Source organism: Vicia villosa, linkage group LG1, assembly GCF_029867415.1.
Source record: "Vicia villosa cultivar HV-30 ecotype Madison, WI linkage group LG1, Vvil1.0, whole genome shotgun sequence".
In the NCBI taxonomy this organism is placed as follows: Eukaryota; Viridiplantae; Streptophyta; class Magnoliopsida; order Fabales; family Fabaceae; genus Vicia; species Vicia villosa.
The window spans coordinates 177,626,478-177,698,566 of record NC_081180.1 but is presented as its reverse complement, the minus strand read 5'-3'; the positions used below and the strand labels follow the sequence as shown (position 1 = coordinate 177,698,566).

General features: G+C 36.6%; 1 protein-coding gene across 1 annotated transcript; it reads left to right on the top strand.

Annotated features, from left to right (window-relative positions):
- The first annotated feature begins 54,112 nt into the window (after positions 1-54,112).
- On the top strand, positions 54,113-56,869 carry LOC131620698 (CEN-like protein 2). The gene is made up of 4 exons (XM_058891849.1): positions 54,113-54,351; positions 54,479-54,540; positions 56,122-56,162; positions 56,264-56,869. Exons 1-4 carry the CDS (start codon positions 54,157-54,159, stop codon positions 56,485-56,487), a joined length of 522 nt encoding a protein of 173 aa, XP_058747832.1. The 5' UTR covers positions 54,113-54,156; the 3' UTR covers positions 56,488-56,869.
- Positions 56,870-72,089: the final 15,220 nt, after the last annotated feature.

Here is a 72,089-nt window from a genome sequence, read left to right as displayed (position 1 = left end):
TTAAGGTATGGAGGAGTTCTAGGACTTTTTAGAAACCTTGAGGAGTCCTCTAACCAGTGTTTTTGGTCTCATGTCAAAATAATTTTCCATGCTCCTTTTGTGTTCTTTGGAAAAAAATGACTTTCGATTGACTTTTGAAAAGGACCTATAATGTTTTGATCCATATCTCTCAGATGAAGCACTTTTAGACTTGGCATGTGAGAGACAAAATTGTAGATAATTTAATTTCCTTCAAATTGAGCTTTGGATGGAAAATTTCTGATGTCCCATGTAAGAGTTATGGCTGGTCAAAGTTCAGTTGACTTTCTTTTAGAAAACCCTAATTTAGAAACCTTAGGTTTTGTTGATTTCTGAACTTTTCTTGATGAATCATGATCAATACTTGATCAAATGATGAATGATACTTCATAATGAGGATGTTTACCAAAAATCAGAAGTTTTGACTTTGGTTTGACCATATTTTCACTTTTCGGTCAACTAGTCGATTATCGATCGTTTGGGCCATTGAGTGAGCAATCTTTTGAATCAGGACTTGAAACTTGGCATGAGGCACTTTGAATCATATGAGAAGCCATGTAGTCCACTTGAGGTGTCAGAAGTTCAGATTCCTTGATTAAATCAGATACCCTAATTCAAAGGCTGCTGTTTAGGAGAGAGACTGCATGCTTCTTTCTGGTGTGTCTTTGAGCATTTGAAAGTCAGATGGATTGAAATATGAATAAATATGTTGGGCAAATTTTAGGGTATGACAGCTGGCCCTGTTCAATCTTTTTATACCTGAGGATGTAGAGTGGTTTGTGCGCCAGCCGGAGTCTGAAGGTAGAAGAGGATTGAACACTAGAATACCCAGAAATTTGCCCTTGCTGAAGTAAGGACCTTTGTCGGAGATGGGCTTGAAGATGCCATCCAGGTGTATGATGGGGGTGGGCTTAAAGATGTCATCTAGTAGATCGTGCATTAGATTATGTTTAAAGTGTTTGAGAAGTAGTTGTTTGAGTGTTGATCGTGTCAGTGTCGTTCGTAGTAACCGAATTAGATCTTGGAGAGATGATCGTGTCTACACCGTTCATGATGATAGAATTAGATCTCTTGTCGTGTCAGTACCGTTCGTAGTAACTGAATTAGATTTTAGGAAATAGTTGATTGTTTAAGGAACCGTCTGAGGTATCGACTTAAATTTGAAGGTAGATTGTTTAAGGAACCGTCCGAGGTATCGACTTAAATCTGAGGGTAGATTGTTTAAGGAAACGTCTGAGGTATCGACTTTAAATCTGAAGGTAGATCATTAAGGAACCGTCCAAGGTATCGACTTAGATCCAAAGGTAGGTCATTAAGGAACCGTCCAAGGTATCGACTTAGATCCAAAGGTAGATCATTAAGGAACCGTCCAAGGTATCGACTTAGATCCGAAGGTAGATCATTAAGGAACCGTCCAAGGTATCGACTTAGATCCGAAGGTAGATCATTAAGGAACCGTCCAAGGTATCGACTTAGATCCAAAGGTAGATCATTAAGGAACCGTCCAAGGTATCGACTTAGATCCGAAGGTAGATCATTAAGGAACCGTCCAAGGTATCGACTTAAATTTGAAGGTAGATCATTAAGGAACCGTCCAAGGTATCGACTTAGATCCGAAGGTAGATCATTAAGGAACCATCCAAGGTATCGACTTAGATCCGAAGGTAGATCATTAAGGAACCGTCCAAGGTATCGACTTAGATCATAAGGTAGATCATTAAGGAACCGTCCAAGGTATCGACTTAGATCCGAAGGTAGATCATTAAGGAACCGTCCAAGGTATCGACTTAGATCCGAAGGTAGATCATTAAGGAACCGTCCAAGGTATCGACTTAGATCTAAAGGTAGATCATTAAGGAACCGTCCAAGGTATCGACTTAGATCTGAAGGTAGATCATTAAGGAACCGTCCAAGGTATCGACTTAGATCTGAAAGGTTTTGAAGTTGTTTATTTGACTGCAGCAGTAATCTGAAAAAAGAAAAGTTAGTTTGTTATGCCATGTCATGATGCATGTAATGCGTTTATGTGACAAGATTCTCAAAATAAATGAGAACCTTGCATGTTATGTACGCATTTGTCGCGATGCATTATGTATTATGTATGAACATGTATGCAATTGTATGAATATGTTTATGATTTATGACGTTTGACTATGATTTATGCTATTTGACACATCTTGATTGAGAAGGTGGATCTCCATGTCATTGTAATTTTGATGTTTGATCTTATCTTGAAGATGCTCAGCTGGGGATTTATGATTTCTGCTTGGGGATGACCAGTAACATGATGTACCCTGACTGGGGATTTAGAGATATTAATAAACCATGTTTGGAGAAGAGAAGAAGATCGGGGAACCGATGGTGTTGAAGATGTAAACCCTGTTGGGGAGTCATGTCTTTGTCGGAACGAGTATGTTTGAAGATATCTTCTTGAGAATTGCTCTGTGGGGATATGATCTTGTGAAATTGGAGCTGTGGGAAGGCATGGATGCCTTGAACATTGCCCCCAGTATTATAGTAATTACCATTCCTGGATTTGATTAGGACACAGCGCTGAGTATTGATCAAGATGTCAAACTAGACTTGCATAGATTTGCCCCTGCTAGTAGAGACTTTGAAAAGATTCGCCTTGCGAGGACTTTATGAGACGTGCACTATGGCCGACATGCCCCTAGTAATCATAGGCCAAAGACAATATCCCATGTTGGTTGGGAAGTAGCTTCAGATCTACTTGGATGCATGCCCCTGATTGTCTCGGCATCCTTGAGAGATCCTCGGAATCTTGACTCGATTGCCCCAAATTGATCAGAGGAATAGTTGGAAATCCACATGGGATATATGCCTTTGACTGTTTGTCATTTGAGAGATTCTTGGAATATTGATTTGATTGCCCCAAATTGATTGGGCAGAATGTGTCGTCCCCCTTGTATACGTAGGAGACATGGCTTCTTGGAGTAATATTGTCTGTCGGGATAACTTTCAGTTATTAGTTGTACTCTGTTGTAAGTTCTTTCTGATGCTAACATTTGAAATTATGTAGCAGAATATGTTTAATAATGAATTCATGAGATGCAATGCATACGTCTGTCTTGAGTTTTTGGAAAACATTAAAACAAAATATGTAAAAGCGTGATATTTGTAAAAACATGCTATTTGTAACAATGTGATGTTTGTAAAAACAGGATATCAACTTAACATTTATAGTAAACCTTAAGGAGTCGGGATACCTTTTTGGTGACAGTATGCTTTCGAACTAACCATGCTTCAATTAGGACTTTCAAGGGTTGTAACGGGGCTTGGTTCACGGTTTAAGAAACACAGGATAAAGGCTCAAAATTTGATTGTACCCACCCCTCTTCGTGATGATCTTCAGTCCTAAGCTCAGTTAATTCAACTTGTGCATTCAGGTTCCAAGAGACTTTTGGATTTGCACCTTTGATAATGTTGATGGTTCACAAGCAAAGAGAACTTTTTGAGACGACAATCACTTCTTCCTTTTGGTAGTCACAACATTGTGTTGTTCAGGAACTTATTGACTTCTCTTTTTTCATCTTTTGATATCCCTAACTTTTGCCTGAACTGTCTATTTTGAGCTTACAGTCAGCGGGATGCTTTGATTTTTGCCTAAGTCTTCTTTTTGATTTTTGACTTAGCAGGCTTTTCTTTGTATATATGTTTTTCATTTTTTTTTGGAAGATATTGACTGCCTTGCTTAATGATTGATGAACCATCACTGGCTTTTGATTGACATCTCCAACACTTCTTTGATGTGTGTGGATGAACGCTTGTGATTGAAACCTTTGTTGAAAGGTGTACTGAATAGAATGCACAACCAGATTAACTGAGAACTACCCTGCCCCAGGTTATAATCAAGGGTTTTAATTTGTACAAGAAAGAAACATCTACTTCTTAGGCTCAAAGGGGTTGACGAGGGATTATCATCCTTATATCTCCACTGTTTAGGAATTGAAACAATGCATGTGCATCGTTAGCATAGTCCGCTTAAAAGCATACTGCATGAGGTTGTGGTATCGTTTTCGTCATCCTCCCTTAAAAGGCCTACAGCTTAGCAGGAGTTGAATATCATAAAACACATGCAAAGTAAAGACATAATTTTAAGATGAGTGATAGCGAAATAATTTATTTAAGACAAGCATATGCAATGCACTGATGATGATTATTAAAACAGATAATGTCTATCATAAGTCGAATGTTTAAACGAACAGAAAAAGAAATTGCAAATGAAAGTAAATCTAATGATCTAAAAAGTTCATCCTTCTAGACATTAATCCATCTTATTGTGATTAGGCATGGGAACCGTGATCACTACGGGAGTCTTGGGATGGTTGAATTCAACTTCACCAGCATCGATCAGGTCTTGAATCCTGTTCTTCAGCGTCCAGCAACTATTTGTATCGTGACCAGGGCTACCGGAGTGGTATGCACATCTCGCATTGGGATTATAGCTGCGAGCGGAAGTACTGGGATTCTTAGGGGGATCCTTTAAAGTAATCAACTCTGACTTTAGCAAGTATTGTAATGCCTGAGCCAGTGACATATTAATCTTTGTGAACTGGCGTTTAGGTGCCTCTGACTTGCGTCCTTGTTGTGGAACCGGTGTAGAGATCAGAATTGTCCCCACAAATTGGTTATGTTCATTACGACTTTTCCGATTATACACAGTATCAGCCATATGATATTCCTCAGGTAAGTTGAAGTCAATGATCTGGTCGTCGATTAAATCTTGGATCTTATTCTTCAATAGCCAACAATCGTTAGTGTCATGTCCAATGCTGTCGGAGTGATAAGCACATCTTGCATTAGGGTTATACTGATGAGATAAAGTGTTAGGATTCTGAGGCGGATCCCTCAATGTAATTAGCCCTTTCTTCAACATCTGTTGTAATGCTTCAGCCAAAGTCATGTTGATCTTTGTGAATTGTCGTTTAGGCGCGTTATGTTTACGTTGTGGTTGTGATGCTGATGTAGAGATCAGAACCTCCCCAACCTGTTGGTTGCATTTGTCTCAACCTTTCAAGTTGTGCACATCATTAGCCCTGTAAGGCTCTTCAGTTGGATTGAAGTTAGTGATTCTGTCGTCAATTAAGTCTTGGATCTTATGCTTCAATGATCCACACTCCCCCGTGTCATGACCAGGACTATTCGAATGATAAGCACATCTCACATGGTACTTATACCCAGGAGTGGGGTTGGCAGGAAATGAATATGGAGGCAATAGAGTTATCAAGTTCTGATCGAGCAGTTGTTGTAGAACTTGAGACAACGGCCTGTGCAACGGAGTGAATGACCGCTTAGGTTTAGATTTCCATTTATCTTGCACACCTTGCTCCCTTTGTTGATCCTTCTCCTTCTCGGTCAGAAGTGCCTTTAATTCTTCTTGCCCCTTGGCCAAGTTAAGGATCAAAGCTTGGAATTCAGCATTCTGAGCTTGGAGATTTTTGACAGATTGTTCTAGATCCATTATGCTGAAATAAACAGCGAGGGAGGATGAGAAACCTATTGTAAGACACCTGTTATGCGATGTTATGGATGCAAATGCAGTGTTTTCAAGGATCTTTAGGAATTTAGTTAGCAACATTAGAAAATGATTTGGTCGCATCTTTGTCTAAAGAATTCTGAATTTTGTCTTTGAACGTCCTTCTTCGAGAATCAAGCTCACCATATCGAGTGGGTCATCGCCTCTGATTCGGGATACTTCTGAATTTGAAGGTACATGGCTAGAGAAAAATAAACCCTCTTACCCCTTGATAAGTACCGAGTCTCTGAATTGGAAGGTATGTGGCCAGAAGAAAATAAATCCTCTTGCCCCTTGATTGGGAAATCAACCCTTGATAGAGGTGCCTGAAATTGTGCGTCCTAAATCCCTAAGATCCTTGAAAGGGGTTAGTTAAATCATGTTATGCTTATGATGTCATGATGTCATGATGTTATGCGAATGCAGTTTATTAGACTTAGTGTGAGATAATAAGGACAAACAGGTCCTTTCAACAAAACCTGCGAGGAAATGAAGGTTAGTAGCAAACACAAACAGGTCACACAAGTCACACAATTTTGCCTTATGGTTAGGCTTGCACGTGGTCCAAAGGTATGTACCCTCCCCCTGAAGTTTAGTTGGTTCAAACCTGTCCTATATAAAGATCGGGTTCTAGGGAGCTCATATCATTGACCTTTCTCGAAGGCGCTTATCTCAGTTCGGCAATCGAATCGCCAACCGAAAAGGTCCTTAAAGTCCAGTCCATATGAGTGTAGCTTCGAGTATCAACCAACTTCAGTCGGAACCAAAGCCAGCCATCTCGCTACTTTCTAGTAGGCCAAAGTCAAGTTCGACTAAGGTTCTAAGGGCAAATTAGTGCTTAATGACACCACGCGGGAGCCAAGCATTTCCTCAGGTCGGATCCCAAGGAATACCAGGACAAACCAATGTGTCACACTAACGATGGCCATCAGATCAACCACATCAGTATACGCAGTGCAGTCTCCTTGATCTCATGCCATTTACCTAGGGTACTCAGATCTGGGTTAGGATCTTTCACACAGCAAAATAACCAAAACAGCCCTGAAAAATAAACCAAACAAAGCAAACAATAGAAAACATTTTAAAGTGAATTCTAAACTTTTAAGGTAACCCCTCTTTTATTCGAAAGTGTCCCCAGCAGAGTCGCCAGTTCTGTAATACGGTGAACTGACTTTATTTGAAATGTTGCGGATAGCAAGAGTCGCCACCGGCTTTTATTTTATCCAATAGAAAGGCTAAAAGAACAGGAAAAGACCTTTTAGAAAGATTTTGAGTTCGGGGGGTAAGTTATACAAAGGGAATGTGTAAGGCACCCTTTGCATCCATGGTTATCCATGGGCTCTTAATTGCTTAGCTCACTTTGTTTGAATTGTTTGTTTGAAAAAGATTTTGAATAAGAAAAGATTTCGAAGAAGAACTTTAGCTTGTAAATAAGTGTAGTCTTTTTGAATTTGATTTGGAAAAGAGGTGTAAAAAGTAATTTGAATTACAGCAAGCAATTAGTAGCAACTACCCTAAGTTTGAAAATTCATTCTTTTAGCTTTTCAAGCGAAAGGATCTATCCATGCCATAAGAGGGCAGGAAGCCTTTCAATTGGATGTGAAGGGTCATCGAGAAATCGTTCGCCATAAGACTGTCCCATGCCATAAAGAGGGCAAGTAGTCTAAGGGAAGGATATAATAGTCATTTAAGGCATCATGCGAGGATACCTTAGCAATGGGGACAAATCATCATTTTACCGAGGCAACATCGAGGGACAAAATTGATGATGATAATGAACTGAGGGCAACATTTGTTTTAGGTATCCTCGGAATCGAGGGACTTTGACTATTTAGCATACTTAGAAGCAACAAGACAGCAATTAATAGGCAACAGGCAGCGTAAGAAGGATTACCCTAAAGGTGTGTGTGTGGCACAATCATGTGGTTAATTCTGGTATTTTATCTTATAATTAGTGATCTAATTTAGTTCAAGGCTTGCACTCCCTAAGATTACTAACCACGCAATTAAGATAAAATAAAGGCAGAAATAAAATTTCCTACGCTATTACAATAAACACCTGCGGGGATGGGGGAAATTAAAACAAAAAATAAGAAATATAAACAATTAATTTAATTATTTTGATCTTGAGCCTTGATCTTCCTCGAACCTTGATTGACTCCGATCATCTGAGAATTAAACAAAAAATAAACAAAAGGGAATGAGTGCATGAGGAGTTAAATGGCATTTGAAGAGAAACCCTAATTTTAATTTAAAAATTAAAAGTAAAATAGTATTTGAATTACAAAAGGGATTAAAACTTAGCTTTTCGATTGCCATGGCATGGCGCGTAGGCGGAGGATTTCTGATTAAACCCTGAAAAGTTAAACACAAAGAAGAGAAGTGTTAGTGCATTTAAGATTCGTTAACTATTATAACGTGGCAGATTAAAAATCATTTAAACAGAAATCGAGGCAAAAAAGGGTAAGGCAAAAACAAACCCTAAAAAGGGTCAAGAGTTAACTAGGGTTAAGGGACAACACCTACCAACAAACCTAAGGCTATTAGGATTTATAAATGCCTCGAGGTTAACAAATATTGATTAACAAGTATATACAAAATAATTTGATGGTTAGAAACAAATATCTTTCATGTTATGAGAAAAATTGAGTTTCGATTAAATTTTCTAATCTTGACAAGTATTTTTCAATCAATTAATAAAATATTTATAATTAAATAAATAACAAAACAAATATTTAAAAGAAGGTTATCAAATTATTTCATTAATAAATATTAAAGATAAATTATTATGATTTTATAAAAAAGAATAAAATAAAATAAAAAAACATTAAGAGAAAATTTATATAAAACATAAATAAGAAAGAAACAATTAAATAGAAAAATAGAAAATAAAAAGAAAGTTGAAAACTTAGCTCTGATCAAATGTTGTGAGCCTGGAGGTTCATGATATGATCCTTCAATCTGGTGCGCTGGATTCATAACGCTAATGATCTGATGGCCATAGATAGGGGGGCGTACGCTACACCTGCGTGCGTAGGGGACACCGGATCCATGATAAACATATTGAGAAAAATAATCGTCTTAGAGAGGAATCGACCCCTGGTCTTTGCGCTTACCATCTCTCACCCTGCCAACTAATCTGCAGGTTTAATTTGTTATATAAACAATTGAATTTAATCAAATATATAAAAAAAACGTGGAAAACTGGGACAAGTCAAAAGACTCATCTGCCTGGGTCCCACACGAGCTGTGCACGCCAATCAACAAGAGGGAGAAGTGGTCAGCCTCATTGACTGCCCAATGAGAATGGAGAGAGAATTATCATGGTTGACCGGCCTTTAAGATGACGCCGCGTGTGCCGTCTTCTTCCTCAACCTGTAAACAAAAAAAACACATGTTTTGCTACGAATTGCACACGGATTAGCTGCGGTTTCTGCAACCCGTGTTCGTAGCAAATTTCCAGAACGAACAAATCTGCAAAAACGCACGAATTTGGACGACACAACTGCCCAGATTCATCAAATAGTCCGTTGCGAATTCAGTGGTATACTTACTTTTCCCTAAATAATCCTACAACCATGGACACGAAGAACACAAGCTCTTGTGCCCTAGCCATGGCACATGTATTTCCCTGCGTAAAAATTCTTGACCAATGGTTCAAAACAACTCTAATCATCACAAGGGACTCGTGGATATGGTTAGAATTCAATTAAACATGTTAATTCGTGAGAAACAAAAATCAAGAATGCATGTAAATATGGAGAACATGATATACGAGTTTCTGAATACATTCAAGCATAGATAATGATTCAAACCTTCCTCCTCATACCTCAGGAGATGAATGGAACGGCTAGAAAGTCTTGAAAGTTGCTGGAATTTGTATTGCAAACTTGTCACAAACTTTGGATTTCTTTGAAAACTTCCCTAGGTTTTTTCCGTGGCTGCAACCCTTGTGAATCCTCCTTTATGCATTGCACATGTTCTATATATATAATATAATGGATTAGGGTAGAAAATTTGGTTCAAATCTCTTTTAATCAAGGATTGGAAATTTGATGAAATATGGTTTATAATCTTTCCAATTTTGCTCAATTTTTAATCCAATTTCCCTAATATTATGGTGCACGAAATTTTATAGAATATGTGATGTTTATTTGATTGAATTTGACTGGAAATCAAAGCAAATCAAATCTCCTTGTATTTTTCATCATTTATTTGATTTAAATGATAAAAGAATTCAAATAAAGTCAAATAATCTTCAATAATTCGTGGGAATTAAACTTGATGCCTTGGATGACTTATGGATCGAGATTGGGCCATAAAAAGTTGGGCTCCTTTGCAAAAAAACTCAATTTAAGGCCTTTTATTTCACATTTTCCTTCTCAAAATCGTCCAACTTTGACAAGGCGTATCTCCCTCAATTTTTAAGGTATGGAGGAGTTCTAGGACTTTTTAGAAACCTTGAGGAGTCCTCTAACCAGTGTTTTTGGTCTCATGTCAAAATAATTTTCCATGCTCCTTTTGTATTCTTTTGAAAAAAATGACTTTCGATTGACTTTTGAAAAGGACCTATAATGTTTTGATCCATATCTCTCAGATGAAGCACTTTTAGACTTGGCATGTGAGAGACAAAATTGTAGATAATTTAATTTCCTTCAAATTGAGCTTTGGATGGAAAATTTCTGATGTCCCATGTAAGAGTTATGGCTGGTCAAAGTTCAGTTGACTTTCTTTTAGAAAACCCTAATTTAGAAACCTTAGGTTTTGTTGATTTCTGAACTTTTCTTGATGAATCATGATCAATACTTGATCAAATGATGAATGATACTTCATAATGAGGATGTTTACCAAAAATCAGAAGTTTTGACTATGGTTTGACCATATTTTGACTTTTCGGTCAACAAGTCGATTATCGATCGTTTGGGCCATTGAGTGAGCAATCTTTTGAATCAGGACTTGAAACTTGGCATGAGGACACTTTGAATCATATGAGAAGCCATGTAGTTCACTTGAGGTGTCAGAAGTTCAGATTCCTTGATTAAATCAGAAACCCTAATTCAAAGGCTGTTGTTTAGGAGAGAGACTGCATGCTTCTTTCTGGTGTGTCTTTGAGCATTTGAAAGTCAGATGGATTGAAATATGAATAAATATGTTGGGAAAATTTTGGGGTATGACACCCATCTAAACGGTGAGACATACATATGTGGCAGAGATGGTTTTCTGATGAGAAACCCTGAAGTTGTTACATTTTCATTAAGCAAAAAATCCAATTTTAAATACTTCCATGAGAGATTAGAGGCGAAAATTGCAATGGGTCATATTGCACAAATTTTCTACCATTATCCTTTTATCCGTGACAACAACCTGGTTAAGTTTTACCATGTTAAGGTTCAAAATGACGAAAACCTCAAGAATATGTTTGCTAATCACGAATATTCTAGGTACGAATGCATCGAGCTGTATGTTACCATACAAGTCAATACACAACAATCACGTGTTGTTCAATCACAAGTTATTGACCCACCCGTCGATGAGCAAGCAGAGGTGGATGTTATAGACGAAGAAGAAGATGAACAGGAAACTGAACTTGACGACATGGTCAATGAAGAATCTGAAGACGAGCATGACATATCGGTGCCTCCAGGTCATGTGTACGAACCTCCTGCACATACGACTAACTTGAACTTATAAGGTGACGAACCTTCATCTGATATCTTCTTCAACCCGTACATACAAAGTCATGAAGCGTTAAAGATCGGAGATAAGTTTCCTTCTAAGGAGGTGTAATACGGTGGGAGAACTGACTTTTTGTTTTGTTATTTTGCAAAACATGTTGTGGTTAGCAAGAGTCGCCACCGACTTTTATTTTATCCAATTTTTGGAAAGGTAAAAAGAACAGGAAAAACCTTTTAAAAAGACTTGGGTTCGGGGGGTAGGTTATATAAAGGGAATGTGTAAGAACCCTTTGTATCCATGGTTATCCATGGGCTCTTAATTGCTTAGCTCACTTATTTGTTTGAAATGTTTAAAAGTGTAGGGTGTGTTTAGAAAAAAAAAGTTTGAAAAAGAACTTTAACTTTGTAATGATCTTCGTACTGATGTATACAAAGTGTAGTCTTTAAAAATTGTTTTGAAAAAGGAGGTGTGAAAAGTAATTTGAATTGTTTTTTGAATTGAGCAAGCAATTAGGAGTTACCTACCTTAAGTTCGTAAGGTCTATCTTGTTCTTAAAGACTTTCGTTTAAGGGAAAGAGACTATCCACACCATTAGTTGGTGGGAAGTCCTTTCATTGGATGTAAAGGGTCATCGAGGGTCATCATATAGTCATAGGAGCTATCCATACCATAAAGAGGGTAGGAAGTCCTATGCATTGGATGTGAATAGTCATAAAAGGAAACAATTAAGGATACCTTATCATTCGAAGGGACTATCATCATTTAATCGAGGGACGAGATCATTTATATCGTAGGCAACATCAAAGGGACCGTGATCTTTAAATCGGAGGAACTATGATGATTTAAATCGGAGGCAACATTTGCTAAGATATCCCTACGCTTGAGGGACTTGACTATTATTCGTCGAAAGGCAACATAAGAGAGGATTACCCTAAAGGTGGGTGTGTGAACAAAAGTGGTTGATTTATTTAATCCTGAAAATTAGGGTTATTCTAGTTTGATTTTATCTTGCCATACACACCCTAATTATCATGCATCTAACTGTTTATAATAACAGTTATATATGTGCGGAAAGTAAAAAGCGGAAAAATAAAGTCCTACGCTATTACAGGGCTTCGGGATGGGGGGTACATAACCAAAAAACGGGGAGTGCGAAAAGTAAATGTCCTAGTTAAAACTATTAAAAACAACCTTGCAACCTATACATAATTTCTAGAATTTTAAATAAAAAACAGTAAATAAACACGCATGCGACTGTCATACCCCAAAATTTTCCCATCATATTTCAATATATTTTGACTTATATGATCTTCAGTTAATCAAACATATGCAAGAATTGGGCACACTTACTTATCTCCTAAGCAATCAACCCACAACTAGGGTTTTGTTTCTCTCGAGATCAAATCAAGTTCTAAGACCTCAAATGGATCACATGGCCTCTCTTATGCTTCAAAGGATCCTCATGCCAAGTTTCAAGCTCTGATTCATAGGGTTGCTCAGTCAACTGCTCAAATGACCATTAGTCGACTGGTTGGACCTAAAGGTCAACTATGGTCAAATTACAGTCAAAACTCCTGATTTTTGGTCAACATCAACATTTTGAGGTAGCATTCATCATTTGATCAAATTTTGATCATGATTCATCAGGGAAAGATCAGAAATCCACAAAATTCCAAGTTACTAAATTAGGGTTTTTGACCTAAAAGTCAACTGAACTTTGACCAGCCATAACTTTCACATGGAACATCAGAAATTTCCCATCCAAAGCTCATTTTGAAGGAAATTGAATTCTCTACAACTTTGTCTCTCACAGGCCAGGTCTAAAAATACTTCATTTGAGAGATATGGACCAAAACATTATAGATCATTCTTAAAAGTCAACAAAAACACCTTTTGGGTCAAAGTTCATAACTTGAGCATGGAAGATCTAGTTGAGATGAAACCAAAAGGAGGTTTTAAAGTACATCTTGGGCTTTCCAAAAAGTCCTAGAACACTTCCATACTGTAAAAATTGAGGGAGTTATGCATTGATGAAGTTGGTCAATTTTTAAGAGATGCATGAAAGACAATATGGATAGATTGGCATTTTTTGACTTATGGGCCTATGTTTTGGACTTTGAACATGATTATAAGCTTGCACAAAGCCCATGTTTCCATTCCCTTATTTTTATTATGTTAATTACATTTATTTTGGATATTATTCATTAAAATTCAAAATTAAATCTAAAAAATAATGGAAAATATTGAAGGGATGGATGAGGTTATTTTTGCATCAAACATTGAGTCTCCAAATCATGATAAATCATGGGAAATTTGTGAAGGTTTGATTGAGCAAGAATAGGTCCAAAAATAGCAAGATTTACATGATTGAAAAATCAAATCTCACTTATTCCAATCACTTGGATTTGGTTCATATTTGTTGCCCTAATCTTCCCTCTATATATACACAAGCTGTTATGAGGCAGAGGACAAAAAAACCTGGCTCACAAACCCTATTCCACACTTTCCTAAAATAAGAAAAACTAGGGCAAGAAAGATTTTTGTCTACAGCAATCTTCAACGCCTCTCAGTCGTTTCATTCCACTCCTGAGGTGTTGAAAGGTAAGAATGGACCAAGGACCATGTCTCATAACTCTTAAAATGCATTGCTTCTGTTCATCATCTTCACTCATGTTTGATTTTTTTGTATGCGGCATGCTAATGTATTTTCTTGCAAACTAATGTTGTATTTGAGTTCCTGGGATTGTTTAAGGAAGGTTTGAACTGTTGGAGAGGAGTTTTAACGTGTGTGACAGGAACTGCCATGGATAAGGCATAAAGCTTCTTAATTCTCGTACTCACGATTGCAGGGCGTTTCAGACGAAAGTAACCGCGCCATTGAAATGCCCGTGGTCGATTTAGTGGATCTGGGCGGTTTCCTTTCTTGTTTGTACGTTTATCACAGGTGGTGGGGGTTTGCCTCGCCGGAGAAGAAGAGAGAATACACCGTGAACGGTGGCTTGAATGTTCCAGGGGCCGGTCAACATACGCGTGGCGCCTTCGTATGTTCTCATTGGCTAGTCAACAGGCCGATGCTCTCTCTCTCTCCCTTTTTCCATTGGTAGATGCGTAAGTAGTAAGTGGGCCCCATGTTTATTTCTTTTGACTTTTCATTTAACGTTTGCTTTTTGGTATTTGTTTGTTTCTTGTCAATCCCATAACAGCAAATCAAAAGTGGCGCAACTGACAATAGGTGTGTTAGCAAGTGAAGCAACCTGTGTTCGATTCCTCGCTGTCATACCCCAATTTTTGACCCTAAGATCACACATCATTGGCATACCAATCATCAATCAAGAAGTTTTAACCTAGAACTCTATTTGTAATGTTGTGCTCAATTCATCTGCAAGGGAATCATCGAGCACCCATGTTTTAGTCTTGTATATATTGTTCTACTAACCAAAATACCAAAAATATTGTCTTGTGCTTTTGTGTGTTTGTGTTTTGTAGGTACCAAGTCAAAACATCCATCAAAAGGAGCATTTTTCAACATTTTCACTATGCAAATCGATTTGTATAAGGTGTAAATCGATTTACACAACTGTTTCTGCACCGGATTTGTTCTGCCATCAGTGCAAATCGATTTGCATAAGACAGCAATCGATTTGCATAACTGTTTTTGCCCCAGATTTTGCCTTTTTCAGCTATGTAAATAGATTTGCATAAGGTGCAAATCGATTGCACCAGTGCGAATTTGGAAAAATGAAGGCAAATTTCAGCTTTTTGAAGTGTTGACATCATTTGCAAGCATGGGAAGCATGACTTAGTTCTTACATTTGATTCTCTACATCATCTAATCATAAACCCTCATGTGATTGCATCAAGACCATTGGATTTCATTTTTGGCTCCAAATCCTTTTCCCAAGCCTAATTCTATTTTCCAATCCTAACTCCAAGCCACAAAATTTCCCAAGCCTAAGTGCTATAAATTGAGGCATTCCCCTCCTCATTTTTCAAGCTTTGATAGCCAAGAAAACTCTTGCTCTTTCTCTCCTCACCTCTTCCAAACCCCTCACTCAAAGCTCTCATTTCTTCCACAAAAATTAGTGAGTTACATCTTGAACCTCACTAATTTAGAGCTAAACCTCAACATAAACACTACTTTCTTCATCAATTGTGAGAGATCAAGGCTTGTGGTTGTGTGTTCTTGAAGAAGATTCAAAGTTTGTGAAGATTTGGTAAAATTCTAGATCCATTCCATAATTCAAGATGTGATCCATTGTTGTTTATGCTTGATGCACCTTTGGTGCTACATTGATGAGTTTTGCTTGCTTACTTGATACATTTTCGTGCACAAATTGATCCAAGACCACAAGGTGTTTGGTTTTATGTTTAAACAAGTTGCCTTCTCTTTATTTGCTGTTTTTTTTTTGAAAACTGTGTTGTGCAAATCGATTTACATCTGGTGCAAATCGATTTACACAACTGAAAAACTGCACAGATTTGAAAACAAAGTTATGTAAATCGATTTACACTCTGTGCAAATCGATTTACATCTGGGCAGAATGCTTGTTTTTGTGGTTTTTGACTTGTTTTTGGTTCCAACTCATCTTCTACTCCATTCTTTTGATATTTTCTTTGAATCACAAGTTAGAGGCCTAATTTCTCTCTAATTTCAATGGACTTAGGGCGTCGATAGGATGAGAATCCAAATCCGCAATATTAAGTGATTGAAATTATGGATGAAAGGAGCTTTTAATGTGGTTCCATCTTTTACTTCTCTTTATTTTGATCGATGAAAGTCTTAATATCTTGAGAATTCTTATGGATTCTTAGTAAAGACTAGATCACTCACCATTTTTCTTTTCGTGCGGTATTGCTTTCGGAAAGCGATCTACATATCGTTCTTCTCGCATGCATTAGCACATAAAGTTTTGACCGGCCTCGTTGTAGGGTGATTTCTACATAAATCACTTGGCGATCTGCTTAACATAGCGCAATATTTCGTGTCCCGAATCAAAAAGATCAAATATGGAAGAGAATTGTATGCGGTTGATTTAAGACTTATGGAGGTTTATCGTGTAGTCGCTATGATTTTATCAAGCTTCTGATAAATTTCCATTGAATTTAAATCCGAGTACATCCTTCACTCACCATCGATCTTCATTACTAACTTTGATAACATACTTGACAAGTTTCAAGATGGTTATCTTTAACATCTAACAATTGACTTTAATTTCCGCACTTTATTATATTGCTCTTTATATTTCTCGCTTTATCGCTTTATTTTATCATTTCATCATATTTACATTCCGCTATTTTCTCTTTGTCCATTTGGACACTATGTTTATGTTTCCGCCATTTTCTCTTTGTCCACTTGGACCATACTTTACTTTTATGCTAAAACACTAATAAATAACAAAAATCTAAAAAAAACACCTAAGGCTCTCTTTTGGACTATTGGTTACTATCCCGAGCATTTTGGAGATTCGGACTTATGGACTTAGGACCTCTGGACCCCTATTCTGTTGTTACTCTGCTGTTATTATGTCTGTCTGGCATTGGATTGTTGTCTGTTTATGTATGCAGGTATTTCCTTGAAAGCCCTTGATGGTTAATTCCAAGGCATTGATATAAGGATTTTACCCGAAAACAGCCGTTACTCTGCCCGATTTTTCGTCAGAATTTTAATGTGCTTAATGCGAAGTGGTGCTAAGATAATATGTTCATCTGGATCCCCAAGTGTTAAATGTGTTAGTATTGATATTCCAAAGGATGGGCAATCTACCTTGACTCGTAATGTCAAGTGTTGGCTTCTTATTTCGGTTAGACCGTTTCTTTCCTTAGCTTTTATTTTACGCAATAGGATAGCCTCTTCATCTCCTCACACTTCTTAGATTTTCAAAATCTTCTCCCTTTTTCCAAAACCTTCTTATGTTTGCAATCTTTTCAAAACCTTTTCTTTAAAAGTATCTTTTGCCCTTAGTGGCTTTTTCTTCAAAGTTTAGACACTGTTAATTGTCGAAACGAGTGGTTATACCCCACGATTTTGAAATTGATTGATATAATGAGATCTTTTCCGCGTGAGAGAGCTAGTGGCATACTCGTTGATTTTATCCGAGTTGGAGCCCTTCTTTCATTAGCGATGCAAAGAACTCGTTTGTTCTCATGCTCAAGATCAATGGCTGAGTATTCCTCTCCGACGACAATAAAGTGTTTATTCGTTTTTTAAAAAAAGTTTTCCCTTTAAAGCGGAACTACATTAGCTCTGACTTCTCCATTGCACCGAGGAGGTATGTAGGCACAAAGCTTGACGCTTTGCCGAGCTTATTTTAAAAATAAAACAAACCCTTTTTCTAGCATACACGACACAGATTTTCAAAAAGGTTCCTGTGGAGTACCACAGATATGAGGGGTGCTTAAAACCTTCCCCTTGTATAATCAACACCCGTACCTGAGATCTCTTTCTGGTTTTAAAAACAAAACTTTGGGTTTTTCGTTCTTTTCCCTTTTCCTTTGGAAATAATAAAGCGCGGTGGCGATTTCAAACGAAATATTGAGTCGAGTCAACCTAATGGCTTCGATCTCAGAATTTCCCCGCTACAGAAAAATGGCGACTTCACTGGGGATCCAGTTTTAAGTGTGTTAAGCCTATTTTTGTTTATCTGTGTGCTTTATCTGTATATATTGTTGTGTGCTTTGTTTGTTTATCTTCTTTTTTTTTTCTTTTTGGTGCTCGATGGTTCCTCTGTGATGAGATAAAGTTCTAACCCGAACTTTGGTGAGTAACTTGAGATAGGAGGTGGTAAGACCAATAGTCGCATGTCAGGAGCAATCCTTAACTTGAGATAGGAGGTGGTAAATACAAAGGAACCATGTTGATGGTTGTTGCACAAGATGGAAACAACAATATATTTCAAGTAGCATTCGCAATAAGGGAAGGTGAAACTGCCGCGGGATGGAGTTTCTTTCTAAGGAATCTTCGAGAATATGTTGCTCCTCAACCTGATCTTTGTTTAATCTCTAATAGGCACGCTTCCATTGAAAGTGCTTACAACAATCCAGAAAACAGATGGCAACACCCACCATCAACACATGTATACTGTATTTGCCATATTGCCCAGAATTTCATGCGGGAGATTAAGGATAGACACCTCTGGAAAACACTGGTCAATGCAGGATATGCATTAACTCAACCTACATTCCAACATTATCGGAGTGAAATTGTATTGTCAAATCCGAATGCGGGAAGTTGGATTGATAACCTTTCTAAGGAGAAATGGACCAGGGGTTACAACCATGGCGTGCGATGGGGCCATATGACAACAAATCTAGTAGAATCCATGAATGGTGTTTTTAAGGGTATTCGAAACCTTCATCCCACTGCACTGGTGGAGGCAACCTACTTTAGGATGGCTTCACTATTCTCAACAAGAGGTAAGAGGTGGAGTGCTGTTAGAGAATCGGGTCAAATGTTCATTGAGAGTTGCATGAAATTTATGAAATAACAATCAGCGAAGGCCAATATTCATCATGTAACTACTTTCGATCGATTCAACCGCACCTTCAGTGTTCGAGAAACAATTGACCACAATGAAGGATTTCCGAGAAAACAATATCGGGTTCTACTAGATGATCATTGGTGCGACTGTGGAAAGTTTCAAGCTTCTCGTATGCCTTGCTCACATGTCATAGCAGCATGTGCATTTGCACACCGAGACATATTATCACTACTATCTCCAATTTACAAGGCTGAGACATTGCTCCAGGTATACAGTGTGGCATTTCCAGTGGTAGCGAAGGAGGATTACTGGCCTGAGTATGATGGGGAGGTAATTTGGCATAATGACATGATGCGACAAAAGAAAAAGGGTCGCCCGAATAGTACTTGTATTTGAACCGAAATGGACGTGCATGACAAAATGGCAAGAAAATGTAGCATTTGCCGACACCTAGGGCACAATAAAAAGAAATGTCCTAGTCGTGGAACAACCTCATCGCATGTTTAATCAACTTTGTAACATATTTTTACGATAACGTATCGACTTCGTGTATCGACTTTGTAACATATTTTTAATCAATGAACTCTACTTAATTAAGCGACGGAATCAACAACACAAATATTAAATAACATAAATAGGGTTAATGACAATTTTACAAAATCGATGGAACTTGGTTATACGGTAAATACAAAGGAACCATGTTGATGGTTGTTGCACAAGATGGAAACAACAATATATTTCTAGTAGCATTCGCAATAGTGGAAGGTGAAACTGTCGCGGGTTGGAGTTTCTTTCTAAGGAATCTCCGAGAATATGTTTGCTTCTCAACCTGATATTTGTTTAATCTTTGATAGGCATGTTTCTATTGAAAGTTCTTACAACAATCCAGCAAACGGATGGCAACACCCTCCATCAACCTACATTCCAACATTATCGGAGTGAAATTGTATTGTCAAATCTGGACGCGGGAAGTTGGATTGATAACCTTTCTAGGGAGAAATGGACCAGGGCTTACAACAACGGCGTGCGATGGGGCCACATGACAACAAATCTAGTAGAATCCATTAATGGTGTTTTTAAGGGCATTCGAAACCTTCCTATCACTGCACTGGTAGAGGCAACCTACTTTAGGATGGATTCGCTATTCTCAAAAAGACGTAACAGGTGGAGTGCTGTTAGAGAATCGGATCAGCTGTTCAGCGAGAGTTGCATGAAATTTATGAAAGAACAATCAGTGAAGGCCAACAGTCATCATGTAACTGCTTTCGATCGATTCAACCGCACCTTCAGTGTTCGAGAAACAATTGACCACAATGAAAGATTGCCGAGAAAACAATATCGGGTTCTACTAGATGATCATTGGAGCGACTGTTGAAAGTTTCAAGCTTTTTATATGCCTTGCTCACATGTCATAGTCGCATGTGCATTTGCGCACCGAGACGCATTATCACTACTATCTCCAATTTACAAGGCTGAGACATTGCTCCAGGTATAGAATGTGGCATTTCCAATGGTAGCGAAGGAGGATTACTGGCCTGATTATGATGGGGAGGTAATTTGGCATAATGACATGATGCGACGAAAGAAAAAGGGTCTCCCCAACAGTACTTGTATTTGAACCGAAATGGACGTGCATGACAAAATGGAAAGAAAATGTAGCATTTGTCGTCATCTAGCGCACAATAAAAAGAAATGTCCTCGTCGTGGAACATCCTCATCACATGTTTAATCAAATTTGTAACATATTTTAACGATAACGTATCAACTTCGTGTATCGACTTTGTAACATATTTTTAATCAATGAACTCCACTTTATTAAGCGACAGAATCGACAACACAGATATTAAATAACATAATTAAGGTTACTGACAATTTTACAAAATCGATGGAACTTGGTTATATGGTAAATACAAAGGAACCATGTTGATGGCTGTTGCACAAGATGGAAACAACAATATATTTCCAGTAGCATTCGCAATAGTGGAAGGTGAAACTGTCGCGGGTTGGAGTTTCTTTCTAAGGAATCTCCGAGAATATGTTGCTCCTCAACCTGATCTTTGTTTAATCTCTGATAGGCATACTTCTATTGAAAGTGCTAACAACAATCCAGCAAACGGATGGAAACACCCTCCATCAACACATGTATATTGTATTCACCATATTGCCAGAATTTCATGCGAGAGATTAAGGATAGGCACCTCTGGATAACACTGGTCAATGCAGGATATGCATTAACTCAACCTACATTCCAACATTATCCGAGTGAAATTGTATTGTCAAATCCGGATGCGGGAAGTTGGATTGATAACCTTTCTAGGGAGAAATGGACCAGGGCTTACGAAAACGGCGTGCGATGGGGCCACATGACAACAAATCTAGTAGAATCCATGAATGGTGTTTTTAAGGGCATTCGAAACCTTCCTGTCACTGCACTGGTGGAGGCAACCCAATTTAGGATGGCTTCACTATTCTCAACAAGAGGTAAGAGGTGAATTGCTGTTAGAGAATCGGGTCAACTGTTCATTGAGAGTTGCATGAAATTTATGAAAGAACAATCAGCGAAGGCCAATAGTCATCATGTAACTGCTTTCGATCGACTCAACCGCACCTTCAGTGTTTGAGAAACAATTGACCATAATGAAGGATTACCGAGAAAACAATATCGGGTTCTACTAGATGATCATTGGTGCGACTATGGAAAGTTTCAAGCTTTTCGTATGCCTTGCTCACATGTCATAGCAGCATATGCATTTGCGCACCGAGACGCATTATCACTACTATCTCCAATTTACAAGGCTGAGACATTGCTCCAGGTATACAGTGTGGCATTTCCAATGGTAGCGAAGGAGGATTACTGGCCTGAGTATGATGGGGAGGTAATTTGGCATAATGACATGATGCGACGAATGAAAAAGGGTCGCCCCAACAGTACTAGTATTTGAACTGAAATGGACGTGCATGACAAAATGGAAAGAAAATGTAGCATTTGTCATCAACTAGGGCACAATAAAAATAAATGTCCTAGTCGTGGAACAACCTCATCGCATGTTTAATCAACTTTGTAACATATTTTTACGATAACGTATCGACTTCGTGTATCGACTTTGTATCATATTTTTAATCAATGAACTCTACTTTATTAAGCGACAGAATCGACAACACAAATATTAAATAACATAATTAGGGTTAATGACAATTTTACAAAATCGATGGAACTTGGTTATATGGTAAATATAAAGGAACCATGTTGATGGCTGTTGCACAAGATGGAAAGAACAATATATTTCCAGTAGCATTCGCAATAGTGGAAGGTGAAACTACCGCGGGTTGGAGTTTCTTTCTAAGGAATCTCCGAGAATATGTTGCTCCTCAACCCGATCTTTGTTTAATCTTTGATAGGCATGCTTCCACTTTCGCCATTTTTCCCAGAATTTCATGCGGGAAATTAAGGATAGGCACCTCCGGAAAACACTGGCCAATGTAGGATATGCATTAACTCAACCTATATTCCAACATTATCAGAGTGAAATTGTATTGTCAAATCCGGATGAGGGAAGGTGGATTGATAGCCTTTCTATGGAGAAATGGACCAGGGCTTACGACAACGGCGTGCGATGGGGCCACATTACAACAAATCTAGTAGAATCCATGAATGGTGTTTTTAAGGGCATTCGAAACCTTCCTATCACTGCACTGGTTGTGGCAACCTACTTTAGGATGGCTTCACTATTCTCAACAAGAGGTAACAGATGGAGTGCTGTTAGAGAATCGGGTCAGCTGTTCAGTGGGAGTTGCATGAAATTCATGAAAGAATAATCAGCAAAGGCCAACAGTCATCATGTAACTGCTTTCGATCGATTCAACCGCACCTTCAGTGTTCGAGAAACAATTGACCACATTGATGGATTGCCGAGACAACAATATCGGGTTCTACTAGATGATCATTCGTGCCATTGTGGAAAGTTTCAAGCTTTTTGTATGCCTTGCTCACATGTCATAGCAGCATGTGCATTTGCGCACCGAGACGCATTAACACTACTATCTCCAATTTACAAGGCTGAGACATTGCTCCAGGTATACAGTGTGGCATTTCCAATGGTAGCGAAGGAGGATTACTGGCCTGAGTATGATGGGGAGGTAATTAGGCATAATGACATGATGCGACGAAAGAAAAACGGTTGCCTAGCAGTACTTGAATTTGAACCGAAATGGACGTGCATGACAAAATGGAAAGAAAATGTAGCATTTGTCATCAACTAGGGCACAATAAAAAGAAATTTCCTAGTTGTGGAACAACCTCATCGCATGTTTAATCAACTTTGTAACATTATTTTACGATAACGTATCGACTTCGTGTATCGACTTTGTAACATATTTTTAATCAATGAACTCTAATTTATTAAGCGACGGAATCGACAACACAAATTTTAAATAACATAATTAGGGTTAATGACAATTTTACAAAATCGATGGAACTTGGTTATATGGTAAATACAAAGGAACCATGTTGATGGCTGTTGCACAAGATGGAAACAGCAATATATTTTCAGTAGCATTCACAATAGTGGAAGGTGAAACTGCTGCGGGTTGGAGTTTCTTTCTAAGGAATCTCTGAGAATACGTTTCTCCTCAACCTGATCTTTGTTTAATCTCTGATAGGCATACTTCTATTGAAAGTGGTCAAAATTTCATGCGAGAGATTAAGGATAGGCAGCTCTGGAAAACACTGGTCAATGCAGGATATGCATTAACTCAACCTACATTCCAACATTATCGAAGTGAAATTGTATTGTCAAATCTGGATGCGGGAAGTTGGATTGATAACCTTTCTAGGGAGAAATTGACCGGGGCTTACGACAACGGCATGCGATGGGGCCACATGACTACAAATCTAGTAGAATCCATGAATGGTGTTTTTAAGGGCATTCGAAACCTTCCTATCATTGCACTGATGGAGGCAACCTACTTTAGGATGGCTTTGCTATTCTCAACAAGAGGTAAGAGGTGGAGTGCTGTTAGAGAATCGGGTCAACTGTTCAACGAGAGTTGCATGAAATTTATGAAAGAACAATCAGCGAAGGCCAACAGTCATCATATAACTGCTTTCAATCCATTCAATCGCACCTTAATTTTTCCAGAAACAATTGACCATAATTAAGGATTCCCGAGATAACGATCCGGGTTCTACTAGATGATCATTGGTGCGATTGTGGAAAGTTTCAAGCTTTTCGTATGCCTTGCTCACATGTCATAGCAGCATGTGCATTTACGCACCGAGACGCATTATCACTTCTATCTCCAACTTACGAGGCTGAGACATTGCTCCATGTATACAGTGTGGCATTTCCAGTGGTAGCGAAGGAGGATTAATAACTTGAGTATGATGGGGAGGTAATTTGGCATAATGACATGATGCGACGAAAGAAAAAGGGTCGCCCCAACAGTACTTGTGTTTGAACCGAAATGGACGTGCATGACAAAATGGAAAGAAAATGTAGCATTTGTTTTCAACTAGGGCACAATAAAAAGAAATGTCCTAGTCGTGGAACAACCTCATCGCATGTTTAATCAACTTTGTAACATATTTTTATGATAACGTATCGACTTTGTAACATATTTTTAATCAATGAACTCTACTTTATTAAGTAACAGAATCAACAACATAAATATTAAATAACATAATTAGGGTTAATGACAATCTTACAAAATCGATGGAACTAGGTTATATGTTAAATACAAAGGAACCATGTTGATGGCTGTTGCACAAGATGGAAACAGCAATATATTTCCAGTAGCATTCGCAATAATGGAAGGTGAAACTGTTAGAACATGAAATGTTCTGATCAATATCTCTAGTTTTGATGATAACATTATATATGAATTTTGTATAAGACAATGTGGTACTCTAATTATTCACGTTTTCCATTTTAGGAAAATTCTAAAAGATCATGCACCAAATCATCATTCAGAACTCTGACCCATAAGATCTGGATGGCTTCATCAGAACATGGTACGGAAGACATCAGAAGATGGTCTTGAGGAAATCAGAACATGATCTAGAAGGCATCAGAAGATGGCAATCAGAAGCAAGGCTCTAAAGATCTGATGGTATCACGCTACAAAGAACTTCCAAAGTCTGATGACTGAAGTTACATCTGCACCAACGCTGAAGACTCTGATATTCAAACGTCATTCTAATAGTCTGAGTCCAGAAGCAAGTACAAGATGAAAAAGCTACAACGTCAAATCTGTCTGGCTAACAAAAGGAACGTTAGAAGCTACAAAAGGCAAAGTCAGAAGTAGCAGTTAATGCAAGGCTCGAGGTAATTGACAAAAGAGTAAAGCATTAAATGCAACATTGTACTGTACACGCAAAGCATTTAATGCAGTACTATTCAACGGTCATATTCTCATGCCTATAAAAGGAAGAAGTCAGCAAGGAGAAACGTTAGAAAGCCTACGTTCATCATCTGACTCTGAACTTTCTCACGCTACAAGCTCACTATCAATGAAGCAAATCTTTATCTTTAACCTCACAAATCTTGTAATATCTTAGTGAGTGTTAGAACTTAATCTTGAGAGAAAAATCACTTGGTGATTATAGCTTATTTAAAAGCACATTAAACTCTTGTAATATTGTTTACTATTTTTGTAAAAGGGAATTCCTAGAGTGATCAAGTTGTGATCTGTATACTCTAGAATACTTAGAAGTTGTCTACGTGGAATACCATTGTAATCAAGGTTGATTAGTGGATTAAATCCTCAGTTGAGGTAAATCACTCTGTAAGGGGTGGACTGGAGGTAGTTTGATTAACAACGAACCAGGATAAAAATAACTATATGATTATTTTTTATCTGCCCTTTTTAGAAACAACCCTTATTCAATCCCCCCATTTCTAAGTGTTTTTCACTCCTTTAATTGGCATCAGAGTGCCGGTTCTAGGTGCAAACACTTAACCGTGTTAGAGAAAAGACTCGGGAAGAAAAACACGTTATGGCAACTCCTACTCCACCACCAACTAATACTTAACAAAGCAACAATAGTAATTCTAGCTTTAATGGATTCAATAGACCACCAGTCTTTGATGGTGAGAACTTTGAATATTGGAAAGATAGGCTTGAAAGCTACTTTCTATGCCAAGATGGTGATCGATTGGATTTATTGTTGGATGGTTACACACATCCGGTAAATACTTGTGGAGTCAAGATTATTAGACAAGCTATGAGTGATGAGCAAGAGAGAGAGTTAAAAAATCACCACAAAGCAAGGACTATATTGTTAAATGCCATCTCACATGCTGAGTATGAGAAGATCACAAACATGGAAACTGCTCATGATATTTTTGAATCTCTGAAGATGACTCATGAAGGAAATGCACAAGTCAAGGAGACAAAAGCTTTGGCTCTCATCCAGAAGTATGAAGCTTTCAGAATGGAAGATGATGAAAATATTGAAGCAATGTTTTCCAGATTCCAGACTCTGACAGCTGGATTGAGAGTTCTTGACAAGGGATACACAAAAGCTGATCATGTTAAGAAGTTAATCATAAGTCTACCCAGAAGATGGGGACCAATGGTTACAGCATTCAAGATTGCAAAGAATTTGAATGAAGTATCTCTTGAGGAGCTTATAAGTGCTCTGAAGAGTCATGAGATTGAGCTTGATGCAAATGAGCCTCAAAAAAAGGTAAGTCTATTGCTTTAAAATCTAAAAATAAACATTGTGCTAACGCTTTTCAGACAGAAGAGGAAGGATCTGACGATTCAGAGTAAGAAGAATATGAATTGTCTCTCATATCCATAAGGGTGAATCAACTCTGGAAGAGCAAGTAGAGAAGATTCAAGAACTTCAAGAAACCTGAAAAGGGAGAATCTTCTGAACACAGAAGATCTGGAAAGAAGAAAGTAGTGTGCTATGAATGCAAAGAACCTGGACATTTCAAGAATGAATTTCCTAAGCTTCAGAGGGAAAAGCCCAGAAAGAAGTTTGAAAAGAAGAAAGGCATGATGGCTACATGGGATGACTCTGATTCATCTGATCAAGAGTCAGACTCTGAAGATGAGCAAACCAACATAGCACTCATGGCAACAACAAATGCTGAAGAAGAATCTACTTCTGATTCAGACTCTGAAGAGGTATTTTCTGAACTCACTAGAGAAGACTTAGTTTCTAGCTTATCAGAACTTCTGTAAGTCAAGAGTAAACTTAGTCTTAAATACAAAAAGCTTAAAGAGATTTTTGCATCTGAAACTAAGAGATTTGAAATAGAAAACTCTAAACTAAAAGAAAAAGTTGTAAAATTAACTAAAGATGTTGAATCTTTGAAAACATCTTCAAGTTCAGACACGTCTATTCCAATCACTAACAATATTCTGAAATAATATGACTTGAGCTTCAGAAAGTTCTTATCTAGAGGTATAGGCAGACGTCAGTTAGCCTCTATGATTTATGGTGTTAGTGGAAACAAAAGGGTAGGTATAGGTTTTGAGGGAGAAATACCATATAAACTAGAACCTGTTGATAAAATGATCATTAAATACAAACCTTTGCATGAACATTTTAAGTATGGTCATTCTCATGATATCAAACACACATCACACTCTAAAAGTTTCCATCTCACACACACAAAGAAACATGCTGTTGCACATTATGGAAAAACTTATGTAAAATCTCAGTTCAATTAGAATGTGAGAAGGACTAACCCCAAAGGACCCAAAAGAATGTGGGTACCTAAGGATTAAATAATTCTTGTTGCAGATCTCTTTCACGGCACAAAAGACAAACATGTCATGGTACCTAGACTCTGGGTGCTCACGTCACATGACGGGAAGAAGGTATATGTTCCAAAGTCTGGAAGTTAGATCTGGAAGAGAAGTGAAGTTTGGAGGGAACCAGAAGGGCAAAATCATAGGCTCAGGAACCATATGTATTGAAGTGTTTCCTTCTTGGATATTCTGAACGCTCTAAGGGCTACAGAGTATACAATACTGAAACTCTGATAGTTGAGGAATCAATCAATATCAGATTTGATGATAAGCTTGGCATTGAAAATCCAAAGCATAATGAGAATTTTGCAGATATAGACAACTCTAACTCAGATCATGAAGAGCCTAGAGGAAAGGAAGTGTCAGAAGATCAAGTTGCAGCTTCTTTAGAGAATCTCAGAATATCTGAAGAGCCAACACTCAGAAGATCTTCAAGAATCAACTCTGCTCATCCAGAAGATGTTATAATTGGAAAGAAAGATGATCCCATCAGAACAAGATCATTTCTAAAGAACAACCTCCTGTTTTTGAAGACTCTAAGTCTCCAGAACATGTTTTTAAACTAACGAAATCATTATACGGTTTAAAGCAAGCTCCTAGAGCTTGGTATGAAAGATTAAGTTCTTTCCTTCTGGATAATGGTTTCACAAGAGGAAAAGTAGACACAACTCTCTTCTGTAAAACCTGTAAAAAAGATATTTTAATTTGTCAAATTTATGTGGATGATATTATTTTTGGAACATCTAATGCTACACTTGGAAAGGAATTTGCTAAGTCTATGCAGGCAGAATTTGAGATGAGCATGATGGGAGAACTCAAATATTTTCTAGGCATTCAGATCAACCAAACTTCTGAAGGAACCTATGTTCATCAGACTAAGTATGTCAAAGAACTTCTGAAGAACTTCAGACTACCTGAAAGTAAAGAAGCAAAAACTCCAATGCATCCAACTTGCGTTTTAGGTAAGGATGAGGTAAGCAAGAAGGTAGATCAGAAGATCTATAGAGGTATGATAGGATCTCTTTTCTATCTGACTGCTTCTAGACCTGATATTTTATTCAGTGTTTGCTTGTGTGCTAGATTCCAATCAGATCCTAGAGAATCTCACTTAACTGCTATTAAGAGAATTCTTAGGTATCTGAAAGGTACTACTAATGTTGGTTTAGTCTACAGAAGATCTGAAGAATACAACTTAGTAGGATATTGTGATGTTGATTACGCTGGAGATAGAGTTGAAAGGAAAAGTACTTCTGGAAGCTGTCAGTTTCTGGGAAGTAACCTGATCTCCTAGTACAATAAGAAGCAAGCAACAATTGCACTCTCTACAACAAAAGCAGAATATGTAGCTACTGCTGGATGTAATACACAGATGCTCTGGATGAAAAGTTAGCTAGAAGACTATCAGATATATGAGAGTAACATTCATATATTCTGTGATAATACTTCTGCTATTTGTTTGTCTAAAAATCCTATTTTACATTCAAAATTTAAACATATAGAGACTAAGCATCACTTTATTAGGGACTATGTTCAAAAGGGTGTTCTTTCTCTAAAATTTATAGATACAGACCATCAATGGGCTGATATCTTTACAAAACCCCTTGCTGAAGATAGGTTTAAGTTCATTTTGAAGAACATCAGTATGGATTTATGCCCAGAATGAAGTTTTGTGATGATCTGATATGTGGATTAGTCTGAAGATTATGATTTATTTATTTTCTTATTTTACCTATCAGATGTTCTGATTGTGTGTGTTCATATGTGTGAATACAAGATCACACTCAAAGATGTTTTTGATTCATGGCAAACTCAACAAGCATACAAGCAACAAGGTACAAGCAGAAGAACTCAAAGAAAAGCAAGCATTGGCCACTCATAACAGAGCAGGTCGACCTACTATGCATACAGGTCGACTCAACACAAGCAAAATAAGAGGAACTCAGAAAAAGAGCAGTCAGGTCGACCTACTCCCAACACAGGTCGACCTAAAATGAAGAAATTTACATATCATTCTGCTAGGTCGACCTACACAACAACTAGGTCGACCTAATCTGAGGAAATGTCCCCAAAACGCATCTGAAGTGGATTCTGGTCGACCTACTTCTTTAACAGGTCGACCTAACTGGGAACAAATGGCATCCAAAGGATATGCAGCTCTGTTAGGTCGACCTAAGCACTACAAGAGGTCGACCTATCTGATCAAAAATGCCAAAATTTCTGGTTTTCTCTGCTCCAACTGATAAGCTCTCATATATATTGTCCAAGGTTCAATTATTGCATGCAACACCAACGACTGAAAGATACACAAAGTCTTCTCATCTTCGTTCTTCATCATCTCCAACACAATTACACATAATCATTCTTACGTTGAGGGTTAGTGATCGAGTTCGATAACGTCCATGGAACGGAATTGAAGATTCCTAGTGGGTGAAGATTTGTGGGGTTTTTGGTGAATAAAATCCGAGGGTTTTATCCTCCAAGATAGGTGTTTCTTGGGGGTTTTTATCAAGAGGTTTCATCGAGGATCCATCTGAGTGTGAAGATTGAAGAACAAGGGTTCAAGGCAATTCAAGATACTGCAGAAAAGGGATCAAGTGAAGCTCTTGGATCACCTTGATCTGGCTTAAGATTAAGGGGGAAGAAGATTCAAAGGATCGACAAATTTGGTTTATTGTTTATCGCTTTGTTTTCTTCTTTGTATAAACTGCTTTCAACATTAATGGAAGATTTCCCAATTTCAATTTGGAATTGGGGACAGACGTAGTCGTAGCGAGGACGATCGACGAACTGCCTGAACAAATATCATGTTCTTGTCGCTTTTATCTTTTCATTTATGTTCTGTTCATATTTGGCCATAATTGCAAAATTGATTAACGATTCAAGTGTTAAAATTGTGAATTAAGGTTCTGCATAAACATCACAATTCACCACATCTTGAATCATCATCAATTTGAACATTATCACCAAGTGTTTGTCTTTTTGCTTATTCCATTATTACTGCATTGCAAACCAAAGTTTGTCAATTTAGAAGTTAATTGATTTTCAGCTGTGAAACGTATTGATTCGATAACATATCACTTCATCGTTAATCTCAATTATCTTGTGGTTTTGTCACATATACGACCCTTGCAATAACGGTCCGGAATAGACGCAAGTCGATTCAGAACCGCTTTCGCTTTAGTTCGAAATAATTCCGAAAAACTCTGTGAGATCTATTCACCCCCCCTCTAGATCCTCAGGCCAGCATCTAACAAGTGGCATCAAGAGCTCTGGTTTATTCCGTGCTACGTGAAACACTTATTGGAAAGATGGCTTCCGGACCTAAAGGGGCTCACAATAGAGCTCCAGTTTTCAACGGTGAAAACTATGGCTATTGGAAGGATTGTATGTGTGTCCACATCAATGCAATTGATAGGAACATCTGGACAGCTATTGTCAATGGTCCCTTTCAGATCACCATGACAAATGCAGCTGGTGCAGTTGTTCCAAAACTAGAAAATACTTGGGATGCTGAAGATGAAAAGAGATATGCATACGATTGGAAAGCGAGAAACATTCTAATCTCAGCTCTAGGAGTTGATGAATACTATCGCGTTTCCCATTGTAGATCCGCTAAAGCTATGTGGGACACATTGCAAGTTGCCCACGAGGGAACGGATGATGTCAAACTAGCTAGGATCAATACGTTAACTCAAGAGTTCGAACTGTTCCACATGGAAGATGGTGAATCCATCGAAAACATGCAGAAGAGATTCGTTCACCTGAAAAATTGGTTAAATTCTCTTGATAGACCTGTTTCCAATGCAGTTGCTACTAACAAAATCTTAAGATGCTTGAACAGGGAATGGCAACCCAAGGTTACAGCAATAAAGGAAGCAAATGATCTAAACACCTTAGACATTACCACTCTCTTTGGTAAACTAGAGGAACATGAACAACACCTTAAATGCCTTGACATGCATGAGAAAAGGGCAAAGAAAGAAAAGAACATGGAGAAAGAGGTAGAGAAGAAGTCAATAGCTCTAAAGGCTTCAAGCTCCAAGACCTCAAGACAAGAGCTAGAGGATAGTGATACAAGTGATGACGAAGACTCCGATGATGAGGAAATGGGACTGTTTGTGCGAAGATACAACAAATATCTAAAGAAAAATGGAGCAAAACATTCAAACAAAGGCTTGATCAACTATAGAAAGCAATCAAACAAGTTCAAACAAGATGACAACAACAAAGGAAAAATCAAAGGCCCTTGCTTTAATTGTGGGAAAGCCGGTCACTACAAACCGGATTGTCCATACCTTGAGAAGGAAAAAGAGAAGAACCAAAGCAAAGGTCATAACAAATCTAAGAGAGCATACATAGCATGGGAAATTGATTCATCTAGTGAAAGCTCATCAAGCGATGAAGAAAAATCAGCAAACCTATGTTTTATGGCTCATCAACACAAGAAAAAGAAAGCAGTAAGTCATCTTAAACCTGAACTCGTAGATAAGGTATCTCATTCTCAACTAAAACTTGCTTTTGAAGAATTACATAGAGATGCAATTAAAGCTTTCAAACTTTTGGCCTCAAATAAGAAAATCTTTTCATATCTTGAATCAAAAGTTGAGAAAACCGAAAAGGATATGGAAGCTTTAAAACAATCTATGCTAGACATTCAAAAGGATAAAGTTGAAATAGATCCTACATCATGGTTTGGTTGTGAGACATCTCACATTTGGCAAAAAGAAGTAAGAGATCTAAAAGCCAAGTTAGACAAGGCTCTACAACCAAAAGTGACCTTTGCGGTTGATCCAAATAAGTTCAAAAGGTCGTATACTCCTTTATATAGTAAATACACTTTTGTACCAAAAGTATCAACTAGCAAAACAGCATATTCTCATCATATTACCTGTCATTATTGTTGCAAAAAGGGTCATACCATTGAAAAATGCAAATTTAGGAGAATTTTAGTTCCTAAAGGAGTATTTCAATGGTTGCCTAAGTGCAACAAATTGTGTACTCACTACCAAGGACCCAATGAAAATTGGGGACCTCCCTCTCTAAATTAATCTTGCAGGAAAAGTGTCTTGACATTGCCGAAAGGTTGTGGTTCCTTGATAGCGGATGTTCAAGACACATGACGGGAGACCTATCTCTTTTCGTTGAGTTTCAAGCAAAGAAAAAGGGGTATGTCACCTATGGAGATAACAATCGGGGAGCCATACTTGGTAAAGGAAGTGTAGGTAACCCTTCTACCACTACTATAACTGATGTGCTGCTAGTAGAAGGCCTTAAACATAATCTTTTAAGTATAAGTCAATTGTGTGACAAAGATTTTAAAGTAATGTTTACAAATTCTGGCTGCACAATAGAACATACTAAGAAAAGAGACATTATGTTTAAGGGCTTAAGAGTAAACAACATCTACATGCTAAACTTGGATGAGGTATCTAAGTCTAGTACCAAGTGTCTAATTGCTCTAGGCGAAGACTCATGGCTTTGGCATAGACGTCTCGCCCACATAAATTTTGACTTACTTAATAAAGTTGTCACAAAAGATTTAGTAATCGGCTTACGTAAAATGAAGTTTTCAAAAGATCATCTATGTGATGCTTGTCAAAAGGGAAAGCAAACAAAAATCTCTTTTAAATCAAAGAACGTGGTTTCAACATCACGCCCTCTTGAACTACTTCACATGGATCTCTTTGGCCCTTCAAGGACTAAAAGCATAGGTGGAAACACCTATGGTTTTGTCATTGTCGATGATTACTCTAGATTTTGTTGGACAATCTTTCTACCTAGTAAGGATCAAACTTTTCCAGCTTTCACACAATTTGCAAGATTATGTCAAAATAAAATGAACAACAAAATAGTTGCAATTCGAAGTGATCACAGTGGAGAGTTTGAAAACTATCTTTTTGAAAAATACTGTGATAAACATGGAATTGAGCATAACTTTTCAGCTCCTAGAACACCTCAACAAAACGGAGTGGTTGAACGTAAAAATCGGGTTCTAGAGGAGCTGGCAAGAACAATGCGGAATGAGGGTAATCTACCCAAGTATTTCTGGGCTGACGCGATTAACACCGCATGTTATGTTTTGAATAGGATAATAATACGTCCTATACTGAACAAAACTCCCTATGAATTACTAAAAGGTAGAAAACCAAATGTATCTCATCTCCATGTATTCGGTTGCAAGTGTTTTGTCTTGAACAATGGTAAGGATAATCTTGGTAAATTCGATGCTAAAGCTGATGAGGGCATATTCCTTGGTTACTCACAATCTAGCAAAGCATATCGGGTATATAATAAGAGATTACTTATATTAGAAGAGTCAGTACACGTGTCTTTTGATGAATCTTATACAAAATATGTCGAGAAAGGTATTTCGTTTAATGGTGCAGGTCCATCCACTGAAGACATTGTCAAAGATAAGGAAGACGAGAATGAAAGTATTGTAAAGAAAGATGCTGAGAAAGAGAAAGATGAGTCTCATGATGAAAATGAAAAGGAAAGCATCTCAAACAATGAAGAACTTCCTAAGGTCCGGACAAATGTGAAAGACCATCCAATTGACAATATAATAGGAGACATCTCAAGGGGCGTTACAACACGCTCAAAGATAAGTAACTTCTGTCATCATTTTGCTTTTGTTTCACAAGTTGAGCCGAAAAACGCTAAGGATGCATTACTTGATGAGCATTGGCTAATGGCCATGCAAGAAGAATTAAACCAATTTAAACGGAATGATGTTTGGGACTTAGTCCCTCATCCGGGAGATCATCAAGTAATAGGCACTAGATGGGTTTTTCGTAACAAACTTGATGAAAACGGCGTTATTACTAGAAACAAAGCTAGATTAGTTGCCCAAGGTTATAATCAAGAGGAAGGTATTGATTATGAAGAGACATACGCTCCTGTAGCACGTCTCGAAGCTATTCATCTCTTACTTGCTTATGCTTGTTCTAAAGACTTCAAACTATTCCAAATGGATGTTAAAAGTGCCTTTCTAAATGGCTATATAAATGAAGAAGTCTATGTTGCTCAGCCACCCGGCTTTGAGAATTACATGTATCCAACTCATGTTTATAAGCTGAAACGTGCTCTATACGGTCTTAAACAAGCCCCTCGGGCTTGGTACGAACGTTTGAGCAAATTTCTTCTTAGTCAAGGGTACTCTAGGGGTAAAGTTGACACTACTCTCTTTATTAAAAGAAAAGATAAAGATGTTCTCTTAGTCCAAGTTTATGTAGATGATATTATATTTGGGTCGACTAATGCAAAACTTGTCAAAGATTTTTCTAAGCTTATGCAGAGTGAATTTGAGATGAGTCTCATGGGTGAGCTAAATTTCTTCCTTGGCCTACAAATCAAGCAACTCAGTCATGGAACGTTTGTGAGTCAAACTAAATACTGTACGGAGCTGCTCAAAAGATTTGGAATGAGTGAAGCGAAGGAAATTGACACACCTATGGCAACAAATACTAACCTAGACAAAGATGAGAAAGGTAAAGAGGTTGACGTGAAATTGTACCGAGGTATGATAGGTTCACTATTGTATCTTACTGCCTCAAGACCAGACATTATGTTTAGTGTGTGTATGTGTGCAAGATATCAATCTTGTCCAAAAGAATCTCACTTAAAAGCTGTCAAAAGAATTCTGCGATACTTACGTGGAACTACTACATATGGCCTATGGTATCCAAAGGGAAATGAGTGCTATTTGGTAGGATTCTCCGATTCAGATTTTGCTGGCTGCAAATCCAATAGAAAAAGTACCAGTGGAACATGTCATCTATTCTCAAATTCATTGATAAGTTGGCATAGCAAGAAACAAGTATCGGTTGCATTATCTACTGCTGAGGCAGAATATGTAGCTGCTGGAAGCTGCTGTGCACAAATATTATGGCTCAAGCAACAACTTCTTGACTTTGGTATTAAGCTTGATCGTATACCTATCATGTGCGACAACACAAGTGCCATAAACTTGAGTAAAAATCCTGTCTTACACTCACGAACCAAGCATATTGAAATAAGACATCACTTCCTACGAAATCATGTAGAGAAAGGAGACGTTACATTTGAACATGTAGAAAGCAAGAAGCAACTAGCTGACATCTTCACCAAACCTCTAGCAACGGAGCAATACTTCAACATTCGTAGGGAATTAGGGATACTCGATATCTCTAATTTGGGCTAATTACGTTTGTTCTCTCTTAATGTTATTCCTTTACTTTATATCTATTTTTTTCTGCTAACATTTCTCTTAGCGTAAAGGTAGTTCATTATCAAGCCAGGCGTCATTCCACATTGACTAAAGGCTGCCACTAAAGTTGACACCTACATGTTGAGAAAGCGGTAACGTAACTGTTGTTCACTTCCAAAAATATTATTGATACTATAATATGCTATCAATTAACATGCTTATAGTGACTTCATACATATATCTCTCTTGCTCATGTATGTGTTTCATCTTTAATGTACCTTTAAACATATTTGGCTCTCATGCTATCACTATCTACCTTTTATCTACTATACTATGAATGCTAGCGTTTTATCTATGTTTCTCTCGTTACTCTCCTCTTCTGTTTTTCTTGTATCTCTTTTGATGTTGTCAAAGGGGGAGATAGATGCTGAGTGTACGGGGGAGCTCAGCTGAGTGAATAGATGTTGAGTGTACGGGGGAGCTTTTACAACTTATTGCCAAAGCTTCTACTACCGGTTTGCCATCATCAAAAAGGGGGAGTATGTGAATACAAGATCACACTCAAAGATGTTTTTGATTCATGGCAAACTCAACAAGCATACAAGCAACAAGGTACAAGCAGAAGAACTCAAAGAAAAGCAAGCATTGGTCACTCATAACAGAGCAGGTCGACCTACTATGCATACAGGTCGACTCAACACAATCAAAATAAGAGGAAATCAGAAAAACAGCAGTCAGGTCGACCTACTCCCAACACAGGTCGACCTAAAATGAAGAAATTTACATATCATTCTGCTAGGTCGACCTACACAACAACTAGGTCGACCTAATCTGAGGAAATGTCCCCAAAACGCATCTGAAGTGGATTCTGGTCGACCTACTTCTTTAACAGGTCGACCTAACTGGGAACAAATGACATCCAAAGGATATACAGCTCTGTTAGGTCGACCTAAGCACCACAAGAGGTCGACCTATCTGATCAAAAATGCCAAAATTTCTGGTTTTCTCTGCTCCAACTAATAAGCTTTCATATATATTGTCCAAGGTTCAATTATTGCATGCAACACCAACGACTGAAAGATACACAAAGTCTTCTCATCTTCGTTCTTCATCATCTCCAACATAATTACACATAATCATTCTTGCGTTGAGGGTTAGTGATCGAGTTCGATAACGTCCATGGAACGGAATTGAAGATTCCTAGTGGGTGAAGATTTGTGGGGTTTTTAGTGAATAAAATCCGAGGGTTTTGTCCTCCAAGATAGGTGTTTCTTGGGGGTTTTTATCAAGAGGTTTCATCGAGGATCCATCTGAGTGTGAAGATTGAAGAACAAGGGTTCAAGGCAATTCAAGACACTGCAGAAAAGGGATCAAGTGAAGCTCTTGGATCACCTTGATCTGGCTTAAGATTAAGGGGGAAGAAGATTCAAAGGATCGACAAATTCGGTTTATTGTTTATCGCTTTGTTTTCTTCTTTGTATAAACTGCTTTCAACATTAATGGAAGATTTCCCAATTTCAATTTGGAATTGGGGGCAGACGTAGTCGTAGCGAGGACGATCGACGAACTGCCTGAACAAATATCGTGTTCTTGTCGCTTTTATCTTTTCATTTACGTTCTGTTCATATTTGGCCATAATTGCAAAATTGATTAACGATTCAAGTGTTAAAATTGTGAATTAAGGTTCTGCATAAACATCACAATTCACCACATCTTGAATCATCATCAATTTGAACATTATCACCAAGTGTTTGTCTTTTTGCTTATTCCATTATTACTGCATTGCAAACCAAAGTTTGTCAATTTAGAAGTTAATTGATTTTCAGCTGTGAAACGTATTGATTCGATAACATATCACTTCATCGTTAATCTCAATTATCTTGTGGTTTTGTCACATATACGACCCTTGCAATAACGGTCCGGAATAGACGCAAGTCGATTCAGAACCGCTTTCGCTTTAGTTCGAAATAATTCCGAAAAACTCTGTGAGATCTATTCACCCCCCTCTAGATCCTCAGGCCAGCGTCTAACAATATGGATACTTTGAAACTGTTATCACTAACGTTTCATGTGCCTAAGTATGACTCAGAACTTCTGCTAAAGCAAAACAGCTGTCACCAGCTACCCCAAGATGATGACCACGTGTTCACTCATTCAGAAGGGACAAGCATGCGTGCATTTGATGAGACGCCGCCCTAGGTAACTTTGCAAAATCTTTTCAAATTTCACGCTATCCTCCACTAACGTCTTTCAGCATTTATTATAATTGATTCAGATTCTGAAACCGTCTCATTCATAACTTCATTGCATTTTATTTTCGAATCCATGTCTATATAAACTCATTTCATCTTTACTTTCTCTATTTTTACTCCTTCATCATCCTCGTTGTTTATGCATTTTTGCTCACTATTTCGTCTCTACCAAAACCCTAAACCTAAACAACCTAGAATTTTAAATTTCTCTTCATCAATGGCTTCGTCTTCATCAAACCCTTTTGAAGGTTTGAGTGATTTGGTATTTGGAGGGAGTTTCAAACAAATTTGGCAGAGTAACATTACCATTTCTTCCTCCCTCGTCTCTATGAGCAGAATATGTTATTTATAGGCTGAGATTCAGAGGGTATTATGGAGAATTGAGGAAAAGGGGGAATCAGAAATTTGTTAGAATGAGAAGGAGGAGTCCTGATTTTGTGGGGAATGGAAGGAAAACCGCGTGAGGATTTGTGAAGAAAATGCAACTTTGTTGGAGTTTTTGTTTTATTTGATTATCTAGAAGCTATGATGTCATGAAATGGGGCGATGTCATTGTAAAATTTTGGTGGAATGAATTTGGAATTAGCTCTTTTGCTAAGAGGGAGAAAAACGTGATTGGCATGAATTCCTCAACGATTTTTGGCTTCAGACAGAACTTGCAAGTGGACTCAAACAAAAAATGGCAACAATGGGCTTAAGAACTTGAGTGGACCAAATGGACCTCCTCTTTTATTAATTGCACCTGAAAGATAGAAATAAAACAAAATACTACAATATAATAGAAAATCTTGATTTTAATTTTAATAAGAAATTCAATCTAAAATTTAAATTGAATTAAAAATTAAAATTGAAATCAAGAGGTTAATAATAAAAAAAACATTAATTGAAAAAAAATCATGAAAACTGAGTATATACATATTTTTATTTTTTTGAATTTTCTAAAATAAAAATGAAAAATGCCAAAATGTAAATGATGTAGATGACAAGTCGGGGCAAAATTTAGGGTACAACAGTAGCGAATGAGGATTATTGGCCTGAGTATGATGGGGAGGTAATTTGGCATAATGACATGATACGACGAAAGAAAAAGGGTAGCCCCAACAGTACTTGTATTTGAACCGAAATGGACGTGCATGACAAAATGGAAAGAAAATGTAGCATTTGTCGTCAGCTAGGGCACAAAAAAAAGAAATGTCCTAGTCATAGAACAACCTCATCGCATGTTTAATCAACTTTGTAACATATTTTTACGAAAACGTATCGACTTCATGTATCGAATTTGTAACATATTTTTAATCAATGAACTCTACTTTATTAAGCGACGGAATCAACAACACAAATATTAAATGACATAATTAGGGTTAATGACAATTTTAAAAAATCGATGGAACTTGGTTATATGGTAAATACAAAGGAACCATGTTGATGGCTATTGCACAAGATGGAAACAACAATATATTTCCAGTAGCATTCGCAATAGTGGAAGGTGAAACTGAAGCGGGTTGGAGTTTCTTTCTAAGGAATCTCCGAGAATATGTTGCTTCTCAACCTGATCTTTGTTTAATCTCTGATAGGCATGCTTCCATTGAAAGTGCTTACAACAATCCAGCAAACGTATGGCAACACCCACCATTAACACATGTCTACTGTATTCGCCATATTGCCCAAAATTTCATGCGGGAGATTAAGGATAGGCACCTCTGGTAAACACTGGTCAATGCAGGATATGCATTAACTCTACCTACATTCAACCATTATCGGAGTGAAATTGTATTGTCAAATCTGGATGCGGGAAGTTGGATTGATAAACTTTATAGGGAGAAATGGACCAGGGCTTATGACAACGGCGTGCGATGGGGCCACATGACAACAAATCTAGTAGAATCCATGAATGGTGTTTTTAAGGGCATTCGGAACCTTCCTATCACTGCACTGGTGGAGGCAACCTACTTTAGGATGGCTTCGTTATTCTCAACAAGAGGTAAGATGTGGATTGCTGTTAGAGAATTGGGTCAACTGTTCAGCGAGAGTTGCATGAAATTTATGAAAGAACAATCAGTGAAGGCCAACGGTCATCATGTAACTGCTTTCGATCGATTCAACCGCACCTTCGGTGTTCGAGAAACAATTGACCACAATGAAGGATTGTCGAGACAACAATATCGGGTTCTACTAGATGATCATTGGTGCGACTGTGGAAAGTTTCAAGCTTTTCGTATGCCTTGCTCACATATCATAGCAGCATGTGCATTTCCGCACCGAGACGCATTATCACTACTATCTCTAATTTACAAGGCTGAGACATTGCTACAGGTATATAGTGTGGCATTTCCAGTGGTAGCGAAGGAGAATTACTGTCCAGAGTATGATGGGGAGGTAATTTGGCATAATGACATGACGCGACGAAAGAAAAAGGGTCGCACCAACAATACTTGTTTTTTAACCGAAATGGACGTGCATGGCAAAATGGAAAGAAAATGTAGCATTTGTCGTCAACTAGGGCACAATAAAAAGAAATGTCCTAGTCGTGGAACAACCTCATCGCATGTTTAATCAACTTTGTAACATATTTTTACGATAACGTATCGACTTCGTGTATCGACTTTGTAACATATTTTTAATCAATTAACTCTACTTTATTAAGCGACGGAATCGACAACACAAATATTAAATAACATAATTAGGGTTAATGATAATTTTACAAAATCGGGATATAGGACAATTTTACGAAAATTGAAGACTGGAACCGAAAACTTTGAGCGAAATAAAATGAAATGGGATATGTTTTTTAAAAAAAAACCCTAACACATAGGAGCTATTTAAAATGGCTCCTACGTGTAAACAACAACACATTTACGCCATTTGGAATGGCTTACCTAATCTTCATCCACAATTGCGCCAAATGGTTTGGCACATACACCTCATGTTTTTACCTATGCGCCATTTGGTTTGGCGCATACCCCGGGGTGTACTGCCAAACCTAGACACTTTGGTAAATTTTCAGAAAAATCTGGTTTTTTTGGTTTTTTTTTAAAACCTAGATATTTAATTTTTTTTCCAATGATGTAGTAAAATGGTGTATACATAGAACAACTCTTATTTAAAATCAAAATATTCCCTCCATTCCTATTTATAAATAAATTTTGACTTTTTAGATTCATTTAATAGATGTTGTATTTGAATGATATAAAGACTGTCATTTATTCAATGAATTTTTAAAAGTTAAAATTTAGTTATAAATAGGAATTGAGAGATTATAGATCTTATCTCAATTGAAGAATCTTTAAAATGGAAATATAGATCTTAGGGGTGGACAAAAATCCACCATCCGTTAATAACCGACCGGCCCAAACTACCCGATTGCTTTTGGTCGAGTCAACTTCGGGTTTACGGGTCAAACGGGTTGGTCATCCAGTTTTAAGTGGGTAGCAACCGTTCGGTTCGGATGGAAATATTGGGCCCGTCGGTCACCGAACCCGCCGAATCCAATTAATATACTCCTATATTATCATACTTTTACTCGTTTACCTTCTCTCACTCTCTCATATCTATTCATTCTCACTATCTCAACAGACAAAAACCCTAATTTTTTCTGTCACTCTCTCACTCGTATTCCTTCTTCTCTTCTCCGCCGCCGTGTCAATATTCATTCATCCTTCCTTGTTTAACCTTTACCTCCTTCTCTTATCATAACCGCACCACCTGTTTACCTTCATAGTCTTCTCATACTACTGTTGCCTTCATAAATTGTTTATTTTCAGATGTTGAAGTGATTTAGAGCCACGAGAGGTGGTTATACTACTCTGATGAAAAAAAATCTTAAAAAAGGTTTGTTTGGTTGATTTTTAATTTTTTGAAGGGTTGTTATTTAGGGTTTATTTAATTGTGTATATCTAAAAGTGTTTTGGAGTTAAAGGTTCAACTAAGTGTTTTGATTTTATCTGTGTTTTGATTTTCATATTCAACTAAGTGATGGAATGAATGATGATTCTTCTTAATGTTTGTTAAGGTTTTGACATTAACATTTGGGCTTTGTGAACTTTATGATAAATTTAGACCTGTTTTGGATTTGGTTGTGTTTTGATTTCTTGATTTGTTTTAAACCGACTTGTATGAAAAAACTTGAAACAGCTGCAGTATTTTATTTTTCAGGTGCTTGACTGACTTGAAGCTATCATATGTGGTTCTACTTTGATGAAGTTAATCTTACAAAAGGTTAGTTGTTGTTGATTTCTAAGTTAAGGGTTGTTATTTAGGTTTTTTTCTTTATAAGTGATGTATATCTATGGTTAGCATTTGAGTTTTTGTGAACTTTAAGATTAACTCAGATTTGTTTTGATTTTATTTGTGCTTTAATTTTGAGATTCCACAGAGTGATGTAATGAAGGTGATTCTTCTTTCAAGGTAATAGTTATTAAGGTTTTGACATTAACCTTTATTCTTATCTTTGGCAAGGTTTTGATTACTCTCTTGACTTTTTTCTAATTTGTTTAATCTTGTTGCAGCATACCTCCAAATTTTCCTGAAATTATAGATCTTGAAAAGGGGACTCTCTAAACAACAAAGGTATTGATTAAAACAACAAGGGAACGCTCAAAACACTTCCTGAAATTATAATCTAACTTTTATACAAGTAAGTTTTGTTTACTTTGATTATAGTTTCCGTTTATTGTGATTTTGAAGGGTCAAGTGATTTGTGTTTCAATCAACAGGGGTTCTGTTTATTTTGATTTTGATGGTTCAAGTGATTTATGTTTCAACCAATATGGGGTCTAAAGGCCTAAAGCTGTTACCTTTGAGAATTTCATATTTATATTGTTGGTATAGACCAATATTATTTCACTGGAAGTGTTTTGGTTTCATTGTTAGTTATGATGTTTATTATCATGTTCATAGGATGTATGAATGGTTTCTTATGCTTGTTAATTATTATGGTCCTTCTAAATTCTAATACTTTTCCTGTCATTTCAACTGCAGAAAATTATAATAGCTCTAAGCATGTCCTCAAACTGAAACTGAAGAAATCATCAGAAATATTTTTTATGATTGTGTTGTTCAGGTTAATTCTACTCTACTTATTTCTTCGTTCGTATTTAGAGTTTATTGATGATAATACTTAGCAAAATCAACATTAATTGTTTTATGTTAACTAAACCAATAAAAATGTGTTTTTTTCCTAATAAATTATTCTCTCTTTTTATGTGTTAATGTATGATTTATGAGAATTTATTAAACTTTAATGTTACTGATTCAAATCAAATATTATCATTTATTCAATACTAATTTTGCATTAATAATTTTTTTTTGAATGTTATTGAGAATTGAAGAATTTAATGTTTGAGTATTGATGGGTTTTGTTTAACTTTGAATTTTAATTAATTTTGTTCATTTATTCTATCAGTTTATCATTAATAGGATTCTGTTTTTTATCAAAATGATAATTCTTATTATTATTATTCACAGTTTTGTTTTAACTTTTCTTTTAGTTTATTATAAATTTATTATTTTTATTGGCTGACTATTATTATTATATTGTTCTTAAATATTTGACAGGTATTACATAAATATGAAGGTATCTCAAGGATGACATGAAGGAAGTATGGACATATTATATGTCACAGAAGGATCGATATTCAATTCAATTTAAATGTTTATTTAAGTTGTAATAATAATATATGTCAAACACTTTATATTGTGTTTTTACTATATTTTTTAATGTTTTAATTAAAATAATTTTAATAAAGATTTAGGTTAAATAGTTTTATATTTTTTTATGTAAAAATGAAACTTAATAAATTAAAATTTTTAATATGGTAGTTAAGTGAAGATAATTTAATTATAAATTTAAAATGGGAAAAATGAATTTAATTGGGCTAGAAATAAAAACCAGCCCAATAAGTTAACCTGAAAAAAATAGAATTTATTGGCTTTATTTTGGGCTAAAAAATCAAATTGACCCAATAAAATTAGAAAATTTCTTTAGCCACCTCCCTATGGGGGTCACCCCCAGCGAAAAACCCAAATTACCCCTGCTTCGGAAATGAACTTCCGAAGCTTTGATTTTTTAAAAAAAATTTCCACAATTCGGAAGTGCATCTCCGAAAACACCTCATGGGGGGTGTGTTCGGAGATGAACTTTCAAAAACACCTCATGGGGGGTGTTTTCGGAGATGAACTTCCGAAAACACCTTTGTTCAGATTTTGAGGGGTTTCGGAAATGCACTTCCGAATTATGCAGAAACAGAGATTTTTTTTTTATGTTTTTCTTAACAGTTTCGTATTTTTAATTAAAAGAAACCGGAAAATAAAATAAACGACATATAAAGGTGAAAATACTAATATGATAAAAAAAAGAAATATATACAAGCTCAACCAAATCCAAATAATAATAATAATGTGCTAAAGATACAATCCGAAAACAAAAAATAAATAAACCCGACCACTACTGAGTGTGCCTAACCCTCTCTCCCTGGGACCTCCTCTGCCGCCTGTATGCCGCTGCACGGCCCGCATTAGTGACGATCATCTCCATCACGGCGACTGCCTCTGGACCGCCCTGCTGAACGACACCTCGATCCAACGCGTCCCGCCCAAGCATCTCTATCCGCTGGCAGATCGGCATGAGATCAATGGCGTGGTCATCCTCGGCCTGCTGGTTCTCCAGGATCTCCTCGTGTGCTGGCCTAGGAGCGCCGGGAACGTCGGGTCTCAGAAGAGGATGTGACACCCGGTAGAACCATGTGACGTATCCCTCCTCACTGTGCCAGTCCTGTGTGACCCGAGTGAGACGGTACTCCTGCGGTACCACATGATGCTGCCAGTCCTCCCATATGGCAGTGAGCTGCACTCGGGTCACTGTGTCGGGAGCAGCCTCAAAGGGTGACCTGGGTATCCGTTGCACGAATCCGAACTGACGCATGCACCGCTCAGGGAGATACCGGACCATGATGGTAGTCCCGCATGCCAGCCAGCCTGAATATAGAGCAATGCCGTCAAAGGGGACAATCTAAGCGTAGTCGCTGAACGGCCTCCAGGTGACGTCGTCGTGCATCGTGCGGTCCAGGTATCCACGGTATGGTCCCATCGCATCGTTCCCCCTCTGGAGAACGTATCTGGCGGCCCTGGGCATGGCGTCCACGTACGCAGGATCGATGTGAAAGCCGTGGATGCGGGAGAAGTAGGAGATGATCCAGCTCTGAAACAGAAACACGATAATGTATTAAAAATAAATACGAAACATAAATAAATAAATAAATACGATAATGTATTAAAATAAAACGTAGCGTAAGTAGTGTGCAGGATCCGACCAACTGCCTCGTCCTCCAGTTGGAGGCCTCATTCAGCTTCTGGTAGAGGTATGCCAGAGTAGCTGCCCCCCAGTTCCACTGGTGAACGGTATCCAGGTCCATGAAGTAGCGGAGATAGGTCACGTCGACGTACCTTGCACTCTTGTCCACTTAGCATGCAGCGCCTACCACATGCATGTACCAGCACCGGAGAGCGCAGCCGCGGTGATACTGTGTGAATAGCTCGTCACCCTCCTGCTCGGCATCGGCCGCCGCGTCCAGGTGGTGCTCAAAATAAGCGCTCAGTGCGGTGAACCGGATATGAGGCTCAGATGTCGTGACGCACTCAAAGTGAGCAACCTCGTGCTCCATGCCCAAATAGAGCGTCATCCATTCAATGGCCTCGACCCTCTAGATCCGAGAGTGGTGCAACAGCGGCCCCCTAATCGGCAGGTGGAGAAGACACTGCACGTCATGCAAGGTGATCGTCATCTCCCCAACCGGCAAGTGGAAAGAGGACGTCTCCTTGTGCCAGCGCTCCACAAATGCCCCCTGCATGCCGGTGCTGATGGTGGTGTACCCCGTCATGCAGAGCCCGCTAAGCCCTGAACCTCGCACATGGTCGTTAAACCACTCAGCTGCTGGTTTAAACAGACTGAAAATCTTCCGGGCGTGGTTCACCATTTTCAACGGCTCTCTCTCCTGTTACAAAAAACAAACAAAAGCATATGTTAAATAGACCGTTAAGAAAATATCGAATAAACGTCTAAATTATAAACGGTTAAATTATAAAAAATACCTCTCCCTCCCAGATACGCCGAGCGACGTGATCGTGGTAGTTAATCAGCACGGAAGTGTCAAAGGGCCCTCCCGGATAGCTGTCCTCCTCCTCATCCTCCTCCTCGGCTGGAGGGTCAACATCCGGTACCCCCTCCGGCTCGTGGTAAGGCACTGCCGCCACCTCCTCCTCCTCCTCCTCCTCTCGCTGGCGGGAAGAAGATACCCGAGCCAGCCGACTCCTAGATCCTGAAGAAGATGTACCCTCTCCCATATCCACGGGAACTCGCACACGTCGTCCTCGGCCCTGCCCCCATCCCTGTGTCGACGCCAGCTGCGCCGCCGCCCGCTCGCGTCTAGTCGACGCAGTCTGGGTCTCCCTACCCTGTCTGATGCGTGCTGGTTGGTTGCCTGACATGTTCCTGTAAACAATTGAAATCGATTAATATGCGAGACAAAAGAAAAAACTAAAAAAATTGAACTTCTGATACAATTCGGAAGTTCATTTCCGAAACTGGGATGGAGGTGTTTTCGGAAATGAACTTCCGAAACACCCCTGCGAGGAAGTTTTCTGCAACTTCCATGGCAGACCCCTAAACCAAACATCAAACCTATGTCTACACATTCTAAACATCCTAAATATCAGTATAAACCTAACCTAATACATTTTTTGCTATTTGTAAACACCCTAATATACATTTTAATCATAGATCTTAAAATTAAAATGCTTACCGATTGAATAGATTGGAGGACTTTTGAATGTAATAGAGCAACTAGATGGAGCCTTTGAGGTAGCTTGGAACTGGTTTGCACAAAAATCTCTTGGGGTTGAGTTTGGAAGAAGATTAGGGTAAATGATTAGGGGGAGGGGGCTGTTTTGCTTAATCTGCAAAACGCGCAGTATTTCGGAAATGAACTTCCGAAATGCTGTTTTCGGAAATGAACTTTCGAAATAAGACAATTTTTTCAAAAAAAAAGGCGCTTTCGGAGATGCATCTCCGAAAACACCTTTTTCTTGCATTTCGGAAATGCATTTCCGAAGTTAGGGGTAGTTTGGGTTTTTCACCAGAGGTGGACTAGAAGGCTGGGAGGTGGCCAAAGAAATTTTCTAAAATTAATCGAAAAAAATTAATGCTGCAAACTGAACCGTTTTAAATCGAATCCGAAAAATCAAAGAAAAAAACGGTCAGAAGTTGAGTCTAACCATCTCACCCGTGGATTGGTTCGGTTCAGTGGTTTGGACGCCAATCCGAACCAAACCAAACCGTTGTCACCCCTAATAGATCGGAAGCAGATCCTCTAACTTCCAAGCTTCTAACTTTCCCTAACTTTAGTCAATTTTTATGACAAGAAGTGAGAAATGGATTAAAAAAGGGAGGGAAACAAGATGAGAGAGATTGTGTTGTTAGAGAGAGATAGAGAGAAAGTTAGGGTGCATTTCCCTCCACAAAGTTAGAGAATCCACACCCTAATAGATCCTATCTTAATTGAAGAATCTCGATCGTCCCACTACAGAAATCAAACCTTAGCCAACTAGGTAGATGTTAGTAGTAGGTGCTATACACACACTAGAAAGAGCACATAACGCTAATACCCTATGCTTCCATAGTGGGTAACTGAAAATAACACTGTATGAACTTTCACATCTGTTCCCTCTCCCCGTTTATTTTCGTTTCTTGATTTTATAAGATATTACATAGTACATACATTATACTAGGCTGTAAATTAAACAAGTACTTGTGTCCCGTATTTTTCTCCTTTATCTACTGGGCTACACGTGTGTTGTAAGTATAGTCCCATCCAATTGAGAGGCTGAGACAAGTCGAAATGATTCTAGGTAACAGTTATCAAGATTCGTCAAACTATGCTTTAGGGTTTATAATATATATTAACAATAAATACATAATGAGTTTGAATACTCTACATTGTATTATGATACTAGTAGAAGTTTTATAAATATATCTAACTTAAAATATTGATTAAAGAAAAAAATTTCTAGCATGCACTGTTTGGAAGTGGACTTGAGAAGATGTTACTGGTGGTGAATAGATGGAGGCTTATCTGTTATACTGTTATCACATTGAGAATAGGTGGTTTGTTGGATTTGTTTCAAAATTAGAACATTGAGAATAGGTGTTGATGAGAAGATATTTCCTCCATAACCCTATGTGAATAGTTTCATAAGCATTAAGAAAAATAGAAAAACACATTAAATGTATTATCTTTGTTAAATAGTTTGTGTGTTTAAATATAAATGTAAGGTAGAAAATTAACTGCGTAGGGTTTCTTAACTGCGTAGGGTTTCCTATTCGCCCTTCAGAATAGGTGGCGACTCTAAAAGCTTTAAATTTTTAGGGCAGGTTGCTACATCTATTCAAAGATACAATAATAGTGTTTTATATTATTTGGACTTTTTAATATAATTTTGTCTAACAATAAATGTAATGCATATAATAAACATTATGAATAAAATTAATGTTTCCAATCAAAAATAAATTATACATCAACTTAACATCAATAAATTTTAGTCAGAATAATAGGAAGAGTAGACAAATATTAAATATTAACCATAGTACTTTCAAAAGATTCTACTATTGTGACCATTTAAAATAAACTCCACGTTTATTGCCATTTAAAATAAATTCTATTATTGTGATAGTATTATAATAATGATAGCAAAGTTTTTGAAAATATTCTCTTTTTATACAATATTTAAATATTGAGAATAATTGACGAAAATTCGGTGTTCTCTTGAATTAATAAATTTTAAGCATTAATTAAATTTAACGGCATATATTGATAATTTTTATTTCTTGTAATAGATATTTATTCTCACCAAATATGTAATATATATATATATATATATATATATATATATATATATATATATATATATATATATATATATATATATATATATATATATATATATATATATATATATATATATATATATATATAGGAAAATCAATAGTTAAGATTTGGAGTAACTCTTCTACACTTACTCTTGAAATAAGAATATCCCTCCTCATATACTAAAGGCTAAGATATTATAAATTAATGCTGAAATAGGCACAAGAGGTATTAAAACACTAAAAAGAAAATTAAGCGCTTGAGCTCGAGTGACAAACGAGTCTCTGCAAAGGACGATATTCGAGGAATACCGAGTTGCACGAGCCGAATTAGTCGATCTACTATGTAGGTCGGAAACCGGTGCGAAAGCCTAAAAAAACACTAAAAAGAAGAAAGAGAAAACTACCAACACGATAAGAAAAGACACCCTCCAAACAAAAGCGAATCAAGCCTTCCATAACTCACTACCAATAAAAATCCAAAAACGTAGAGCTAGAGCTCCCCAAAAACAGACCAACACAAGCGAAAACTGAACTCCAACAGAACACCTATAACACATCAAAGGGAGGTCGCACACACTTCACCTACTATTGGCTCAGGTACATGGTAAAATCCTTGAGCCAGAACATGAAAGCACATTAGTTAACCACAGATCTACCAGCATACTATTTTCACGACAAGAAGATGCTCAAGTCTTCCACATCATTTGAATTTACCAGTTTATCTGAGAATACCATTCCGACATTTCCAAATTGACCAGATCACAACTGGCAAGTCATAAGACAACCCCCTAATATTATACAAACCACTAGAGAGATAAAACATCTGAACCAGGGCCACTGGATCTTTGGGTAAAACTATAAGCCACCCTAACCATCTATAATTCATATACTAAACTAAAAGCACCACCTCACAAGTAACAAAGAGATGAGAGGATGACTCAGTAGCCATTGAATAGAATAGGCAGATAATACTTCCTGACACCAGTGGGATTCCCTTAAATAAGTTCTCTCTAATAGGAATTCGGTCCTGAAGGAGATGCCAAGAGAAAACACAAAAATTTAGATGGATCCAAACTGCTATAAACTAAGTGCAGAACTTGATATGTAAACGAGTCTTGTATATCCATAGGCATCTCCCGAGATAACTAGAAGGTGTGAGAAGATGACATAAAATAAACACCATCTTTATAATGACGCCACCACCACTTATCGGCTTGAACTAAAGGGGTAAAAACGTTAATCGCTTAGTGAAGATAAGAAATCAACTCCTGCTCATGCACAAAAATGTGGAATCTTCTCTACTTAAGATCCGAAACCCAGGTTTGTCCCTCTCACCTGCCAACCTCCCCCACAAAATAATTTTTAAGAAAATATTGTTAATATATAAATTAGATTAATTTTTACAAATATTTTAATAAAATACAACGTTTTATATAAAAAAATCCTTGATAAACCTGTTAACAAAATTTTAAAATAAAAAATCATTTTCAAAGCTTATTTTTAAAAGAGCACTCTTAAAAGGAAAATCACTTTTATAAAAAGCGTTCTCTTTCTTTTTGCACTTGGAGTTCAACATATTTTATTGTAAAAATCAATATCTTTTTGTACAAGTGATTCTTTTGAGAAAGTCGATGTAGAAAAAATAAAGCATTTTTTATGCAAAAAGAGGGTCGGAGCCCAAAACAACAAACACTACACTAGAACGTTTCTTCCAGTTGTTGTACTAGTAAGATCCGCTATATACAAATAAACCTCAACGAGGCACTCATCAAAGAAAATAGTCTCGCTCTAGATGGTTGCTCCTATTTTTGTCATTCCATCAACACATTTAGTTGCTTCCCGATAAACATGAGTCACTCTAGGTTATATATCCCGATGCACAGCCTTCTTAATGTGTATTGCCAAATTTGTTCCTTCTAAGAGCATGCCCTTCTCCTTGGTAATAACATTATAAGCTTTTTTTATGTCAGTTTGTATAACCACACAAACATAACCTACCTCTTTTTCCATTTTGATTCCTTCCCAAATCCCCTATAGTTATGCAGTTATGCTCCCGCACTTGCCTAATGGTTTTGCAAACCCCTTTATCCAATCACCATCATTATTATGAATGACTCCTTCGCACCCTGCAGTGCCACCAATCTAAATCGCTCCATCAATGTTCAGAGAGTACCAATCTGATCAGGCTTATTCGATGATCCTGCCTCATTTCTTTGGTATGATTCGAGAGTTTACCTCCCATATCAGTACTTTTGTTATAATGATAAACTTGAATCAAAATGTCATCAGCCATGTTATAAGACATTACAAATGCTTCATCATGCTTACGTTTATTTCACCAATACCAAATGGTGTGGCAACTTGTTGCCCAAATGGACCGCCACTCTTGCTCCTCCCTACTACTCAAGCATTGCATCTTTGTGTTCACCCAATCTTGCCGAGTATCTGTGAAAAATTTGTTCCTCGGAGTGATTTTGACTAACCTCATCCAAATGTGTTTCACCATCTTGCAATGGAGGTGTACTTATGAAAATTCCCTTGTTAAAAAAATATTTGAACAAAAGTTAGACTCTAATGTCACTTAAGCCAAGTGACTTCAAACACAGAGGGGGATGGTGAATTTTGTTGATTAAAAAATGAAGCCAATTTATTAAAAGTTTGATTTATAAAAATGTTTAAGTTAATTTTATTGATCAAACGAATATTAAGCAAGAAAATAAGTAAAATGAAGAAATAGAAAGATGGAGAGAAAAAATGCAGCATAATTAAAAGCGAATAACCCTTTTGGACACAAGATTGGATTTTATAGAGGATTAACTTGCAACCTTTACAAAATAATTTCCATAAGAGAGTAAAATTGTTTCATACATCAAATAAGTCATAACACCGATTACAACAATAGCTATCACAAGAATTTTTTGGATTTTGGCACTACGATAATCTTCGTAAAAAGTGAAAAATGAAAACATAGAGAGTAGAAGAACATACGAGTTTCTAATAAGAATTTTAGTGTTAAATTAAATGATGAGAAACCTGCTTTTAATAGGAAAATTTTTGCCTTAAAATAAAAATAATCCATGAGCCTTTTTAATATTTTAATTGATTAACCCTAACAGGTAATCGATTAAAACCATTTAAAAATGGTAACCTAAGAAGGAAATCCTAAAAGGACTACATGCATTAATCCATTTAAAAATATTATATTTGATTAAGAGGTCATTTACATTGCTTTTATTGATTGGATCAATTCCTTAATCGATTAGGCAATGTAAAAAACTTTTCTAATTGATTAGATGATCAATTATATGTAAGCCTAGATAGGTTTCTAGAGATTTTATTAAAAAAATTAAAAAAATTATGTGTGTATGATTTCCATAATACGTCAAGACTTACTTTTGACCTTTTAAATGTAAATTGATCACTCTAAGACACGAAGTGCGTGATCAGGCAGGATTCCACATATTCACAATTTTTGGTCTTTAAGTTCTCTTGCTGGATTCAACCATAACCTAACACTTCAATTGGAACTTTAATCTTCAAACTGTTGATCCTAAATATATTTTCTTGATTTAGTGCCATCATAAAAAACTTTAATTTGATAGCTGGAATTAACTTTCATCGTCACATAAAACTTTCAGCATCCACAAGCCGTTTGACATATAGAGTTTTTGTCTTAAAAGTCACTGTTTCATCAAGTGTCATTATTAAAACCTATTTGATGGTCATACCTGTAAGTACATTGATCCACGAATGTCCTCTAAACAAAATTTTCATCCATGATTTTCTTAGTTGAACAAATCAAAATGAGCTTATGCATCTTGACACTACTAATAACTATTACATTTGGACCAATCAAAGAAAAAGTGATTTTTACTCTTATGTTCGACTTGACAGAGCCACTTGTAATTAGAATTGGCTAAATAATTAGAATATAATCAATTGCTCCACTTTGATCAAGAATCACTCGACCATTACCTTATTATTCTTCTTTGTGACAAAGGTAGGTTTAATTTATCCAAGCCATTCAAATTTCTGAAGGTTTAGACTCTGGATGATAGTTGTAGACAACATATTGCTGATAGTTGAAATACTTGTGTGGTTGGTTGCCCTATGTTTGTTTTATCTGTTAAATTTAGATCTCTTAAACATATTCTTCATAAATGGAATAGTGAAATTTGACAATATCCATCTTAAAGTCACTTAAGCTATTGATAAAGTTAACACGATACAAAGTTTGATTAATGTTGCATGTTACAATGATGATTTTGGATTAGAGAAAAAATGCTCAAAATCTTATTGATAAGATATTGCATATGCAAGACCGATTTTGGAGTTATAGGATTAGGAATAAGTAGTTTAGGGATAGATATAAGAATACCGAGTTTTTCCATAATACATTCAAATTGAGATATGCTAGTAACAAAACCACTAGACTGAGAAATCACAATATTTGTTGTTGGTCATTCGTGCACTTTCTGATGTGAATATTGTCATTTGACATTTTTTTAATTAAATGAAAGAATATTTTATACATTATACATTCTTTTAAATTTAAGATATCTTACATTTTCATAGAAGAAAATGCATGTGCAAATATGTTAGCTAATATAATTTTTTTTTATTGATTATGACATTTGATGTGATTCTCTTGTGATTTGTGCTTTGGAAATTTATTAAAAGATAGGTTGGATATCTCAAACTATTTGATGAGTTAAGTTTTACGTCTCCATTTTTTTGTTTTTCTTTTTTATTCAAAAATTTATCTTTATTTTAAAAATAATAATTTTGACTACTTTATTTCTAGCAACTAAAATTCATTCTTTTAAAGGTGAATAAATAAAATGTCATAGATTCGTTTAATGCCCTTGCATGACTATCAATTAATCGACTACAATTTTGTAAAACATTTTTTGTCCATATTTTTTATACTACTAGTTCATGGTAAGAGTTTAAACACATATACATGCCAAAAATATTGAGAGCAATATATTTCCAGAAAAAAAAAGTTTGAATAAACTAAAATAAATAAAATATCAATTAAAAAAAACTAAACATTCACAAAATAATTAAATAAATAAACAAAAATGTGACTTTCATCAAATTATTACCGGATTTCATTTTTTACATGTCGGTAACTCAAAATGCAACATGTTTTTAACGACAAGAAAGAAATTTTAGTCTCTCAATATTATTATTATTATTATTATTATTATTATTATCACCTCTTAAAGAGACTATAAATACATTGTTAGCACTTACAAGTTTTATTGTGCTTGTTCATTCTCTCCTCTACCTTATAACTATTCATATAATTAATAGAAAGAATGAATTCACATCCTCTAATTCTTGGGAGAGTGATAGGTGATGTAATTGATTTTTTCACCCCAACCATAAAAATGTCTGTGATTTACAACAACAAAGAAATCTTCACTGGTTATGAAGTACCCTTTCCTTCTACAGTTAAGACTAAGCCAAGGGTTCAGATTGAAGGAGGGGACATGAGGTCCCTCTTTACACTGGTATCAACTATGCATATACATGTTGTAAATGTTTTTGTATTTAGACATCTTAAGTGATTATTAGATGGTGTAAAAAGCTCTTTTTTTTGTTAGAAAAATAAGTTAATTATTTATGCTTTTTCTGCAGATCATGATAGACCCAGATGTGCCTGGCCCAAGTGATCCTTACATGAAAGAACACTTGCACTGGTATTTAACATATATTATATAGATCATATACCTTGAAATATTGTTATTTTTCCTCTAAATGGATGATATATCTTGAAATATAGGTTATTTTGCCTCTAAATAGATGGATCTGGTTATAAATATGTCAGCAAAGAAACTTTTAATATGTCAGCAAATCTTAGTTCAAATGAAGCCAATATTGGTTTATTATTAGGAACCACATTTATTTGTCTGAGTTTCTAGTAGTGAGTTTCTGAAATTTATTACTCTTTTGTCTACCTATAAAATAAGAAATCTTTAAACTTATATTGCTTAAAAAAATAAAACTAGAGTAAAACAATATTTACTTTTAAACTTGCTCAATAAAAGTTGCTATACAGAAGAGTTGGATCATTTGGTTAATCTTTTGGTTTTCTGATCTATCAGTATGAAAACCTAGAAAGGTTAGGGTCCGTTTTCTTTCGTTTAAAAAAAATGGATTTTTTTTTTGTGTTTTTAAAATATTTTTTATAAGAAATTTTTTTAAAATATTGTAATTTTTTTAATTTTTCTTTATAAATTGAAAAATTAATTTTAATATTTTATAATATTAATATATATTATTGAAGATTAAGACATAATTAAAAATAAAATTTTATCAAAATGATATACCTCAAAATTGATTTTTATGAAAAAATATTTAAAATTTTGATATAAAAAATGTTATTACAAAAAAAAAAACCTAAAATAATATTTTAAAAATATATGTAACATTATAATTTTAAAAAAAAATTATGTAACATTATAAAATTTATTTAAAAATAAATAAAACAAACAACCCTAGGTGAAGTATATAAAATGAAAAATTATTTAAAATAATTTTAAATTTAAGTGATTTTTTAAATTTTTGATATGAAATTTTTAACAAAAATATGAAATATCTGAAATAATATTTACAAAAATATATTAAACTAAGTTTTCATTTGGAGATTTCTTTGAAAAAAAATTATGATTCTTTTAAAGAAAAATATGTAACACTAATCATTTTTAAAAGAACTAAAACAAACTGTCCTAAGTTACACTTTAGGTCATCATGGTTTGTTAGCATGATTTTAATTTTCTAATATCAAAATATATCATTTAAATTCTCACAAAACCAGTTACAAAATAGTTTAATAAAAAAATTTCTCCCTTTTCCAATTTTTTTATATATAAAAAAAGTTATTAGGTAGTTCTTTTATATGAGCTAGGTTTAAGTGGTTTCTTAGCCATAGCCTATAATTAGAGTTTTAACATCTAAAAGTTTTTTACCACTATAGGTTGATTGTGAATAAGTACTACTACTTTTTGTTAAAGTTGAAATCCTGTATCTATGTCTTTAAATATCTCTAATACTATTTCTTGTGTTAGACCCAAAATAACAGTAAATATATTTCAAAATGAAAAAAAAAACTTATATCAATTTTTAGCACAGAAAATATATTTATTTACAGACATTGCATATTTGATACATTGATTAGGGTGTAATAATATTAATTTGTACATTAGGTGAATAATGAATGTACATTATATTGTTAAAATTAATATCCAATTTTGGTTAAGACTAATAATGAATTTTTGTAGGATGGTGACAGACATTCCAGGTACAACAGATTCCACATTTGGTAGGTTATGAACATAGATTTATTAAACACAGTAATGATGTTTTTGTTGAAACAAAGTAAAAGTGAACCCTAAATTTTCTCCCACTTGGTGTATTGTACAGGAAAAGAGTTGACAAGCTATGAGAAACCAAAGCCTAACATAGGGATCCATAGGTATGTGTTTGTCCTTTTCAAGCAAAAAAGGGAGAACAAGAACTCAATTACTAGTCCTTTTTCAAGGGATCACTTCAACACAAGAAATTTTGCTGATCAAAATGACCTTGGTGTCCCTGTTGCTGCTGCTTATTTCAATGCTAGAAGGGCAACGGCTCCTAGAAGACGCTAGGGGTTAGGCTAGTGGTTGTAGCTATCCAATCAGAAGCTTGTTATCATGATTTTATGGCTGTGATTGAAATAACACCTTTAGCTAGCTATCACTGGTTGATTTTAATTTAGTTTAGTGTTTGTTGAATTGTTAAGAACAAAGATCTTGGATGTTAGTGAAATTCAGAAGTATGCACATTGTAATGGTGCTAGGTGATGGATGTTAGTTAGTTTGTTTGGAAATGATTGTAGCTTTTGGTGTAGTTTCTATTTTACTTGGTGGTTTTGTTTAATATCACTAATGTCTCTAAGATTGAAACACTCCCCTTTTAAGTACTTTGGTCGAGTGGTTATTCTTAATTTTATGTTTTGTATTATTCTCATCTTTGTCTGGTATTTTTGAATATGATTGTAAAGGATTGAAAGAAGTTTGTTAGGTTAAAAAAAATGTTTCTTTAGGTAGGAGTGAAGAGAGGAATAATAATTTTTGAAAATTAGATGAGATAATGTTTATAGACCTAAGAGTGAAAGGGATTAGGTGATAGGGACCATGTGCGGGTTAATTTAGTCTTTTTCGGCTAAATGGAGATGAAGGTTTCTTATAGGGTGCTTCAAATTTTTAATGTGATATTTTGTAGTTAGTATGATGTTTTAGTTGTTTCCTTTTTTGGGGAGTGGGGGGAGTTTATCAGGTTTTTGATCAACTTCTTGGTGAAAAAATGTCTCTTTTTGAGTTAAAAGAAGATGATTTTGATTGGTTTGTCTAAAGATGACAGTGTTAGCCAACTGATTATAAACACAAAAGGGATAAGTGAATTGTGTTGATTAAAAATTGAAACTAATTAATAAAATTTTGATTTATAAAAACACTTAAGTTGATTTTATTAATCAAATAGAGATTAAGCAATAGAATAAGTAAAAGAAAGAAGAAAAAAACGGAGAGAAAGAAATACAACAAAAAATAAAGCGATGAAAAATAAAGAGATAAGAGATAGAGAACATGCACTAAAGATTAATACAGGTCCGTCCTAATAACTTGACATATTTTTGTCCCCAAAAGTTTCCATTTGAAAGTTTCCACTAAATATAGACTTGAGTTTTTCACAGGATATGTTCACAAACCTTCTTAAAATCAAATAAGAGATTTTACACCAACGAATTTCTAAATCAGATAAGATGTTTTACATAGATTGATCTTCTAACAAAATAGACTTTTAACAAGTTAAGCTCCACAACTAAAGATTTTATTAGAAGACAAACTCAAGAACCAAATAAAGCTTTTAACCTACGACCAAGATTTTATACGGGATTAGCTTGCAACCTTTACAAACTAATTTCCCCAAGAGAATAACACTCTTGAATACAAAAAAAAAAGACGAAACATCAATTAGAACAAATCTCTCAAAAGAGATTTTTGCTCCATCATTTATGGGGGAAGGCTCATGTAATATCTTGCACGCAAAACTCTTCGAGAAGCTTAGGCTAAAAGTAAAAAAGTTGTCATCTTATGCAGGCTCTAACTTGTAAGCCTTCAACGACACGGTGACCCACCCGTGGGAATATATAGAGCTAATGATTACTCTTGGAGAAGGCACAAACACTAGGACAGTAAACCTAAAGTTCTTGGTAGTCCCATGCATTTTTTTTACAACTGCATTATGTGAGATCCTTCACCACGACGCTCGACATTGTTTCCTCCTTGGTCTATTTAAAGACGAAATGCCACAATGTTCACGGCGAATATGAGAATATATATGCTGATCTATTTGGAGTCTGACAAATACACAAGGCTCTAAAGCACAACAAGGACGTGAATTCGGTTGGAAAAAAGAAATAAAACATGTTAGAAGTTAACGTGGCCTACCTATGCAAGCGCCCAGGGAAGATGGCATCGATTCACCGAAATGGAGGACCAACATCACAAAAATTTCACAATGAAAGTCACCCAAATATATACAACCAACTAGAGAATATAAGTGGTGATTCAGGATCACCCCTCTTGGTAGCTAGCCACTCCATAATGTAGGAGGTGATACCCCATTACACCAGACTCGAATGAAGTTTAAACATGGGGACATGAAAGAGGAGAAACCCTTGATCAGGCACATTCCTTATAGACATCCAATTAAACTTCAAAGCACGACCTCAAACAAAAAATAGATCATGGAGAAGCTAACTTGTGAGTGACAACAATACGATGAGAAGGTAAATACCATGGTAAGTGAATAAAGAAACAATATCTCACAACGAAGCAAATATAAAAACAACATAGAATCATTTACTCAACAATAAACAACACTCGTGATAAGGTAGCCCATAAAATAACATTACGAGTCCGGCTTGTCACCAAGATTCATCAGCCTCCCATATATTATTTCTTGCTTAAGACATACCTTCTCTCTTGATATTCGATTTCCAAGGTGGAAAAATTCCACATGCTTCAAATCATTTTTAAAAGAGGCATGGGAGTAACAATGTTCTACCGACTTCGCGTACTCTTTAGACATGTCGATATTTTTGGAATGCATCTTTAGAAGGTCATTTTTAGCTTTCTTCCAAATTTCACGAACTTCCTTTAAGGATGCCTCTAACTCCTTTATCATCTTGTGAGAAGAATTTAGTACCTCGTTCACATTAGCAAGGGCGGACTCAGCTGCAGATAACGCCTTATGAACCGACAACAACACGACATCCTTCTTCATTATTCTTTGAGTCAACAATTACGCCTTCTCAACCAATAGGCTGCATCATCATTGATTTCCCAAAAGAGGTTTCCACAATTAAGAGCTCATCAAAAAATTGATCTTGCTCTTCAAAGACATCCTCTTTACTTCCCCAGCACCGAAGGCCAATATAGTTGAAGCCTCACACATTTGTTATACCATTTCCACAATTTTTTCTTAACGAACAACTTCATCCTTGCTCAACAAATACGCATAATCCTCTTCAGAGACAAAATACTGAAGCTCCCTAGGTGTCTGAGGACCATGGCAAGCCACAAAGAACAGTGATAAGCTAGAAGGATTTATTGATGAACTTCCACCAAGATTCAAACTTCCTAGGTCCGATTCCACTCTTTGAGGCCTTTTGGAGGCCGTCTTCCCTTTTGGAGGAATAAGTAGGACCTCATCAAAAGGTTGGACACCTTATCTCATATAATAGTACAATATTGAGCGTTGTTAGATCTTATCGAACGACTCCTCTAATTACACGCCGAGTTAACGGAAGCAATTTTAACTACCATCCATATATAAGTCATACCATACACCCTTTATATGTATTATTTTATTTTTCACTCTCAAACTACGTCTCTCCGATTTCATTGACTTAAATATTAAAATATTAACTTTGCATATTTAGTCCGCTTCACCGTACCTGAAACTCTCGCCACCAAAAAAAATAAATAATCTAATACCTCGTTTTTCTAGTTCTATCATGAAACAATAAGAAAAAAATATTAAAAATTAAATTTATATTTCTAAAATTAAATTTACTTTACTTCGATTCAAACACCACGTTTTCAAAATGTATCCAATCCAACAAAACTATTGGATATCTTTTGTTTCCTTCTAATAGCAACAAATGCATTCAAGAGAATATTTTTTTCTAAAAGAAACTATTCTAACCCCACATCATGTTTCTGCTACTGCTAGTGGAATAATAAGCAACTTTTTGGGTTTAGAACAGAAAAGTACAGCACGCACAAGCAACTTGTGAGCAAAATCCAAAATTAGATAATACACTAACACTTGATTCTTCTCTATCTTTGTTTTTTTCTTTTGTTTTCTTTCCACATTAACAAACAAAATTTCTGAAGAGTCCAATCAAATTTTTGTACGGACTATAGTCTAACTGGTTGTATTGTATCAAGGCTCTCATCAAAAGTGAGTTCACGAATTTATTTTGATTTAAGTTTCATCCATACAAATATTAACTTATTTTGTTTTGGATACTTGAAAAATATTTTTTTATTTTTATTTTAATTTTAATTTTTGTCTTTATAAATATACTCCATTTAATTTTTAGTTCCATTATTTTATTTTAGTTATCATATAACTTATTTATATTAGAGTTGTTTGATATTTTAAATTTAATTTTTTGATTTTAATCCTTCTAGTATAAATAAGATAAAGAATTAAAATAAATATTGCATAATATCAATAGAATTCTTGTATGAATAACATAACTGTTTTCTTCAATATAAATAAGATAAAAAAGTTGAACGGAGTATAATAGAATATACCATGTCTATTACACATGAGGTTATAGATGTCTTTTAGGGTTAATGATATGAGTCTATCTTTCTTTTTTAACACTTTAGACGAATATGTATATTCACTCCTCTACAACTATGTTGGTCCTCTCACTTATAAATTAAGTCGCTCATAATTTGAATTGTCCTTTAGTGTATTGTGACAGATGACTCACTCTTTTGATATAAATGAGAGACTTGATATACGAAAAATGAGAGGACCGCTTCCTTAGAAACGCACCGTAGAGAAAGTAATCAAATATAATAATGTGCCTTATTGTCAAAGAAGTAAAAGTAATATACTATAATAACGCCTCGGGTTGATTGAGTTCCAAGATATAAGGATGGCTCTGCTATTCAATTCTTCCACATTATAGGCTCCATGTGAAAGCTTATCGCGTACTCTACATGGCCATTCTCAATTGGGAGAGAGTTTTCTGATCTTGACAAGTGCCACCGTATGTTTTAACATCAAGTTGCCTTCTTTCATTTCTCGAGGTATTACATGAGAGTTGTATCTCCTCGTTGCTCTTTGTTTTGCTGTGAACTCCTCAAATTGGGGCATTTCTCGTGCTTCGTCAAGTAGGTCCGCGACACATTTGAGACTTGTCTCGTTTCCTTTTTCATTAAAGTTCTCACATCGGTAGGTAGGTGTGTCAATTTCTATAAACAGTCTAGCGTCTGAACCATATACCATCTTATACAACATTTCTTTTATGGAGTAATGAGGTGTCGTATGTTTCATACCCCAAATTTTGACCCTAAGATCCTATATCATTCATATCCCAATCATTAATCAAGAGCTTCACTTGGAAGTTTCGTTTGTGGTGTTGCATTCACCTCATCAATAAGAGGGACCATCAAGCACCAATGATTGTTTATCTTGTATGCATATTGTACTAACCCAAATACCAAAAATATTGCTTTGTTTCTTTGTATTTTGTTTTGTAGGTACCAAGCCAAGACATGCAATAAACAAGGCATTTTTCACATTTTGGACTGATGAAATCGATTTCCCTACTGGGTAAATCGATTTCCCTGCAGCAATCTTCAGCAAAATCACATTCTGGACATCATGAAATCGATTTCCCTCCTGGGTAAATCGATTTCCCTAGTGTATTTTGCGCCAAATTCTCTTCTGGAACAGAGTGAAATCGATTTCACTCCTGAGGAAATCGATTTCCTTGGGGCGAAATTCAAAAAATATAAGGAGGGAAGCTTGACATCATTTTGGCACCTTTTATTTGATCATTTTACCAATTTTCCACCTCATCAAAATCAACTCCTTCATTAAACCCACTTAAACCTCATTTTACCATTTAAATACCATTTAAACACCAATTAAACATAAGCTAATTACCAAATGCAAAAAGACCAAACTACCACTACTCTTGCTCCAATTCTATAAATAGAGACCTCTACTCTCTCATTTCACAAGCTTGGAGAGCCAAAAAATTGCTTGCAAATTCATTTCTCACCCTTTCCAAAACCCTCACCCAAAGTTCATTTTCCATAGAATTAGTGAGATTCACATTGAATCTTGCTAGTTTTGAACTAAGCCTCCTACATTTCACTCTTTTCTTTGCTTGTTCATCTCCAATTGTGAAAGATCTACACACTTTGTGCTTGTTCTTGAAGCTACTTCAACACTTCATTCAAGAATTGGTAAATTCCTAAATTCTAAGATGTAGATCTTTGTTGCTTGTGTTCAATGAATCTTTGATGCTATATTGGTGCTATTTGATGGTGGTTTGATGGAAAATTCGTGCTCCAATGGATATATGATCATAAGGTGTTTGTATATTTGTTCAAATCAAGTTTCATGCCTTTAAATGATGTTTTTGCTGAAATTTGCACTGATGAAATCGATTTCCTTAAGGCTGAAATCGATTTCATGCTGTACGTAACCTGTTTTTTTTTTTGAAAAACTACACTATGGAAATCGATTTCCCCCTGCATGAAATCGATTTCCTGCTGGCAGAATGTGGTTTTTTGCCTTTTTATGCTTGTTTTGGCTTCCTTCTTCCTCCACTTCATTAATATCATTGGATCTAGGATGTTGATAGGTTTGAAATAACCAAATCCATAATATTAGATGAATGATATTAATGATAGTGTGAGTTGATTATCTTTTATGAAATTTATTCTTCTTCCTCTACTTCATTAATATCATTGGATCTAGGATGTTGATAGGTTTGAAAGGACCAAATCCATAATATTAGATGAATGATATTAGTGATAGTGTGAGTTTATTTTACTTTATACATTTTATCTTCTTCTTCTCCTTTTTCTTTTGATCGATGAAAGTCTTAACGCCTTGAGAATTCTTATGGATTCTTGGTAAAGACTAGATCGTTACCTATTTTCTTTTCGTGCGGTATTGCTTTCGGAGAATGATCTACATATCATTTCTCTCGCATGCATTAGCACATAAAGTTTTGACCGGCCTCGTTGTAGGGTGATTTCTACATAAATCACTTGGCGATCTGCTTAACATAGCGCAATATTTCGTGTCCCAAATAAAAAAGGATCAAATATGGAAGAGAATTGTATGCGGTTGATTTAAGACTTATGGAGGTTTATCGTGTAGTCGCTATGATTTTATCAAGCTTCTGATAAATGTCCATTGAATTTAAATCTGAGAACATCCTTCACTCACCATCGATCTTCATTACTAACTTTGATAACATACTTGACAAGTTTCAAGATGGTTATCTTTAACATCTAACAATTGACTTTAATTTCCGCACTTTATTATATTGCTCTTTATATTTCTCGCTTTATCGCTTTATTTTATCATTTCATCATATTTACATTCCGCTATTTTCTCTTTGTCCATTTGGACGTTTATATTCCGCTATTTTCTCTTTGCCCACTTGGACACTATGTTTATGTTTCCGCTATTTTTTCTTTGTCCACTTGGACCATACTTTACTTTTATGCTAAAACACTAATAAATAACAAAAATCTAAAAAACACATAAGGCTCTCTTTCGGACTATTGGTTACTATCCCTAGCATTTTGGAGATTCGGACTTATGGACTTAGGACCTCTGGACCCTCATTCTGTTATTACTCTGTTGTTATTCTGTCTGTCTGGCATTGGATTGTTGTCTGTTTGTATGTGCAGGTATTTCCCTTAAAGCCCTTGATGGTTAATTCCAAGGCATCGATATAAGGATTTTACCCAAAAACAGCCGTTACTCTGCCTGATTTTCGTCAGAATTTTAATGTGATTAATGCAAAGTGGTGCTAAGATAATAAATTCATCTGGATCCCCAAGTGATAATGTTGGTTTAGTATTGATATTCCAAAGGATGGGAAATCTACCTTGACTCACAATGTCAAGTGTCGGCTTCTTATTTCGGTTAGACCGTTTCTTTCCTTAGATTTTATTTTACGCAATAGGATAGCCTCTTCATCTCCTCCATTTCTTAAATTTTCAAAATCTTCTCTCTTTTTCAAAAACCTTCTTATGTTTGCAACCTTTTTAAACCTTTTCTTTAAAAAATATCTTTTACCCTTAGTGGCTCTTTCTTCAAAGTTTAGACAATGTTAATTGTCGAAACGAGTGGTTATACCCCACGATTTTGAAATTGATTGATATAATGAGATCTTTTCCGCGTGAGAGAGCTAGTGGTATACTCGTTGATTTTATCCGAGTTGGAGCCCTTCTTTCATTAGTGATGCAAAGAACTCGTTTGTTCTCATGCTCAAGATCAATGGCTGAGTGTTTCTCTCCGACGAAGATAAAGTGTTTATTCGTTTTAAAAACGTTTTCCCTTTAAGCGGAACTACATTAGCTCTGACTTCTCCATTGCACCGAGGAGGTATGTAGGCACAAAGCTTAATGCTTTGCCGAGCTTATTTTAAAAATAAAACAAACCCTTTTTTAGCACACACGACACAGATTTTCAAAAAGGTTCCTGTGGAATACCACAGATATAAGGGGTGCTTAAAACCTTCCCCTTGTATAATCAACACCCGAACCTGAGTTCTCTTTCTTGTTTTAAAAACAACTTTGGGTTTTTCGTTCTTTTCCCTTTTTCCTTTGAAAAAATAAAGCGTGGTGGCGATTTCAAAAGAAATATTGAGTCGAGTCAATTCCATGGCTTCGATCTCAGATTTTCCCCGCTACAGAAAAATGGCGACTTCACTGGGGACCCGGTTTTTAAGTGTGTTAAGCCTATTTTTGTTTATCTGTGTGTTTTTATCTGTATATATTGTTGTTAGCTTTGTTTGTTTTTTCTTTTTTTCTTTTTGGTGCTCGATGGTTCCTCTGTGATGAGATAAAGTTCTAACCCGGACTTTGGTGAGTAACTTGAAATAGGAGGTGGTAAGACCAATAGTCGCATGTCAGGAGCAATCCTTACCATGAGCGTCATATGGTGGAACCCCAATCAGTGGAGGCCTCATGGAAGGTAGTAGAGGTTGTTACGAACCATCGTGATAACGCTATTACTTTCAATAGTGAGTGTCCGTAGAAGCTGAATGGCCTAGAACCTTTTTAACCCATCTAAGCCTTTTTAGGATGTAGTGCAGAAACAAGATCAAGTACCAATTTGAGCTTGTTGTCATGCGATACTACGCTCAGACGAGGTCTTTTTAGGCATATTATTGGCGCCCATGAGCAATTGTGCGTGCCGGTAATATCCGATAGAAGATTGAAAACTCTGGGAACCTTTGTAGAACCCGATTGGCAGGTACAAAACTCCTTAGATCACGCCTTGTGGGATGGGTAGACCCATGGCTCCATGCTCGTGACGTCGAACCTAAGAACCTGGATTGTGTGATTTTGTGTGATTTGATGTGATCTTGTGTGCTCTTGATTGTGGTTGATGCATAAACCATGCATTCATGCATTCATAAAAATGACATTCACAAATGGTTTTCAAGGAACTTAGAGACTTTGTTTGTAAACATCACAGGTACCATGGATCAAAAGAGAAGCATCAAGAAGTACACTTTCAGGAATTCAAGTGCAAAGGAATTGAAAGAGCTAGCAACTTTGGTTCCTAATCTTGACAACTTCAAAAACCGTTATGGGAAATTGATATCTATCTTGAAGACCAAAGTGGAAAAAGGGATTCTTGAGACTCTTGTGCAGTTTTATGACCCGGTTTATCATTGTTTCACCTTTCCGGATTACCAGCTTATGCCCACTTTGGAGGAGTATTCTTATTGGATTGGTTTGCCGGTTACGAATGACATACCGTTTAGTGGTCTGGAGAATGAACCTCAGGTTGATGAGATAGCAGAGCTTCTTCATTTGAAGATATCAGATGTGAAAGCAAACATGACCAAAAAAGGAGGAATTTGGGGGTTGACTTCTAAGTTCTTGATTGGAAAGGCTTCTATGTTGGCTAGTAAAGGAAGTATGATTGCTTTTGAGACATTTTTGGCCTTGCTCATCTATGGTTTGATACTCTTTCCCAACATTGACAATTTTGTCGATGTTAATGCTATTCGGATCTTCATGATTGGGAATCCTGTACCTACTTTGCTTGGGGATACTTATCATTCCATTCACCATAGGAATGATAAGAAAGGTGGACTTATCAACTGTTGCACTCCTTTGCTCTATAAGTGGTTTATTTCGCACTTACCTCAGACTAAGAGTTTCTTGAACAATCCTGATGGTCTCTCCTGGTCTCAGAAGATCATGCCTCTTACTAATGGGAATATCCATTTGTACAATCCTGCTTATGACATGGGTGAGATTATTGATAGTTATGGAGAATTCCCTAATGTACCTCTTCTTGGTATACAAGGAGGAATTACCTACAACCCCATTCTTGCAAGGCGTCAATTTTGCTACCCCATGAAGGAGAGACCCGCTAATATTCTTGTGTCAGGAATCTTCTATCTTAATCAAGATGGAAATTCGGATATGAGAAATCGGTTTGTGCGTGCTTGGCACCATGTTGATAGGAAGAGACATTTGGGAATGAAACAATGTGTTGCTCTCAAAGACTACACTGATTGGGTTCAAGCTAGAGCTCACACTTTTCAGATTCCTTATTTGCTTGAGGAGCCTTCTCTACTCATTACTCCACCTTTGTCTTTCACTATTCCTGTCGAGAATAATGAAGAGCACCTAGAGCTCGTGGCTAAGATGAGATTGGAAAGAGATGCTTGGGAGAAGAAGTTTCATGCTTCGGAAATTGAGAATAAAGAGTTGAAGATACATTTGAAGGAAAAAGATGAAATGCTTGATATCCAAGATGGTTGGTTGATGGAAAAGGATGATCAGATTCGTCATCAAGAAGAGTTACTTCAACAACATGGTGAAAAGCGGAAGAGACAACATGAAGATTCAGTTGCATGGAAGGAAGTTGCTGATAAGCTGATGGTCGAGAATGCTCATTTGAAGGCCTCTTATGAAGATGAGTTGGAGAAGCTCCGTAGGAAGCTGCAGAGAGGAGTTGGATCTTCATCAGAAGTGTTCCCTTCTAGTTTCTAGTTTTTCCTTTGTTTTGTAATTTTGGATCTTTGAATCCTTTTGTAAGCTTTTCTATTAATGAAGAATATTGTTATGTTTTATGTTTTTGCTAATGTATACAATTAATGTCTTAAAGTTCCTTGAAAAGGAATAATAATAAAAATCATTTGCATTGCATTTCATGCATCATTCTGCATTTTGGTCTTGCTTCTGAGAGTATTCCCGAGGTCTTATTCAGTGTTCTTCATACAGAATCAAGCTGTCTCACCGATATAATACTCGAGCTAACTGCAAGAAGAAGATGGAAGGTCTTGAACAAGAGAATCGTGAGCTACGTGAAGAGGTTGTTACTTTGAGATCTGGTGTGGATTGTCTCACTGCTCTGGTTGAGACATTGATGGCTGCTCAGAATCAGAATCAAGTTCCTCCTCCCAATGCCCAAGCTCAGGGTCAGACCACTGTGATTTCTGAAATTGCTGCTACAACAATTCCTGCTGTTCCTGTTGGTGCTACTCAGCAACGTATGCCTAATGGATATCCCTGGGGTATGCCTGAAGGTTATTTGTCTGTTCCTGAGATGACTCGTCCGTTGACTCCTGTTATGGTCAACACGTCTCCTATTGTTCATACTGGTCCTTTTGTCCCAGAGCCCATTTATGATGCTGCTCCAAGTGAAATTCATGACAGAATGGATGGTTTCCAAGATCAGTTTGAAGAATTGCCGAAAGAAATGGAAGCCCTGCGTGGGAAAGAACTGTTTGGAAAGAATGTGCATGATCTCTGCCTTATTCCTAATGTGCAGAACAATCAATTGCCAACTCATGAAGCGTCTGCTGTCAATATGGTTGAACACAGTTTGAGACGCTGTCGTGTGCCTAATATTTGTGCTCTACGTGGATCTTTGAAGGAGATACATGAGAGGTTTGTTAGAAAGGGAGTGATAGAGTTCAGTCATGATGGTTGTCCTTTGTATGGTGAAGATCTTATGGGATGTGCTGCCCTCCAAGATGATGTTCAAACACTGATAGGTTTGGAGTTATTGGATGACGAGATAGATAACACTCATGTAGATCACAAGTTGCATTTGAAGCAGTTTAATAGGGTTGTGATTAATATCACTGCATGTAACAATCTGAGCTTCAGTGATGAAGATTTGCCTGAGGAAGGGAGAAATCATAATTTGGCTTTGCACATCTATGTCAGTTGCAAGGATGACTCAATGTCCAATGTGTTGATCGATACTGGCTCATCGCTAAATGTCATGCCGAAATCCACTCTTGCTAAGCTGTCTTATGGTGGCACACCAATGAGATTTAGTAATGTGATTGTCAAGGCTTTTGATGGATCGAAGAAATTAGTGGTTGGAGAGGTTGATTTGCCTATTGGTATTGGACCATTTGTCTTCAAGATTACTTTTCAAGTGATGGACATTTTCCCTGCATACAGTTGCTTATTGGGACGCCCATGGATCCATGAGGCTGGGGCAGTTACTTCGACTCTTCACCAAAAGTTGAAATATGTGAAAGATGGAAAGATGGTTGTTGTGAATGGAGAACAAGCTTTGCTGATTAGTCATCTTTCTTCGTTCCGCATCATAGAAGCTGATGAAGTGGTCATTGGAACTGCATTCCAAGCCCTGTCTATTAATGATGAATTCAAAAAGGATGAAGCTTCCATTGCCTCCTTCAAAGATGCTCAGCTGGTGGTTCGGAATGGACATTCAGGAGTCTGGGGACAAGTGGTGAGTCTGCAAGAGAACAAGAATAGAGCTGGTCTGAGATTTTCTTCCTCAGACAAGTCTGTGATGAAGCCTGAATCTGCTTTTCGTCCTTATCAGGAGATGTTCCATAGCGCTGGGTTTATACATCCGACTTCTCCAGAAGTGAACGCTATTATTGAAGACAAATCAGAGCCAGAAGTGCCAAACTTTGTGACCCATGGAAAGATGATTAAGAATTGGATCACCATTGACATTCCTGAGTGTACTCATGCTTCAAAGTAATTTGCTTTTATGTTTTTCAAAATCCTTTCATTCTGCCCAAGATGAAAGTGAAGTTTGTTGGGGCTTTTTTCTGTTTTTTTAAACATTAAAATCATCAATAAAAGTCATTTTGTTTATGCATATACATGCTTTTTATCTTTTTGCTTTTTCTGGAAAGTGGTAACACAAAAAAACCTTAAAAATTGTTTTCATTTGCCATAATCTGCACGATTACATGTTCGCATATATCTTTCCTTTTCTGAAATAATAATCACTTGTGCAGATTAATCAATAAAACCGTTGAAAGTAATGACCCTGCACCCTATCCTAACTTCGAGTGTCCTGTGTATGAGGCGGAAGAAGAAAGTGATGAATGTATTCCTGATGAGATTTCCCTACTGCTTGAGCATAAGGAAGACACCATTCAACCATATAAAGAGCCGTTAGAAGTCATCAACTTGGGTTCTAAAGAAGATAAAAAGGAAGTCAAGATTGGGGCATTGCTTGGTCAAGATGTTAAGAAGAGGATGGCAGAGCTTCTTAAAGAGTATGTTGACATTTTTGCGTGGTCCTACCAAGACATGCCTGGGTTGGACACAGATATTGTGGAGCATCGTTTGCCGTTGAAACCTGAATGTCCTCCTGTCAAGCAAAAGCTAAGAAGGAGTCATCCTGATATGGCAGAAAAGATTAAGAATGAGGTCTTGAAGCAGATAGATGCAGGTTTCCTTGTCACTTCTGTATATCCTCAATGGATTGCCAATATTGTGCCTGTTCCGAAGAAAGACGGAAAAGTTCGCATGTGTGTTGATTATAGAGATTTGAATAAAGCCAGTCCGAAAGATGATTTTCCTCTACCTCACATTGACATGTTGGTAGATAGCACGGCAAAGTTTGAGGTTTTCTCCTTTATGGATGGTTTTTCAAGATATAATCAGATTAAGATGGCACCTGAAGACATGGAAAAGACAACCTTTATTACGCCATGGGGGACATTCTGTTACAAAGTGATGCCTTTTGGGTTGAAGAATGCTGGCGCGACGTATCAGAGGGCCATGACCACTCTTTTCCATGATATGCACAAAGAAATTGAAGTTTATGTGGATGACATGATTGCCAAATCCCAGTCAGAGGAGAGGCACATGGAGGATCTTTTAAAGTTGTTTCAGCGTTTGAGAAAGTATCGTCTCCGCCTGAATCCGAACAAATGCACTTTTGGAGTCCGTTCTGGAAAATTATTGGGTTTCATTGTCAGTCAGAGAGGAATTGAAGTAGATCCTGATAAAGTCAAAGCAATTCAGGAAATGCCAGCACCAAAGACTGAGAAACAAGTGAGAGGTTTCCTCGGACGTTTGAATTATATCTCCAGGTTCATTTCCAATATGACTACTACCTGTAAGCCAATCTTCAAGTTGTTAAAGAAAAATCAGGGATGTGTGTGGAATGAAGATTGTCAGAAAGCTTTTGACAACATCAAAGAATATTTGCTTGAACCTCCCATTTTTCTCCCTCCAGTTGAGGGAAGGCCTTTGATTATGTACCTCACAGTACTTGAAAATTCAATGGAATGTGTGTTGGGTTAGCATGACGAGTCTGGTCGAAAAGAGTATGCAATATACTACCTTAGCAAAAAGTTTACCGAGTGCGAAACAAGATACTTGCTGCTTGAGAAAACTTGTTGTGCTTTGGTGTGGGCTGCTCGCCGACTGAGACAGTATATGTTGAATCACACCACTCTATTGATTTCCAAAATGGATCCAATTAAGTACATATTTGAAAAACCTGCATTAACTGGAAGGATCGCTCGCTGGCAAATGTTGTTATCAGAATATGATATTGAATATCGAGCTCAGAAAGCTGTGAAAGGAAGTGTGTTGGCAGAGTACCTCGCTCACCAACCAAATGATGATCATCAATCTATCAGAATGGGCTTCCCAGATGAAGACATAATGTATTTGAGAGCTCAAGATTGGGATGAACCATTGCCAGAAGAAGGACCAGATCCCGAATCCAAGTGGGGTTTAATTTTTGATGGAGCTTCTAACGTTCATGGCCATGGAATTGGCGCCATTATTGTCACTCCGCATGGGTCACATGTACCTTTCACTGCAAGGATATGTTTTAATTGTACAAATAATATTGCTGAGTATGAAGCTTGCATCATGGGACTTGAAGAGGCCATTAATCTGAGAATTAAGATTCTTGATGTTTATGGAGATTCTGCGCTTGTGATTAATCAGATTAAAGGAGAATGGGAAACTCGTCATCCTGGCTTGATCCCTTACAAAGATTACGCCAGGAGGCTGTTGACGTTCTTTAACAAAGTTGAATTCCACCACATCCCTCGAGATGAGAATCAGATGGCTGATGCTTTAGCCACATTGTCTTCCATGTACAAAGTGAATTTCCATAATGAGGAACCTCAGATTACAATTAGGCGTCTTGATAGACCTGCTCCTGTATTTGTCGTTGAGGAATCAACAGATGAAAAGCCTTGGTATTTCGATATTAAGCATTTTCTTCAAACTCAAGAATACCCACTTGGGGCATCAAATAAGGATAAGAAAACTTTGAGGAGATTGGCTGGCAACTTCTTCATCAATGCTGATGTTTTGTATAAGAGAAATTATGACATGGTTTTGCTCAGATGCGTGGATAGACACGAAGCAGACATGTTGATGCATGAAATCCATGAAGGTTCTTTTGGTACTCATGCCAATAGACATTCGATGGCTAAAAAGATGCTTAGAGCAGGCTACTATTGGGTGACAATGGAATCTGATTGCTACAAGTTTGTAAAGAAGTGTCACAAGTGTCAGGTGTATGCTGACAAGATTCATGTGCCCCCGACACTTCTCAATGTCATTTCCTGTCCATGGCCTTTCTCTATGTGGGGTATCAATATGATTGGCATGATGAACCCAAGGCTTCGAACGGACATCGATTCATT

What these genes read in the sequence shown, in the direction of transcription:
- LOC131620698 (XM_058891849.1), top strand. Translation starts at nt 54,157, where the DNA reads ATGAATTCACATCCTCTAATTCTTGGGAGAGTGATAGGTGATGTAATT. An exon ending in TGAGGTCCCTCTTTACACTG is followed by an intron (nt 54,352 to 54,478) that starts GTATCAACTATG and finishes CTTTTTCTGCAG; the next exon opens with ATCATGATAGACCCAGATGT. An exon ending in TACAACAGATTCCACATTTG is followed by an intron (nt 56,163 to 56,263) that starts GTAGGTTATGAA and finishes TGTATTGTACAG; the next exon opens with GAAAAGAGTTGACAAGCTAT.